This window comes from Solea senegalensis, linkage group LG12 (genome assembly GCF_019176455.1).
Source record: "Solea senegalensis isolate Sse05_10M linkage group LG12, IFAPA_SoseM_1, whole genome shotgun sequence".
NCBI lineage: Eukaryota > Metazoa > Chordata > Actinopteri > Pleuronectiformes > Soleidae > Solea > Solea senegalensis.
In genome coordinates, this window is record NC_058032.1 from 24,518,495 (window position 1) to 24,579,442 (window position 60,948).

Genomic DNA, 60,948 nt, shown 5'->3' on the forward strand with positions numbered 1-60,948 from the left:
GTTTTTTTTTTGGGGGGGGGGAAGCAGTCTTCAAACATTTTAAATTGTTTGTCTAAATTGTTTGAAGACTGCTTTTTTTTCCCCCAAAAAAAATCATGTACATTTTTATTGAAAGTTTATTTTCAACAACTAGGGTTAACCACAGTACCATAGAACATATAAAACATACAATGTAGATTATTATCCAAGACAAAAATAAATAAATATACATAAAAAAAGAGCTTTTGAAGCAGAACAATCAGAAAACATCCACCTCTGCCGATGACAATCTTCTTATTTTATCACCACTTAGTTCAGCAGTTTTAATGTAAACCTGACGACTAAACAGAAGATCTAAGTGAAGTTAAACTTGTCTGAAATAGTGAATTTAAACCTTGACAAATCTTTGTTTACCAGTGAAAAACAACAGAGCGAAGAACTCTCTCTTCTCCTCCTAAATCCCTCAGTCTTGTCTTTAATCTCCCAGATTATGGACTCAGGGAGGAGATTTTCTTTACTGCAGGTTACCACAGGTTTGATTTCAGACATTTATAATCTGTTTTATTAAAACACAATTCATTCATCCACACGAGAACAATAAAAGTACACAGAGGACGAGGAAAGTGGAATCTTCCACATGGAGTGAATTAAATCAGATTTAAACGTTTGTCTGTAAACTCCTCCTCCTTCATGCTCCTCATCTCATACTAAAACACACACTTTAAATAAAGTTGTACCTTTATATTACATACAATAATCAATCCCAACATATTCCATAATACTTAAAACTGAAATGAACACTAAAATGTCCTGAACGTTTGTGTGAGATTGAAATAATAATAAAAAAGAGAGTGAACCATCTTTCCAACCATAACTCAATAGACGATCTTTGTTGCTTTTAAAAACAGTGAAATCATCTCACATTTTGTCTCATATACGATCTCTGTGACACTCCTTTTTCCATGTGATCATCTTTAGCAAAATACGATCTGTGATCAGCTCTCGCGGTCAGTGCCTGCATGCGCGCGCGCGTGTGTGTGTGTTAGTTACACACTCACCTGCCGTATTCACCTGCAGAGTCTCGTGGTCACAGGTATGTGTGTGTGTGACGGTGAAGTCACTCACCTGCCCATGATGTTCTGGATGTTTGGAGGATCTCGAGCAGTACCTGGCCGGTGTCTCGCGCTGCCGTTGCTGGCTGCCTTTGATTGACAGCTGTTTAAACTTTGCCGCGTTTGTTTGATGCTAGAAACCCACTGGCTCAAGAGGGCGCACGTGACTGAGGGGGCGGGATTATGAGCGAAACAAAAAAATAGACGCATAAAATAATAATTTAATGTGAGAAAAAGCAGACAGTTGATAATGTGATGTCAAATAAAATAATAAAAACATTTGAAAATAATGAGAAATTACAGCGATAAATATGTATATATATATTTATTATTTATACAATTATATATATATACATATATACATATATGTATATACATATATGTATATATATATACATATAGAGAGAGAGAGAGACACCTAGTTAGCAAGAAAGCTATAGAGCGCTATAAAGACATAGCTAGCTAGAAAGAAATGACCATAGCTAGCAAGATAGCTATAAAGAGATAGATAGATAGATAGATAGATAGATAGATAGATAGATAGAGCGAGTGAGCGCCACTGGTGTAGTGGTATCATGCAAGATTCCCATTCTTGTGACCCGGGTTCGATTCCTGGGTGGTGCATAACTCTTGGGCACATCTCTCATAACAGGAACAAATTCTCTGTTGATAAATATTGTGTGTGCAAAATATTTCATATAACCAGCTGAAATGTAGAGATGTCCTGACTGATTTATGTTTGCGATTTCCAACGTCAACGCGTCACCATGAAGGCAACTCGTCCATTTCCATTCCTTTGTTCTCTGTTGCTCCGCCGACGCTGACACCGCCGTGACTTTTCTCTCCACAAGAAAGGAAAGTGGATCGCACATTGTCAGGTGACCCTGATCAGAGCTCAAGGACGGATAAACACGCCGTTAAATCAGACACTGTCTCATTCAAGGATGTTATGCTTTTGTCCTCGTTTGTGTCTAAATGACGTGTTTTGATGGAATTCTAAGAGGGATGTAGGTTATGGCTCGAGGAAGAATCGATTTCTATTTACTCCACAGAGAAAATCAGTGGTTTAACATCACAGCAACACAGGAGTTGTTGATCCACTTTTTCCTCCATCACTAAGTTCAAATGTGTTATTATGTGACTTGCGGAAATGTGATTTTCTCTATGGAACGTATGTGGTTTAAAAACTGCAGGTTCCGTTTAGAAAAGGTGGTCTAATGGTGAATGTATTCCTAAAATAGCGTAGGTTTAAGCAATTGTAGATTTTAAGTGCATTTAATGTACATAAATAAAATAAATAAATAGTACGTTTATGTATTTTAGGCAAAGATACATATAAAGCTCCAGCAAAGCGACGCCATTTTGGCCGGCAACAACGACGTTTCTTTGAAGCTCAAATCCACAAGTTTTTTTTTGAGAATTTTTAATAAACTCAACAAAACTCGGAGTAGATACTTGTGTTGTTGACTTGTGCGTCTTTGCGTCCACTGCCTGCAGGCATTAGTGTGTGTCGTCTTTAACTTAACGACCACATGAGGAGAGGCACGGCCAACTGTACTTGAGATTTTCCTGTAAATGCCTGCAGTAAAAATATTTTACATACTGTGAGAGACATTTGAAAAGGACGGAAAACGCGTCCAAAGCATCTCGTCTGATGAAAGCTTTGTCGGCCTGTTCACAGGATTGAAAGAGTGACAGGTGAGCGAAGGCCATAGACGGCACGTCAGTGAACTATGACGAGAGTGAACTTCTAACACTGAGTTTGTCGAGGCATTTAAGGGCGGTGACGGAACGCAGGAGTCCTTTAAACAGATGACTCTGTGATATACACTTCTGAGCTACGGAGCGTAGTCTGGTGGTAGAGTATGTGGTCCCGCATACGCATACCAAATTTCATTAAAATCCGATGAGTTTTGACTGAGATATGATGATTTTATTTTTCAGTTTTGCCCATTGTAAGCGAGTGGGGGTTTTGATAATTTGACAGTTGTTTTTGACGTCATCGTTGGCTCGATTCTTACCAAAATTGAATAGGAGCATACTTGAGTGATCACCTACCCATCACGTGAATTCAGACGGATCCGACCAAAAATGATTGTAGACAGGAAGTTGCTAACGGAAGGACAAACTTACAGCCGATGAAAACATAACCTTGACTTAATTTGACTGTTGATATTTGATATTTTAAAAATATTTAGCCTGTTCTGTTAATTTAAAATTGAAAAAAGTAACATTTTAGGTGTGTTTACTATTGAATTTTGATGTTTGTATAGTGTATAATCACATTTAAATGATTTGGGGCCTTACGGAATACAATGGAAGATACACAATTTATTCTATTTTGCATTTTATCTGTTACACCTTTATATACAATGTTTTCCGACCACAGCGTACAAACCCACATCACAGATTCAGAAACGCAGAGGTAATTTGTGGTTGTACAGCTCACCTCATGGTTGTGAAACCATGAATATGAAGCACATGAAACCACATACATACCGATGAAAGTGGCCCATATGAAAGCACGACTGGAACTCCACGTTCCTGTGATGAGGAGGAGGAGGAGGATGAGGGGTGACGGGAGATAGTGGCTCCTGCATCTGTGGTTGTGTAACAGAGATGTGAAGGTTGATAAGTGATGTAGATATGGACACAGTTTTCAAACAACGATGGCCTTGTCTTTACAATAAGTGAAGCCACAGAGAGACGGAGACGAGGCCACAGAGACATGAGCTGCAACGCAGGATTAAACTCCGCATGAGGCTAAAATTTAAACGTCAAAATGTGACTGACAACAACGTAGTATTTCCTCAAAGCACCATTTCAACTGCTATGTGAGAAAAGAATAAATTCAATCATCTTTACCACTCTGTCTAATAGTAAGACGGCCTGAAACTGAAGTTTGTAAACCGCTCACTCTTCCACACCAAACCCCACTGAGAAAGTCATTGTTTTTGGCTCACAGGGACAAAGGAGCTGCTGGTCTACTACTGCCTCCTGTGGTCACTTTGTGTCACTGAGATAATTCCAGACAGAGATTTTCTAACAGAGAATTAACAAAATAACACATTTTAAAGTAGTGATGGAGGCAGCACTGGATCAACGCCTCCTGTGTGCTGTGAAGTTAAAATCACCTATTTTATCAATGGAATTTGGTGCAGTTTACAAAGTGAAATAAACATTCCCTTTCCTGTTGGAAAAGTTTGTCTAATTAACATGGCAAACATTCTTTAGATATTGTAGATATCTGATTTTAAAGCAATTACACAGGTATACAAACATATTTCTGCCATTAAATTCTCCTTTAAGGCAAAGCGCAGGTCACTGTCATCAAACAAGCTTCTACATCACGTGGGTATTTTAAGGTACATCTGCTATTTTTGAGCAGAAAAGACCCAGGATTACACTCTTGTCTCCCTGTACTGCATTTTTGCATGTCTGTGCTCGCTCATCAATCACACGTCACCTCAACAGAAGCTTCACACGCTGCCTCCGGCCATGTTTTCGTGTCGGCCATCTTGTTTGATTTCACCACACCGGAGTCAATCGTCGGCCTAATCAGCTTATCGTCTCATCGCTAAGGGTAAACAAATTAATCCCGCTGTCAAACCTTCAATCAGGACTGAGAGGGGACAGCGACTTAATCTCACTGCTATTACCACAAACGACTGAATCCACCTGTAAACACTTAAAATCAGTTCTTCATTAAGGGGAAAAAAGATAAAGACTTATAATAATAAAGTGCAGCTGTGAGTCACTTGTCCCACAGTCTGACCCTGAGGCGAGCGATCACCCTGTCCGTCAACGTCACCACGGTGACCAGGTGTGGGGCGGAGAAGAAACATTAACCCTTAATTTAACTTAACTCAACCAGCTCCTCGGAATTCAGGTTCTGCCTCATTAGGACCAGTCTTAACCCATCATCTGTCCTTTTAAGGTGTCATGGAACGCGTGGACAAACCAACATGTCCTCATTTGGTCCTCACAAAGATATTTATCCCTTAACCACAATTTAACTCTTAGTCCGAAGCTTAACCAGTTCCCTTTAGAAATGAGGTTCTGCCTCATCAGGTTTTTGGTCTCCATGAGGACGACTGGTCATGACAGAAAAATGTCCTTAAGGGGAGACACATACAAGAACACTCTCATAGTGAGGTCACTCTTAACCCCAATTTTAACCCTAACTCTAAAACAAAATCTTAATCCATAATCAGTCATTTCAAGGTGTCCTAGAACGTGTGGACAAACCGAAATGTCCTCGTGTCCTCGAGTGTTTCTTTGGTCCTCACAGAGACATTTATCTCTGCATTGACTTGAATATTGAATTTGAACTCTTAACCACAATTTAAATCTTAGCCCTAAACTTAACCAGTTCCCTTTAGAAATGAGGTTCTGCCTCATTAGGACCAGAGGCAGACCAGAAAAATCAATGCTACAGCACCACCGTGTGGTGAAAAAACAGAAGAACACTCACAGTGGTTTTAATTGTTCTCCCTAATCTCTGAGTCTCTGAGTCTGTTTGTCCTCAAGCGTCTTCCAGGGGACAACAGGAAGAACAGGTGTAAACTGGAGTGTGAGACGTCTTTAAAGGTGTTTCTTTACTCTGCTGAGACAACGGGAGCAGTACACATCCTGTAAGAAGAGGACAGGAGAGCCCGTAATCTCGTACAATAATCTTAATTTTCCTCTTCTTCTCTGCAGCTCAGTCAGAGGGTGTGTAATTTGCTTTGTCCCTACAAAACTAAATAAATAAAAACACTGTTATTCTTTCTATTTCTATTCACTGTAATGTTCATGTTTCCACACACACACGATCAACAGCATGCTTCAGCCACCAGGTGGCACTGTGTGTTCAGAAGAAGCGGCATCATGACACACAACACAACATGATCAATAGGAGACAAAATAATCCTTAAACACACATTATAAACTGTATCTGGGACCAAAACAAACACAAATAATACACACAGGTTCACACAGTGTGGACATTCACGACAATTTAGAGTTTCAGCTGCTCTGACTCAGAGTCCAGGTTCTGGATCAGGGTTAGAAACCACGTTCAAAAACATGTTTGCTCATCACCTGCACGATTGAATCCCTTCAGACCACAGTGTTTAAATAACATTCTTATTTTTAAATGATGCCTGTGCTATATTTATGCAATAATTCTGTTTTTTGGTCGACTGAATTCACTCTTTTCAGATTTTATATATGTGTATTATCAGAGGTGTATGGTTTTTATAGTGTAATGTTATTTCATCTTCATTTTAGATGAAGTTCAAATGTAGGAAAAAACTTCTACTTCAGTAACAATGAAGACATTTTCTGTTATGTTATTCTGTTGTGTGGTTGATGTGGGACGACTTCCCTGGACGTCAGCGTGTCCTTTTTAAATCCCTCACAATCTGGACTGTGATCCTGCGGTCAACGAGTCTGTGATTACAGACTCTAACCCTCCATCAGGGTTTGGTCTGGGTGTGTGCGCGCGCGGTGGATCAGTGCGACTAAATCACAGACTTCCAGTTTCACTCTGTCACGTTCTGACAATTCATCCGTTAAACCGAACCATGTTCACGGTCTGGTTCAAAAGCAAACAACAGACTTTCACAAAACTGGAAATACATATACTTCAGTTTGTTTACGCAGCCATGTTGGCAGGAAAGACTCTGGACATCACGTGACTTCACTTTGTTTACGCAGGAAAAGACTCTGGACGTCACGTGACTTCACTTTGTTTACGCCGGAAAAGACTCTGGACGTCACGTGACTTCACTTTGTTTACGCCGGAAAAGACTCTTCACGCTTTGTTTACGCGGAAAAGACTCTCGACGTGACTCCCCCACGTGACTTCACTTGTTTTACGCGAGGAAAAGACTCTGACGCCACGCGACTTCACTTTGTTTACGCCGAAAAGACTCTGACGCCACGACCTCACTTTGTTTACGCAGGAAAGACTCTGACGCCACGCGACTCCGCTTGCTTCACGCCGAAAACTCTGGACGCCACGTGACTTCACTCTTTGTTTACGCCGAAAAGACTCTGACGCCACGTATTCTCACTTGTTTACCGAAAGGCTCTACTACGCGGACTTCACTTTTGTTTACGCAGGAAAAGACTCTGGACGCCGCGACCTCACTTTGTTTACGCGAGGAAAAGACTCTGGACGCCACGCGTGACTTCCGCTTTGTTTACGCCGGAAAAGACTTCTGACGCCACGCGACTTCCGCTTTGTTTACCGGAAAGACTCTGACGTCATCTCCGCTTGTTTACGCAGGAAAAGACTCTGGATGTCACGCGGACTTCCGCTTGTTTACGCCGAAAAGACTCTGACGCCACGTGATTCGCTTTTTGCTTACGAAAAGACTCTGGACGCCACGCGACTTCACTTTGTTTACGCCGAAAAGACTCTGACGCCACGCGACTTCACCCTTTGCTTCTACGCTGGACGCCACGCGGACTTCAATTCTTTTGCTTTACCGAAAAGACTCTGACGCCACGCGGACTTCACTTTGTTTTTGACGCACGTGACTTACTTTGTTTACGCGAAAACTCTGGACGCCACGCGACTTCACTTTGTTTACGAGGAAAAGATTCTGACTCTGACGCGGACTTCACTTTGTTTACGCAGGGAAACTTCTGACGCCACGCATTACGCGGAAAAGACTGACGCCACGCGACTTCACTTTGTTTACGCGGAAAGACTGACGCCACGCGATGACGCCACTTCACTTTGTTTACGCAGGAAAAGACTCTGACGCCACGCGACTTCACTTTGTTTACGAGGAAAAGACCGGACGCCACGCGACTTCACTTTGTTTTACGCCGGAAAAGACTCTGGACGCCACGTGACTCACTTTGCGAGGAAAAGACTCTGACGCCACGTGACTTCACTCTTGTTTACGCCGAAAAGACTCTGGACGCCACGCGACTTTCACTTTGTTTACGCCGGAAAGACTCTGGACGCCACGCGACTTCCGCTTTGTTTACGCCGGAAAGACTCTGACGCCACGCGACTTCACTTTGTTTACGAGGAAAAGACTCGACGCCACGTGACTCACTTTGCTTACGGAAAGACTCTGACGCCACGCGACTTCACTTGTTTACGAAAAGACTTGACGCCACGCGATTCTTGTTTGACGAAAAGACCGACGCGGACTCACTTTGTTTACGCAGGAAAAGACTCTGACGCCACGCCTCGGACCACTTTGCTTTATACAGGAAAAGACTCTGACGCCACGGACTCTCACTTTGTTTACGCCGAAAAGACTCTGAACGAGACTTCACTTTGTTTACGCCGAAAAGACCTGACCACGCGCTTTGATAGGAAAGACTCTGACGCCACGACTCACTTTACTAGAAAAGACTTCGACGCCGCGACTTAAAGACTCTGACGCCACGCGACTCCGCTTGTTTACCGAAAGACTCTGACTAACGCGACTTCCGCTTGTTTACGGAAAAGACTCTGACGCCACGCGACTTCCGCTTTGTTTACGCCGAAAGACTCTGACGCCACGGACTTCACTTTGTTTACGCCCGAAAAGACTCTGACGCCACGCGACTTCCTCACTTTGTTTAGCCCTGAAAGACTCTTGGACGCCACGCGACTCACTTTGTTTACGCCGAAAAGACTCGACGCCACGGATTCACTCTTTGTTTACACCGGAAAGACTCTGACGCCACGTGACTTCACTTTGTTAACGAGGAAAAGACTCCTGACGCCACGCGACTTCACTTTGTTAACGCAGGAAAAGACTCTGGACGCCACGCGATTTTGTTTACGCAGGAAAGGACGCCACGCGACTTCACACGTAAAGCTTTGGACGCAGACTCGCTTGTTTACGCCGAAAGGACGCCACGCGACTTCACTTTGCTTTACGCGAAAGACTTCTGGACGCCACGTGCCTTTGTTTACGCGTGACTTTGTTTACGCAGGAAAAGGCTTTGTTTACGCTCGAAAAGACTCTGACGCCACGCGATTCACTTTGTTTACGCCGGAAAGACTCTGGACGCCACGCGACTTCACTTTGTTTACGCAGGAAAAGACTCTGGACGCCACGCGACTTCATTGTTTACGCCAGAAAGACTCTGGACGCCACGGACGTTTGCTTGTTTACGCGTGAAAGACTCTGGACGCCACGCGGACTTCACTTTGTTTACGCCGAAAAGACTCTGACGCCACGCGGACTCGCTTGCTTTACCGGAAAGCCTGACGACCACTCCACTTTGTTTACACCGGAAAGACTGTGGACGCCACGCGACTTCACTTTGTTTATTTGACTTCACTTGTTTACGAAAAGACTCTGACGCCACGCGGACATTTACGCAAATTCTTTCGTTTACGAGGAAAAGACTCTGACGCCACGACTTCACTTTGTTTGTTCTACGCTTCACTTTTGCTTACGCCGAAAGACTCTGGACGCCACGCGCCACGTTTCACTTTGTTTACGCAGGAAAAGACTCTGGACGCCACGCGACTTCACTTTGTTTACGCCGAAAGACTCTGGACGCCACGCCTTCACTTTGTTTACGCCGAAAAGACTCTGGACGCCACGTGACTTCACTTTGTTTACGCCGAAAAGACTCTGGACGCCACGTGACTTCACTTTGTTTACGCCGAAAAGACTTGACGGCGACTTCACTTCACTTTGTTTCGAGGAAAAGACTCTGACGCCACGCGGACTTCACTTTGTTTACGCGAAAGACTCTGGGACGCCACGGACTTCACTTTGTTTACCGAAAAGACTCTGACGCCACGCCAACGCGACTCTCCACTTCACTTTGTTTACCGACTTCTGGACGCCACGCGACTTCACTTTGTTTGCCGAAAAGATCTGACGCCACGCGGACTTCACTTTGTTTACGCAGGGAAAGACTCTGGACGTCACGTGACTTCACTTTGTTTACGCCGGAAAAGACTCTGGACGTCACGTGACTTCACTTTGTTTACGCAGGAAAAGACTCTGAAACAGTTTCAATCTTTAAGAGTTCACTGTCGCTTTAAATCCACACTGACTGATGAATATATGACAGTGAATATATCTGGTCCTTATACTGCCCCCTAGGGGTTTACATGAGTATGGAGCACACAAGTAATGCCACCATTATCCTCATTATCCCAAGCAATATCATCTTTTGACGAGCAAAGAAATGATTATTATTGAAAAAGTTAAAACAAGCCTTTTTTTTAATTTAAATGAATGTATTTATTTATTTTTCATATTTTTATCCTTCGAAAAAGAGGGGAAAAAAAATCTTGGTGCTAAATTTTATGATTCACAAAATTAACAAAAAAATTAAAGGATGTTTTTTCCCACGTGGTTATTTTCTCTCTTTTTTGAGGAAAAGGGAATAGTTTTTGAAAACAAACAAACAATAACAAACCCATAGTTTTTAAAATTTACTTTTTTGAACATCTACAGAAACATGGAGAAGGACTTCCTTTGCAGCTTCTCAACGTTGGTCACATGACCCTCAGCTCAAAGGTCACATGGACTCCCTGCAGAGCTCAGCATGTCCAGCAGTTAGCACATCCCATAATAACTTTTATTAGTTTTTTTTGTGTGTGTTTAATTGATTGTATTTTTCCCGTTTCGACCAACGTGAGGCGCTGTGGTGCAGCTGACGTGTCATTTACACTTAAAAGAATGTTCGTATGAGCAAAAAAAGAAAGAAAATCCCCTAACAAAGACCCCTTAATTGATGCTTTGTGAGGATTTATACACTGTAAAAAAACAACAACTGGGTTTAAAAGAAAGTAAAATAGGTTCATGGGAAATTGTTGTTTGTTTTGTTTTTTGCCTTTAAAGAAAGTTTAAGAATATTTTTATAAGATATTACAGCTTATTTTAAGCCTTAATTACTAGTGATGTGCTAAAACTTATATTATTTATTCTTAAATTTTGGACAGTTTTGTGTATTTCTTAAGCTGTTTTTCCATAATGTTAAGGTTTTTAGATTTTAATTTTAGATTTACAAGTTATTTTCAAGAATTCTAGCCAAGCTAAATTTTCTCACTCATTTTCTGATCATTTAAATCAACTCTTGTAACCTGTACGGCTGTTGTTTTTACAGTGTACTCTCTGTACACTGGAGGATGGTGTAGATGAAGAGGCTGAAGGCAAAACATCAATCAGAGAGAAAAGTGTCACGGCCTCAGACTCACAGTGGTGATCATTTTGAGAGCTGCTGTGACTTTAAAGAGGGAAAAAAAGTATCTTTGATGTTTGTTTGTGGGTTTAAATATTCACCCCCCCCCCACTCACTCCTTCACTCCCTCACTCATTTACACAACAAGACCATTTATTTCAACAAAATGTCCATAATCACATCGTACGTGGACACAGATCACAAGTCCAACTCACAGAGACATTCACACCTACGGCCAATTAAGAGTGTCCAGTTAACATCTGAATGTTTGTAAACTGTGAGATGAACCTGGAGAACCAGGAGAACCAGGTGAACCTGAAGAACCCGGAGAACCTGGAGAGAAACTGGATAATCCAAAGGACCAAGAGAAACCAGAGACCCCGAGACACTTGAGAACTCGGAGAACCTGGAGAAAACTCACATATACACCTGGTTTGCAGGTCCCTTCTTGACACTTTGAAAAGACAAAGTCCTTTCTAGAACCAGGACCAGAGACAGAACTTGTCCTTCTTCTTGCTTTTACACTTCAGTGAACGTTTGTGATTCTGGACTTTAAGTTTCCACACAGTAATTAGACTTTGACGGATTATTTAACTTTTATAAAGAACATTTTTACATGTGTGTCTGTTGCCTTCAGGGTGAAAAGCCTTCTTTTGACTGAAGTCACTTTGTTTCCTCATTTCTGATTTAATCTCCATGTTCTCTATTATTCTACGGTGAGGAAACTTTCTCTAAATATCTCTGTCTTTGAGTGAGTGAGTTTACATTTGCCCGGTTTTATAAAAATCCTGGGTGTGTCGTTGTTTTCACAGTCTCTCTCTCTCTCTCTCTCTCTCTGAGTTCAGTCGTTTCTCGACGTGGTTCAACACGTTTAAGAAACAATTTGAAAAGAAAAGGTCGATAATTGCATGTCTGCACTTCATCATCGTCATCAAGTGTGTTTAACAAATACAGAGAGACAGCCGCCACGTTTACACACACACACACACACACACACAGAGGGAGGGCAGCTGATGAACATGGAGATAAATAAAGGAGGTGGAGGAGGAGGAGAAATGGTTTAATAACACCTCCTCCCACCTTCTCTCCTCCTTCTCTCCTTCTGTCCATCATCAGCTGGACTGTGGTTTCCAGGCAGAATGGAAAAACGCCACGTTGCAGCTCCGCTCCCTCCTCTTCTTCTTCTTCTTCTCCTGCTGCAGCTGTTCTTCTCATCAGCTCTGTGGGAACAGACAGGAATAATCGAAAACCACCGCCCAGTCCGACTGAATCCACACTGAGGAGCCAAAAGAGATGGTTTTGGAGCTCGACTGCTTCTGTCTGTCTGTCGTCGGACGGCAGGTGTTTCAGAGAAGTGACTCATGAACGTGTGATGATGTGAAAAGTTCCACAGGATGAAGCTGCAGCAGTAAACGTCTCAGGAGGACACTCACTCACTCACTCCCTCACTCACAGATGTCCCAGATTAAACCATAAGGAATTACTCTAATCCAGCTTTGTTTGTAAATCACTGTAAAACAACCGCACAGAAGTACAAATTAAAGAAGCAATAAATAAAAGACATATTGCTTCACAGCAATGTAATTGTCCTCGTCCTCATCTGTTCTTCATTTATATATATAAAAAAAAAACTTAATAACTGGCAGAGACAGCAAAAATAAAGTAAAACAAACATAGCAATACAATAAAGAAACAAAATTTTGATGGCGTCTGCTTCAGGTGCAGGACGTTTGGTCCACATTTGGGTGGACTGAACCTTTAAAACCTTTAAAGTACAGAGACAAAGTCGTATATTTGTGGATTCAACCTTTAAAACTTGCCCAAGCCCCTCCCCCTTCCAAACACCTGTTTCTAACTGATTCAAATTCACAGTTTTATAAAATGACAACAAACTTCTAGAAATCTTCCCAGAACTAGAAAAAAATTGGTCTAACATTTCCCAGTCCAGACCATCGTCAGGACTGGGATTGGCTCCAGTTCCCCATGACCTTCATGTGGAATGAATGAATGACTATTGATAACAGACAGATCATGCAAACTCAACCTGGGTTCAAACCCTGGACCTTCTTGCTGTGAGGCAACAGTGCTAACTACTGTTCCACCGTGTCATCCTATCACAAATTTCATTTCTGTTAAACCAATGATCCCGTTACAGTAATGACCTCCTCTGGTTTTCCCGTAGACTTCAGTGACTCAGTGCGTGTGGCTGGTGAATGAGTGAACCATGTGTTCCAATCTGTTTCTGTGTCTGTGCTTGACCTCTGACCTCTCCGAGGAGAGGACATAGATAGAGTGTGTGTCATGAGGTCGTAAATTCTAAGAACGTGAGGAGAGAAGAAGAGTCCAGAATCCACAAAAATGGAGTCTAAAAGGGACACAAATCTCCAGTCATCAGACTCCAGAGTTCAACGTTTGTCTCAAAGCCAGATTTTGTCCATTTGTCTCCGTCCAGACTTCTGTAAACTTTTTACATTCATGTCAAAAGTCCAGTTTTAGTCAGACTAAGACAATCATTCAGTTTTCTTGATGTCATGTAAACACGTTAGTCCGACTAAAATGGAGCTCTTCTTAGTCGGACTAACACACCTGGATTATGTGATTCACAGTCCGATTGACCCTGAAGTAGAAGGACATGAGGTAGAAGCTGCAGCACTGTTGGTGGACGTCTGTCTTCAGACAACACAAGAGACATGTCCATCTCATTTGTCTCAGAGCCACAGCACTGTCCATCTCAGTATACACAGACTTGGTAAGTTGTCCAATTGTCTGTCTTAGTCAGACTAAGGCCTTAGCTTGATTAGAACTGTGCCCGTAAACCCTCAGTCACTCCTGCTTGGGTTTGCCTGCCAAACCTTGGTGTCCTTATCAACCTGAAAACCGTCTGATAGAAACAAGCTGAGGAGTGCATTTCGCCCCCTAGTGGAGCGGAGGCAGACGCACGTCTTTTAATGACTTGATTTATCTCTAGAGTTTGTTAAAGACAGAAGAACAAGCGAACGGTGCATGGAAACTGAGTGTGAGCAGAGAGTTAACATGAAGTCCAGCCTTCCAGAGCAGCAAGAGGAGGAGGAGGAGGGAGGGAGTAACGGGAGGAGGGGAGGGGGGAGACAGACGTCCCACTGGAAATGTCCTCTGTGTGAAGCGGAGACTCAGTCAGATCGTCCTCCGGCCCCGAACACAGTCGACTTTTCTCCTGGTGTCTGAAAACTGAAGGTAAGCGAGAGTTCTCACTCTGCACCAAATCTCAGGACCTCGTGTTTGTCTTTGTTTTTGTGTCACATGACTCGCGTTCATTTGCTTCTGTGGCAGAGAAAAGAGTCGACGTTTAATCCGTTTATCGTGACTTTGTTTGACCGTGAAGTTTGCAGCGAGAACAAAAAAAGCGTAACTTTTCAAGCTTAACTTAGCTTAAGGTTTTAAACTTGTTTTCCAGTTGAATAAATCAGGAAAAAAATTTAAAATAAAGTTTTTTATAGGATTTGCAGAAAAAAAAGTTTGAAGAAAACAAAAAAAGATGTGTAAACTTTTCTTCTTTAAACTTGTTTTTCAAATCAGAAAAATTAACGTTAATAAAGGTTTTTCTCCAATTTGGCAAGAACAAAAACACTCTTGTGTAAAAGTGTGACCTCCCTTTGAAGCTCAAAACACGTTTATTTTCTCCTAAACTTCAGCTGGAGTTGAACTTTTAAAACGTTTCTACTTGTAAATCAGACAAAAAGAAAACAAAGCTAAAAACACTCTGATTTTTCTGCCTTTAAACTTGTTTTAAACGTCTAAAGCTCCACCTTTAAAAACCTCACACCTCTCAGCTTTTTCCATTGACTCTAAACTTTCTTTTCAAACTACTTCAAATAAACGGAGGTAAAAAAAACCAAAACAACCAAACATCAGCTTCTGCAGAGAACGACCTCGTCTGTTATTACTGTGAACATCTGCGAGGAAAATCACCGCCTGCAGGTAAACAAACGGTGATTATGAAGCACTGAGCTCATTCTCTGCGGAGGTATTGTGCTGCCACATCGACAGCAGGAGAGGAAGGGGAGGAGGAGGAGGAGGAGGAGGAGGAGGTGGTGGTGTTTATTAAGGATTTGGAGGAGGACGGTGAGGACACATTAGCTGCTGGCGTTTGTCTCGTCCTGATGTTGTGCAGACCTTTCTCAGTGGGGGAAGAAAAACAAAGTGACACAAGTTTGTGAAGAAAAGGAGGAGAGGAGAGGAGGATGGAATTCCACTCGGTCTAATGGGAACGCTTTATTCTCACTAACGTCTCCCTCTCTCTCGCTTTACTCCCCCTTCTCTCTCTCTGTCTCCCTGATTACTCTCATGTAACGGAATGTGGGTTGCCATGGCGATGAGTTACCAGCTGTTTAAAGCGCTCCAGTGTTTGCCACTGTAAAAAATATCCTCCGAAATTTGTTACGTTTGAAAATTGTCTGCAGGAAACACATGAGGTCGAGTGTTCACACTGGTGTTATTCGATCTGCTGTACTACGGCCTGTTTCCCCTCCATTGAAAATAAATGGAACCTTTGTCTTCGTTCAGAACTGTGAGAGGACAGAATGAGACGTAACACACACCCCAAATTTGGCATTTCTTTAGAAGATGCAGTTGAGAATGAAGATTCCTCTCGGAATTTACCCACTGAAAATGAATGGAAACTTTATTCAGATTCATATTATCATTCACAACCACAAAAAAAAGAAAATGTGCAGTGGAACAAAATCCAAAAACCGTCTGAAATGTCACATGTTCCCTCAGAAATCACTGAATGTGGTGAAGTGCTTCAAACCACAGCCTCTGTGGCTGTTTGATTGTTGAGGTGGCAGAAGGAGGAGGAGGAGGAGGAGGTGGTGGAGGTGGTGCAGGAGCAAAGGATGCTGGGAAATATCAGGCCAGCTTGGCAAATGTCTGGAAAAGCTCTTTATCCTCGACAGGAAGGAAGGAAGGATTGATTGTGTCTGGAAAAACCTGAGAGTCAGAGAAGAGACGGAAAGACAGAGAGACTCATTCTATCAAGAAATGATATAGTTTATTACAGTATGCAGATGATGTACAAATACTGCATTTAATGTTATATAACTGGTCATTTGTAACACCACAATTTTTATGAACAACAATAAAGTTAAGAGGAAACGGAGAGAAAAAGACACTGGTATAAAGACTGTGTACTATACTTAATACTATTTAATTACCACTTTTCAAACTAATGTTTAAAGCTTTATAAACGGCCGTATATAATTATAATTAATTACAAGTAAAAGACGGTAATTATAGAGCGACGGGAGAAAAGAAACAGATAATTAAAAGACAGACAGACAGTTATGTGACTTATTTATTTCTCGACTTGTTACAGGCTTTTATTTTGTCACTTTTGACACTTCCTGTCCACCAATCACCGTTTTCCTCTGACTTTGTAGTAAAAAAAAAAAAAACAACCTTCAAGAGTTTGGTGTCACATGACCTGTGTGATCAGATGACATAGATCCAGATCACATAGATCCAGATCACATAGATCGAGTTCCCCACTGAAAATGTCTCTTTGTCTCGTCTCGCTCTAAGGGGACTTCCCTCCTCGTCTCATTCTGTGGACACACACTGTCTCTCAGTCTGTCTGTCTGTCAGGGGTCTCGGTGCCGGTTGAGGATTAAAAAGAAAAAAAGAAAGGGGCGGGGCTACGATTGAAACCAGAAACAAGTGTCTTCAGGTCACTGAGCTTTAATTAAGTCAAACGTTTGTTTTGTCGGATGGAAGCGGTCTGGTATAAAGTACTTTGAAGGGACTCGTGAGTAATGTCCAGACACTGTTGTTTGTCTGTACTGTTTGTTTGCAGAGAGACAGACAGGCAGACAGACGCATGGATGTCTGCAGGTTGTTTTTCCTTCTGAATCCGCCTGTTATGTCACAGAGGAGAAGAAAAAGACAGAATTCCTCTAAATCTGTCGGAAAAAGAGAGACAGAAGCAGGAGAAAAATAAGACCTGGGCCGGCATCAGTGGTTCCAGTCCGGGTTGTTTACCTCCGTTTTGCGAGTTTGCACTTGTTTACTCTTGTTTACATTTGTTTACTTTTGTTTACCTCCAAAATTAAATGCACCAGAGGAGAAAAACGGCTCCTTTATGAGCCTGAAGTTTCCCTTTTAGCCTGGGCGCTGTTTGATTATGAGAGCAGCTTTCCAAATAAAATACACTCTCTCTCTCTTACTTCTTTTTTTCGCTGTTACGTCAGTTTGTCCATCTGTCCGTCTCCGTCTGTCCTCAGCGGCGCGGAAATACAACGAGAACACCGTGTGCCTCCAACTCAAACACTGAGCGGGCGATTTTTGCGACTCGTACGTGTCAGAGGTTCAGGTTTTTACGAAACTTCCCGTCAGCCGACCCCCGACCCCCACCTGCTCCACCTCAGCTTTTTCAAAGGGACAGAGAAGTTTCCTTGTGAACGCGTCCTCTGCCAGAGTTTCTGTATTTTTCCACGGTACAAACCTCTTTTTTTGGACTTTTCTAACCATTAAAGACGGCGATCGTCACAAGTCAGAGTCTGAATTTATGTAGCGCTGCATTTGTTTTTATTTTAATGCAACACATACGTGCAAAATGTTCCCATGTTGACATAATATCCATTTACTGGAGTGTAGTGCTCAGCCATATAGTGGAGAAGTTGTTTATCTCTTGTACTCAGTTTGAGATTTTATCCTTTTATCATGTGTGCAGATCAGGAGAGTTCCCTTTCATGTTCTTTAATCTCAAAATATAGGTTTTTCTGTGCCGTCATAACATTACGAACAAAGTTAGGCTTTAAAGCCACAGTAGGCAACTTATTTTCGTCAATGTTGATGAGGAATTCCACAACAACCTTCTTATGTAGGTTTATAAAGCGCCAACTCCTCTGCACCAAACCCCATAGAGAATATCAGTCATTTAACATCACAGCACACAGGAGTTGTTAAATCCACTGCTGCCTCCATCAGTAAGTTCTAATGTGTTATTTTGCGACTTTTGAGTTTAAAATCCTCTGTTTAGATAAACATCAGTGACACAAACTGACCACACGAGGCAGCAGTAGACCTGCAGCCCCTGAGTCACCGTGAGCTTAAATCACTGATTTTCTCTATGGGGTTTTGGGTATGGGAGAGGGCGGGGTTTACAAACTTCAGCTTTCAGGTAGAAAGACACCTAAATATCCTTCAGAAGCTGCTGGAGAACCTATGTAGACTTCAGTTAGCACCAAAACTCAAAAGATATGAGGTTTGTCCATTATGGGCTACCTTAAAAACCAAAATGGCCGTCAAGTTACTCACTGGACTGTTAGCTAAAAGCTGAAATCAGTTTTTCTTTATACGACAGCTGGCAACCCACACTCCAAAAAGGCTTTAATGCTGCTTTATATCATAAATGAGAGTTTCTATTGAAGATAAGATAATAGTGTAAGCTCGTATAGCGTCCTAAGAAGGCCGCGGCTCGTAAAAACTTGTACAAACTCGATTCCAGGAAAGAATGTTGCGTATTATTCACGGCCGTGAAGTACATTTTCTGTGTGTTGTCCTGTTTTGTTGCTCGAGGGTTCGTCAAACACTTTTCCACTTGTCACGGACGATGAGCAAACTTTAGCCTTTTTCACCGCATGTGTCCAAACACGTCGGGTTCCATTCAGATTCAGACGCTGCGTGTCGAGAGAGGCCCCCGCCGCATTTTTTAAAGTCAGACGCCCGGCAACCAATCTGTGAAATGTCAGCCTCGCTTTTCCCTCCTGCTTTTTGTTGTCTCTTCAGTGTTGACGGACACGTTGAACGACAGATATCGTCTAATTTCCGTTTGTTCTGAAGCCGTTGCTAATCTAATCTGCGGGGCAGGAATCCAGAGTATGTGCGGCTCTGGCGGATAAAGTCTGCTGATCTCCTGCAGAGTTCCGTCCAAACTGTGTCAGCTCGCGTTCCTTTTATCCCTGCAGGAAGAATGCTTTCCATCGCAGCAGAGAAAACAACAGATGCAGCAGACTCTCATAGTGGTTTTCCACACTGTAGACACATACAGTATATCTTTGTGTTTGTAGATGTGAGATTATTCCTCATGTCTGGGCTTAAACGGCCGATAACGGACACAGAAACATGGAGGAAGACCAAGCAACGTTACGCTCCCCTACAGAACAAAGATGCCCTTATTTAGACACTCCGACGTGACATAGTAAAGCTCCGACAATGGCTGCTCACATGGAGATTATGGGATTCAGCTTCTAAGATTATATCCCTGTGGCGATATGTCAGAAATTACACTTTTACATTATTTAATGGTCTTACTTTCTCTGTTTTGTTCTCTTGGCTAAAGAGTTACACTTTCCATGTTATAAATTTAATTTAGCATTTATGACGTAGCTGTTTTTGGCAGTTACATGGATTACGGCACAACAGTGACTTTGTGTGGAAATCTGGAACCCTTTGAAATGTTGGGACACAAAAGTTGTCTGTTGCATTTTTGAATCTGAAATAGACTGGGGCTTAAAAAGTGTAATAAACCCCACCAAGAATGAGCCAAATATTCTGCAATTGATCAAAAATGTCTTGTTTTAAGATAAAAAAAACATAACTGTGCACATTTTGCTTGGCTATAATTCTTAAAACTAACTTGTAAATAAAGCCACTTTCAGACGGTAATGTGCATTAAATCAAGGAAAAACTGCCCAAAAACGAGACGAAGCGTAAAAACTAGAATTGGGTGGTATATCCAGTTTTTAAATTACATATTCCATACACATTATGTGTATAGATTAGTTTTTCAATTTCTATTTTTGCAGTGTATACAGTGAAACGTATATAAAGGTTTTCTACAAATGTTCAGTCGTTTCTCAGAGCAGTCGAGTGGAAACTAACATCGGTGCATATGTGAGGAGCAGAGTTTGTGGAGAAATGCAGCGTTTAAAGACCCGAAGATGTTGTTTTTTTTCAATTTCTCCATTTGGTGCGATCAGTTTCTGAGAGAAAATCCCTTTCAGCTGCTGTAACGATGAAACGACAGCCTGGGAAAGTCTTTTATGACAAAAACGTCCAGCAGATGCAGACAATTTGAGGCCAGAAAACAAAGAAGTTTTACACAAGTCTGCAGACAGAGATCATGTTGTTTTCGTCTGGAAAACTGTCGAGACACTAACTTGTAGTTTAAACCTGTGCTGAATATCTTTATATTGTGAAGTACAGAGATTTTGCTCAGTGAGTCTCAGGTTACAAGGACGCGATGAGGACAAACAACCTTTAAAATAAATAAAATCACAATAAAAGCTCATTTTAAAATGTTGAACTAAAGATATCTTAAAGTGTTTGTTTGTCTTTGTGTCTCCAGACGCAGACTTTGAAGATGAGGGTGTGGATTGTCTTCCTCCTGTGCCTGGCTGGACACGCCATGGCTGCTCCTGTGAGTCCCACTGTGTCTCTCTTTGTGTGTTATTACTCACATTCTGGGGACAAAATGTTCTCCATTACATAAATGATTACATTTTAAAATAAAGACATGTTGTATGGTTAGGACAAGGTTAAAGTTAGGCTTAAGGTTACATTAAGTCTCCAGGAAATAAATGAATGTCAATGTACGGTCCTCTGAAGTCAAGGAAACCATACGGTGTGTGTGTGTGTGTGTTGGTTTTCAAACTTTATAAATGTGGTTTAAGGTTTAAAGACTTATTTTTTAGGGTTAGGATCAGGGACAAGATGACTTACTTTATCATTGAGTGTCCTCACAACTATAGAAAGACAAGAACTTGAGTGGGTGTCCACTTTTGTCTTTTAAGAGTGTCTTCCTGTCTTTATGTGTTTTCCTTTTCCTTTGTGATGCAGAGCTTACGTGTGAGAGTGTGAGTTTCACAATGTTTTTGTGTTCCTGTGTTTATCTATGTGTGTGTGTGTGTGTGTGTAAACCTGGTATTCCTTATGTTGTGGGGACCTAACCCTGTTTACACAATCGCATTATGGGGACTCACCTTCCTTATGGGGACAAACATCAAGTCCCCATCATGTAAATTACTGCATTTTAATGTGAAGCATGTTTTAAAGTTAGGCTGAGGTCAGAGATTAGGTTAAAGTCAGGATTAGGATTAGGTCAGTAGTAGTTATGGTGAAAATTAGATTAAGTTTTCAGGAAATCAATGTAAATCAATCAATGTCCTCTGAAGTCATGGAAACCAGAGAGTGTGTGTGTGTGCGTGTGTGCGTGTGTGGAACTCCCGACTGTAAACTGTGTTTGTGTTCATGTGTGGGTATAGACCTTGCATGTGTGTTCTTGTATTTGGTGCCTCATTAGGACTGTGCATTAACACCACCTTTGTCAGGACCAGTAGTCCTCATGGAGACCAAACCCGGTCCTAATAAGACGTAATGTCATTTCCGAGGAACTGGTTATGTTTAGGACTACACATGTGAGTATGTGTAGCTTTGTGAGGACCACAACATTGAATAAACCAAACGAAGTGAGGACATTTTGGTTAAGTGGGGACATTTTGGAAAAGTGAGGACGTTTAGAGTCTTCACAACTTTAAAGGGCTTTTGTGGGTTAAGAATTGGTTTTAAGGGGGTTTGGTGTGTAGTTGTGATGGCTAAGGTTAGGAAAAGGGATTGGGGAATACATTATTGTCTATGAGGGAAACCTGTAGATGAGATCACCTGCTTTAGACTTCCTTTAACGTCTCTGACTTACTATGCGAGTGTGTGTTCCTGTTTAAGAGTGTTAATTGTTCACCATGTATGTGTGTTCCAGACTGAGGAGGTGCTGGTGACTGAGGAGGAGCTGGTGACTGAGGAGGAGCTGGTGACTGAAGAGCCCATTTTCGAGGTCAGTCCAGATGTTTGTGGTTTCCTTGAAACGTCTTTAAAAAGCTCCTGAAACTGAAAAAATAACAAATTCACTACACTGAGTTTGTTTTTCCTGCAGCCGACATTTCCCCCTGAGTATTCACCACTGTGTGTGTGTGTGTGTGTGTGTTTGTGCGAGTGTTTCTCCAGCTGTTCAGTGTGTTCATGTATGACATCATCTGCTCCTGACTTCCTTTACTCTAGTTTTTTTTTTTGTCTTTAAACACAGACACAGTGTGTTTGGTCACCTCTTTGTTGTTGTTTCCTTTGAAAAAAAAACAAAAACCCAAAACACTTAAATAAATTCTCTTAAAAAGGACCATCACACATATGCCTTAAACCCAAAACTGAATGCAAATACTTGTTCTCCTCTGAGTTTAATTTGGCTGCTGAGCGAAGCAGCTGCTCACAGAGAGATAATCTGATCTGTGATGGAGCTTTTGGGAAGTCCACTGGTATTTGGTCTCATGACGACTTGTAGTGGAAGTGGCGGTGAATTCTCGTGTGAATGTCCACGGTTGAACAGACTCAGAGGATCACAGGAAATTCAACTTGGGGAAGAGTCTGCAGTGAGAAATCATAGTTTATGGGTCTCTGGTTTTGATTCTACCCTCATGTATGAGGCTTATCTTCAACATTCTGCGACATGTTTGGATGTAAATACCTGGAAATAGAAGCTGTAATTGAAGACTTAAGCTTTGTTTTGTTTGTATAGTACATTTCGTACAAGAAGACTTGTCTTCCGGCTTGGTGAGCATGTGAGGTCGGTCTCCGTCCCCCGTAAACTCAACTTTGCAAAAACCCGCATTTTTCTTATACCCTCAACATCCCAAGTAAGAACGGACGTCTCACAAACTCGGTATAACATCGTGTCACCAGGAATAAAACAAAACAAAGAGGAGCGAGAACGAAGCTTCGCGCGCTTGAGAAAGCACATGCTTAGCTAGCATCGAATGTCTGCTGGAAAAACACAGAGCTAGCATAGCGACGGATCTCAAAATCTCCTTCGCTGTCCTGGAATCAAGACTGGAAAGAATGTAGACCACGGTGTTAGATCGCAGACAACGTATCATCTCACTGGAAACCAGTGCCAAGTCAGATGACCATCGTATTCCTACTCTGGAGTCGAGGTTGGTAGCTTTAGCCGATAGCAACAACAAGCTACTAGCAAGGAAGCCGGAGCCGCAGGAATAATATCGGAATCATTGGCCTTCCTGAATCAATCGACGGGCCAACACCCACAATGTTTTTCTCAAAGTTGTAATAACTACTTGGGGAGGAGATCTTAGAATTCCCTCCCGAGCTCGATGGAACACACAACTGCCAAGCCACAACCAGGATCGAGGCCACGGCCTGTGATTACCCGCCTACACTGCTATTGGATTAAGGACCTAATCATACAAGAGGTCCCGCAAAAGAAGAGAGAAACTACAATATCAAGGAGCCCCCTCCAGCTCTTCGAAGACTAGGTGATTGAAGAACGTGCAAAATACCGGACGGTGATGGTTTTATTTAAAAACAAAAAAATGGCTACTCAAAGTGCTTCCTATCACAATAAAAAACATATGAACATGTCTTTGATGGATCAAAGATGAATTTTTAAGATTGTTTACTGAGCAAAAAAAAAGTCTGTATCGTTTAAATGATGTTACTAAATTTGAATATGTCAGCAAAGGTTTGTGTTTGTTTTTTGTTGAGTGGAGCTGGATAAAAACCTCTTGCAAAAGGTGATGGAGCATTAAAAACTGACATTTGGATTTGTTTGGGTTATAAAAATTGGGATTCCCTCATCTGGATTTGTCCCAGATTTAATTTTGATCCCTACAAATCTTTGCCTTACATGGAGAAGTCAAATAAATAAATAAATAAATAATAATAATAATCTTCCTCATCTGGGGCTCCATGTTCCTCCTGCTCCAGTGTAAACACTCGTTTGTGGAGTCGAAATCTCCATGTGAATGTTTTTACTGTTTCCTGCTGCTGAAGTCCAGAGGGAGTTCAGATCCCACAGCTGGTAAATTTAATTCGCTCGCTCGCTCCGCGACTGACCGCTAGGAAGCCATCGCGTCTTTCATGGCTTCACCACATATGGATCCAGCTGCTCGTTGTTCAGGGAGGAACCTTCCGCGCCGCGGATAATTACGTGGTTTGCTTCAAAGTGGACGTCGTGCAGAAATAGGAAAACAGAGACAGGAAGTAAAACATGTGACTCTCTGCAGTTTTTTGAAAGCTGCTGACCTCTGACCTCCGACCTCTCATGTTTAGGAGGAGACCGAGGTGGGAGTGAACCCAGTGCAGGTGGACGTTGGAGAGTTTGACGAGGCCATTGAGGTCATTGAAGACGCTGAGGAGAGTAAGTTCACGCTTGTGTTTCGTTATAATTCCCTTTTCCTACAAGTAAAAAAAAACCCAAACAAAATGTAATCCCAGGTTTAAATTAATGACATGAAAAATCTAGCATTATTTCCTTTATTTTCTAGCCATTTCGACTTAATTTCCTCTAATTTCTCCCCAAACATGATCATGTTGATCTGTAGACAAATACTTGTCTGAGGAAAAATAACTGAGAATAAAAACATAAAAAGCAGATAAATGACTGACAATTAAAACAATCAAAATTATTCTCAGCCATGTTTTCAGGTAAATAATAAATACAAGTTTAAAAAAGGGAAGGTAATAAATAGTAAATGTGCATTTATTCCCAGGTTTAAAAAAAAGCAGAATATGGCAGAATTTTTGAAAAAAATGTTACTAATTTGTTTATCTATAAATAATCGCAGCCCATAATGTGACTGTGTGAATGTTTCAATGAGTAAAAAGAACCATTGTCTTCATAGGATTTCTCAATTCATGAATCATTTTGTTCATTTAATATCTTTTCTAAACTTGAGTTTACATACATTTGCTTCAAAAAGAAAAATAAATCTATCATTTTTAAATTTCCTCTTACATGACACAGCACTAACTGAATGGTGCAACTTGTCTTTTTTTGTATAGGGTAAATGATGAAATTTGTCCAAAAAGTCCTTTAATGATATAAAAGGGAAAAATAAGTTTAAAGAGTTGTAAAAGTTTGTGTTTTCATGTGCGTTTTATTCTGAAAAGCGGAATAAATATAGTGAAGTAAAATTCCTGGAAAGTGTTTGTTTGTATTGCAGACACGACGGTTCAAAAATGAAATATGTCGTGTTTTCTGCTGCCCACAAGAATCTGCTTCTGCGTCCGTTTGTGACAACTTTTGATTTAACTTGCGTTTTCAGTCTCAGCTGCAGAGTTTCACGAAGCTTCGACACTGACAAACTCACACAGCCGTAATAACAGAGCGGCTCATTCTCTGCGAGGAGGCTGTAATTTAAATGTTCCACTTTGATTCAGGAGGAAACTCAACCCAGAAACTGTAGCCACAGGAAAACTGTTCAAACATCCACTGACTTCAGTCACACACAAACCAGACAAATGAGACATTTTGTGCTGCTTAAAGTCGCTTTTAAAAAGTAGTCAAAACAGTTTATTTCTGTCATTATTGATAATTCATTCTATAATAATATTTTGTCACAATGTAAATTAAGTTGGTATTAGAGAAAATTAGACTTTGACCAATCAGAGGACAGTTCAGAGAGAGAGAGTGCACCACCTAGTGGTTGTTCGAGTAAGCAGACGCATTTACATGTCCTTTTGTTGTTCCAGCATCGGTAACATCTGCCTACACTGCAAAGAAACTTAAAAAAGGGAGTCTAAAAGAGAGTCAGTTATCAATAAAAGCAATACCACAAGAATCAAAATGGGCGGAGTCTTTTAGAAATAAGGGGAGGGAATTAAGCGCTCATGAGATGTGTAGACGCCGTTCATATTGACACCTGACCACAACTAAAGAAAACCTTGAAAACGTCACTATAGATGGACTTTAGCACATGTGCTAGCCTAGCCACATGATAACAATAAAAAAGCACATACTTCTGTCCCACATGCTGTCCAGTCAGAGTCAGTGGTTTATATACAAGGAGGTCGTTCAACCTAATGTAAATTGTTTGAAGAAACAATGACTCTCCCTTGTGGCACTTCAAAATAAATCACTTTGACTGTATGTTGGCAAGTAAGACCTTGTTTTCAAGTACCTCATCTTATAGTGTTGAGTATTTTTTAATTGTAATACGTGATCATTTAATGCCCCATCCTTTTAACACAACAAAAAAATGCCCAACTCCAACTCCCCAAACTCAGATATTATCAATATTTGTTGTAGTTAATCAAGAACACGACTAAATACTGAGAAGATAAAGATCAGTTTTCACTTGTTTTGTTTATATATGTATATAAAAATTTAATAAATGACTTTGAATCAAGGGGACTCAGGGAACCTGATTGTTGAGTAACTGTGTGTGTGTTCTGGTGCAGATCCCTGCATGAACTACCACTGCAAGAGAGGCAAAGTGTGTGAGGTCGACGAGGACAACACCCCTATGTGTGTGTGCCAGGACCCGTCCACCTGTCCACCTGCCGAGGGAGACTTCGAACATGTGAGTTTCTTTAATAATAAAAAAGTCATGAGATGGAAAAAACAAGACTATATAAAAATAAGTCCATAATTATGGAAATTGTAAAAATATTCTCTGACTTTTTAAATCCAAATGGTAGTTCGTAATAGTTGAAGTTGTAAAACTGCTAGTATTTCCAGACGTTTTTTTTTTTACCAAAAAAACACTTTTGCAGCATCCAGATATTCTTGTAGTACCTGTAATATTCACCTGCTCACGGCCAAATTAACCCATGACTTAACTCTCGGATGATCCCACATTAACGTGTAATCAAACTCTTGCGCTCTTTCTTTCAGAACTGCGGCACCGACAACAAGACCTACGAAACCGCCTGCCACTTCTTCGCCACCAAGTGCACCCTGGAGGGAACCAAGAAGGGCCACAAGCTGCACCTCGACTACATCGGACCCTGCAAATGTGAGTCCAATCACAACATGGACGATGTCAATAGTTGGATGGTAGTATTTTGTAGTTTTAGTTTCTTAACTGATTATTTTACACATTTACACAGATTAGAATATTAAGAAGATTCTCGTTCAACAATGCTAGACAGCTAGCTTGAATGAAATAGCCTATTAGCTACACTGCAAAAACTGCCCGACTACAGGTACGCCAAATTTTTAGTTTTTCTTGTTTTAAGTAACAGAAAACTGTATTTAGGGTCAGCAACTTTTGTTTACATAGAATACTTTAAACTAGCTTGTAAATTTAGTTAATTTCAGGCTGTAACGTTCCTAAAAATAAGGAAAACAAAGCAAAGACTTTACCGATATTCAGTCGTGTAAGACATGTTTACTTAAAATAAGTCTTCCTTTTCGTTATTAAGTTGACTTAAGGTTAGAATTCCTTGTGTTTGAGCACACACCAGGCAAAAGGCAAGATTCTTGAAAATAATTTTTTTGTAGTGTAGTTTTTTTTGGCTCACTTCCTGCAACATTAAACCCATAAAAGGTCTGTCTGGTGCAAAATTCCAGACAGAAAAATTAGTTTTTCTTGAGATAACACAGAGGTTGCAATAGATCTGACTGCAGTTTGTGGATTTAGCCGATTTTCCCTTTTATCGTCATGTTTTTACATGCTGTGGTTTCTGATTTTTATCTCAAACCCGAGGCTAAACCTGAAGCCCAAAGTCTCAGAATTTTGCCTCTGATTCTTTGCACTGATGTGTGATGAGATTGAAGGAGGACGAGACGCGTTCAGACACGCAGGACACATTTCTGACACTGAACAATTTCAAGTGAACACGAAACACACGGGTGGGCAGAGGGTTCACATGGAGATCAGGGTGTAACTCGATGAGCCAAAGCATGACTGGAGGCAGGATAAAAATCATTATGATAAAATTTATTTATTAAATTTCTGACGGGATTTGTTTTGAATTTCCTCAAATTATTAATCAGTGTCTTAAAGTGTAACTAAACCCCTAAACCACTTGTTACACCAGCTACTGCATTCAAACTTTGACACTGGCTTACTTAGTCCAATCAGCATGAGGATTATTAACCATTTTATAAATGCTGGTCCTGTCGCCCTCAGCCCAATTTTTGGCATTTTTCAAAATCAGACACTGGGTTTAGTTACCCTTTAAGGACCGTTATGTTCTAATGAAAGTTTCCGGAGAAGACTTTCCTGATGTTTGTCGCGTCTTGGCCCCCCGCAGACATCGAGCCCTGCCTGGACAACGAGCTGAAGGAGTTCCCCATGCGTATGAGGGACTGGCTGAAGAACGTGCTGGTGACTCTGTACGAACGCGACCAGGACAACGACCTGCTGAACGAGAAGCAGAAGCTCAGGGTGAGGACGCAGAGACGCGTTTATACTACTAACCATGAAATAAATGATAAGCCTGCAATGCCTTATACTTAGAAACATCCTAACTAGACCCAATTCCACTGGCTTGGTCCCGTTTGGTTTGGTTCCATTGGTCCCGTTTGCCTGGAGCCACATAGTTTTGAAATGCCACCAAAGTCCAGGCCATAAAAAGGTTAAAAAAAAGCGATGTTTACATGAAGTGGAGACCCTTTGAAAGAGAGAAGTTGTGTATAAATAATGGGACATTTTGTGTCCTAGTTTGAAACTGGTAAAGGTCTTTGAAGTGGCTCATAACGCGTGAAGTCTAATCCAAACTGAGAGTGTAGTTATGGACCAACTTTACAAGCTGCCATGTTTAAACGTAGATGTGTTTTTTCCTGAATGTTTTTTTCAGGTGAAGAAGATCTACGAGAACGAGAAGAGGCTGCAGGCTGGTGAGCACTCTCTGGACCTGCTCGCTCAAGACTTCCAGAAGAACTACAACATGTACATCTTCCCCGTTCACTGGCAGTTCGGACAGCTCGACCAGCATCCAGCTGACGGGTACGTTACGAACTCTTGTTTTAATTGGTTTATCTGTAAGTTTGTCCTTATGATAGCAACGTCCTGTCTTAAGTTGTTGGCGGACCAATCCGAATTCTTTGTGATGGGTAGGGGATCACCCAAGTATGCTCCCAAGAAATCCATTATCCATCTATTTGAATGGGCAAAACAATCATATCTCTGACAAAACCCATCAGAATTGAGTAAAATGTGGTGTGTGTATGCAGGATCAGACACTCTAGCATCAGACTGAGTTTCATTCAGATCTGATCTAGACATCTTAACAGATTAGGACAAGTTTTGTCTTGCTTATGGTAAAAGCTAAGCTGGTATAGTCCTCTACAGATCCAGAGAGTTCTTCTAAGCATCACAAGCCTCGACAGTTTTTAGTGGATGAAAAGATGTCCAAAAGCTACTTTTGGACAGAAGTCAGACTTGAGAGTCAGCACGTGTTTGAGCCTGTGGAGGGAAATATCTGAGCTGCTCAGGCAGAACGAGGAACAGAAACGCTGATGATGTGGCAGCTGGACTCACTGATCGCTTATTTTACTCTGCATGGTCCAAGTGAACCGACCTGATTAGACTCATGAATGTGTAAAAAATCTGATCGTTTAAGCCTCAGAAATGCGTCTGCCAACTAAGTGAACAGAGCAGATATTCCTCTCAAATGTGACTTGTACGTCCTTAAAAATGCAACAATGACACATGTGGACACTATCGATGATCACCATTCAAACCATTGAACTCAAGGTTTCATGCCCATTAAGTCTTTGACAGACCATGACGAGGACAGTTTATGCAACTGTATATTCACTGGTACTGTAGGTCACTTGCAACCATGCTCCTAATGGACGACACCAGTTGTCAGTCACACTGGTGTCCACATTTGGTCTTTGTTTTCAAAAGTGATTGAGGTGACTGAGCAATAATCACCAAGAATAACTTCAAAGATTAGCAGTAGCTAGCAGTAGCCTTGTTTAAATAACCTCCAGCTTTCACTGCAACATATATGAAGGCTGCTAGCTACTGGCTGCTAGCTTCTGGCTGCTAGCTACTGGCCTTCTCTGTGGTTGTTTTCATTCTGAAGTTGCTTCTAAGTTTCTGTGAGCTGGTGAGCAAGTGTGCGGAAGTGTGTACCAACTGACTCAACAAAAACTTTCAAAATCACTCTTTCATTTTAACAGCAGTTTCCCCAGGTTTTAAAAGACAAAGCAAGATTTAAAACCCCCCTGGTGAGCCTCAGACATGATGTGCGCTTACCAACTGTGTGGAAGTGGAAGGTTTATATACACAGCTGTGGTTGATTGTGAATGAGTCTCAGGTGTGCAGTGAGGTCAGCCACGCCCACACAACTTCAAATAAGCTGCAAAAAGAAGCCAAATATGCTTAAAATGAGGAAAATAATCTGCCATAAGATTAAGCAAATTTAGCCTGGCTAGAATACTTAAAACTAGCAACTTTCAGACTATAATGTGCCTTAAAATGAGGTAAAAGTGGACAAAACTGGCCAAAATGTAAGTAAATTCTTACATGACAGAATTTCTTTGCTGTGATTAGTCACAAGGACACACCAATCCTTTAATGCAAACCATTGTTTCAACTTGCTACTGGTAACTTAAGAATTAAATAAGCTTTATTATCTTATCAAGACAAACTTTTCTAGTTCTTTGACATGATTGTTGTTATTTGTGTTTACCTTCAGATACCTGACTCACTCAGAGCTTTCCCCTCTGCGTGCTCCGCTCATCCCCATGGAGCACTGCACCACTCGCTTCTTCGACGAGTGCGACACCGACGGCGACAAATACGTCGCTCTGGAGGAGTGGGCCGCCTGCTTTGGCCTGAAGGAGCGTGAGTATAATTTAGAAAAAAATGATTCATAATGATTCAACTTGAAAATTCATTCAAAACATTCACAAAACATCCGACTTTCTTCCCTCAATTCACAGTTACATCTAAAATTTCTCTGAATTTTCTGGCCTATTCTAGGATTTTACATAAATGTGGAAGATTTAGAAGGTTTAAAATATAAGTTCATCACTTGACTTTAGTCACTAAATGTGACTTTTTCTGCTTAATTTGCACTGATTTCTTTAATCTTTTGTGTTTGCAGAGGATGTTGACAAAGACCTCATCATCTAATAAGCAGCAGCAGCAGCAGCAGCCGCAGCAGCCGCGTGACAACTCCTAGTCGCTACTAACGGGACGAAGGTGCTGATCCCTAAGTTAAAAATCACAGTAACGGTGCTAACGACAAATTTGTTTTTATTTTCTTTGGTTTTTATTTTTTAAATAATGACTTTTTCTACCTATACCACTAAAAAAACAAAAAAGATTAGAAAAGAGAAACGTGCACAGTCTGTACTAACAAACAAAAAAAAACCCAGTAAAGAAAACTAAAGACCTCTGATGTAAATGTATGTTGTTTGACAATATTATAACAAATTGTCCGGGGCTTTAATCGCATTGGAACGATTTAATTTGAAAGGAGACAAAAACTGTAAAAGTCCAAAATAAAGTTTCTAAATAAATGCTCCCTCTGCTTGCTTTTTACAAAACAAATATTTAGTTTTTGCACTCCTTTGGTGGTGGACTCCTTTTTCTGCTGTCATTCTGTGTATCTTTATGTTTTATTTTTTATTAATATTATTATTGTTATTTTGAATCGTTTGACTACTGCTAAACAAATTAAGACGATATAGTGTTTTGGACGTTGACATGAGAGGGGATATCTCGCAGGCTGAGAGTTGTTCTCACGTTTCAAAATGTTTCTATTCACACTGAGAGCTCGAGCTAAACTCTTTCCATGAATAAAAGACTCTGGGAATCTCTGCGTGCGTTCAGATCTGCGTTTCTTTCTCCTGGTTTATATTTGACCTCCAGTAACACACTTTTATGTCGTCGAAATCTTTTAAAAACTAAAGTCGCTAAAGTCGAAAAATATGACATTTGAACTTGATGGAGGCAGCTGTGGATCAACAACTCCTGTGTGCTGTGATGTTAAATCACTAATTTTCTCTATGGAGTTTGGTGCAGGGGGAGTGAGTGGTCAGAAAAAGCTGTCTAACATTGAGATAAAGAGGAAAACAACCTTAAGATGTAAAAGTAAGTGCAGTGCAGATTTTGTAGTGGCTAAAAACAGATCTCCACTGTGTCTCCACTGGCAGCCATGTTCTCACAGAGCGTGCCTGGTTATGTCACAACCGTACATAAGCACAAAATGAACTACCGCTAAAGTCAAGGTGAAGACATTTTTCTCAGAAAACTGGATGAAGTACAAAAAAGTGGTTGGAGAGACTTAAAACGACAAGAAATCAGGCTCTTGGAGACACAAATGCTGCACAATTAACAGTTTGAACTCAACGTTTACAGTAGAGAGAGAGGAATCCCCAACAGAAACTGGTTTTACGGCTTCACACTTCACTGTTACTCAGTGTTTTCTGGTGTCTCACTGTGCTCACGGTCCCCTGGGGAGAGAGGGAGAATCACTGAACCCTGTTACCATCCCCACCCGTTCATCCAGACTCAAGAATGTGAAACAACAGCAGAGCCTCGTCCACAAAGCCTGGAGTCCCTCCTCTCCTCTCAGCCGCAGCAAGAAAAAAAGAAAAACCTTCTCATTTTCCAACACTCGTCGAAGCAGAGAGAGAGAGAAGAAGAAGGGGAGGGTTTGGTTCTGTGTTTAAACCCTGGGAAGTTAAAGTTTGTCCACTTCACTACTGACACCACAAGACTAACAACTAGTTCAGAAAGAGCTACGTCAAGCTTCTTTACTGAAAGGGTGTAGGTGTGATGTTTTAATGCCTGGGTGGATCCACTAAAAAACCTGACAAACGGCATTCTCTTTGTCAGTGGTTGTTCTGATTTGTGTGGTTTTGTTTGAAGTCGTGAAAGAATTGCGACATCACAAACACTTTAGAAGTAGTCAGAGAAAGAAGGAAAAACACCACAGTGGAGCTCAGAGAAAATCCTATCGTGGTTACTATTCGGTATCTTTCAGAAACATTTAGTATTTCAACAAGTTAAGTTGTAAAAACTCACTACAAACATTCCCAGCTAACAACGTGAAGATGAATGTAGGTCTCAGTGTTGCAGCAGAATTGACAAAGCTGCCAAAAATGAGGCAGAGGAAGAAGGAATTCGCTAAACCTCACCCATAATAATCTAATCTAAGCCTCCAGAATCACAAACCAGGCCCCTGTTGGACGATACCAGCGGTCAATCACACTGCTGTCCAATCTACAGAACTGACAACCATGTTGTATTGTAAAAAATCTGAAAATGTTTACAATAAGTTACCCAATTTCCCCACAGACCTACATTCAAACTCACTACCAGAAGAGTCGCGCCCTAGTGGCTATCCACCATATTCTTATTTCCTAATTGACTTCAGTAAAGAATCCAGAAGTCCGTCCATTATTTACAGTATATCTGGTCTAAAGTTCCCACCAATGCCGATAAGAGCCAAAGCTGGCGGTCAAAGGTCCGGGTTGCCCTCAAACTCATAATCCTTTTTTCACCATGTGAGCAAATGGTCTTAAAAGGGATACTTCAGATTTTTACAAGATTGACGCAAAGATTGCATCTAAATGATCAAATTTGTGAGTGAGTGAAGTAACCTGAGTGTATCTCATTTGTAGCAGCCGTAATAAGAGCTTAGCAAAGTTTCTAAACATCCAGGAAAAGAAATGTTGGATGTAGATAACATTATCTACATTACAGCTATGTACTTATGTAGTACTTATGTATGTACTTCAGTACCACAGTTCTATTTTCCTCAGTACTCATGAATTCTCCTTGTTTGTGTGGATGACTCATCATTAACCTTTTAATATACTGAAAAAATTAAATGGAAGTCAGACTTAAACCAACTTAATGCTTTATTTGTCTCAAAAGGTAACTCAATTACAATAGTCTCCAAAAGACTATACATGCATATAATTTACAAATGAATGAACAAACAATGGAGAGGACATGGCAGGAATCGTGTTTGTCGGACAGCAACAGAGCAAATAAAGAAAGGTCAATGATGATTTACCATTCTTCAGTTCAAATGGCTTTCTCCAGTCTCTGTAAAAAGAATCAGATGATCAGTCAGGTCAAACGTAGCACTGAGGTCTAATAAGACAAGGAGAGAGAGAAGTCCAATATCACACAACTGATTGGTAACAGTTTTCTTGAGGTTCTTGGGCAGAAAGGGGAGTTTGGATATGGGTCTCCAATTAGCTAAAATCGCTGGATCGAGAGGTTTTTTCAAGCAGTTGTTTAATAACAGCTACTTTGAAGGACTGTGGTATATAATGTAGACAGAGGGAGGTTGACCTTATCTACTATGGAGGTGCCACTTAAAGGTAGAACATCTTTCAGCAGGTTCATCCCAGGTCCTTGAGTCAAGTGTGCTCGTTCTCCCCGGGTTGGAGTGGGTTTTCTCTGGGTGCTCTGTGTTCCTACTACCATCAAAACAATGTTAGGGTAATGCTCCAGTCATTAAGGCACTGACAATCACTCTGGAGTTGTTCTCCTTGCACTGCTCACTGACTGCAGACTGCTCCTAATTCTAGGAAGGTTCCTAGTAGAGGATGGGTAAAATGCAGAGGATGAATTTCAATAATAAATAATACATTTACACAATTTTTTTTCTGTGTGGCATTATCACCCTCGCTACAATGCTGAAGAAAAAAAAGAATCTGCCAGCAAGATACCGTTTTGGCCAACTACAAAATTTACGAAAAAAAAGGGAACCGATCATAATGCCGAGAGAGAAGTATACTAGCTTCTGTATAAGCCCAACATGATGGGAACTTGTTAATTATCTGTAATAATAATAATAATAATGAGTAATGGGTTGCTTTGGCACTGAGAAGGGACCGCCAATATAGTTTAACACTGTTCTTCCAGGCCAAGCATGATTCAGCCAGATTATTTTGTGGGGTTCAATAAAATCTTGTGTTAATAGGGTTAAAACCATTCCGTACTTGCTTTTGCACTTTGGACTCATCATAGAACTCACACTGGTCGCCAGAGTTGTACTCATCACTAGCGTCATACTGATCACCAGAGTCGTACTTATTACTGGAGTCATAATGGTCACTGCAGTTGCACTCATCACTGAAGTCATACTGGTCTCCGAAGTCATCACCGGGGTCACACTGGTCTTCATAGTCATCACTGGAGCCATACTGGTCTTTGGAGTCATCACTGGACCCATACTCAACTCTGATGTCATACTCGCCACTGGATCCAGATCGGTACCTGGACAAATCTGATTGCGTTAAGTCCTCTTCCTCATTAGTGCAACATTTGCTCTCCCCTGCTGTTGCTGTGATCAGGACATGAGTGTCCTCTTGTGCACTGGCATCACACATGGCTGCAGGAACACAGGGATCCTGTGTTGCGCCATCAAAAAAAAAAAAAGACGTATCTTCTTCTGCCTTTGCATCACACATAGCTTTGGAAATACAGGTGTCTTCTTGAGCTGCGGCCTCGATTACAACTACAGGGACACCGGTACGCTCCTCAGATGCAGCTTCAAACACAATTGCAGGATCTTCTTGAACTACAGCTTCAAAGACGACTGTAGGGAGACAGGTGTTGTGTTGTTGTACAATGTTATACATGTTTGAGGAAACACAGGGGTCTTCTGCTGTGTCATCAACTAAGACTGTGGGAGCACAGGTGTTTTCTTGATCTGTGGTGTCGACAGTGACTCCAGTTTCCTTTAGAGTTGCAGAGTTGAAAACATTCTGGGCAACTTCTTGTGCTGTGCCGTTGATCATGACACAGGTGTCCTCCTGTTCTACCACATTGTGCATAGCTGAGGGAACACAGGGGTCTTTTTGTGTTGTGGCATCAATCATGGCTACAGTGACACCAGTCTGCACTTGAGCTACTGTACTGACCACTAGTTTTGGAGCCCAGGTGTCTTTTTGTGCTGTTGTAATGTCCATAGCTGTGGGTACACCAATGTGTTCTCCAGACGCAGCTTTGAGCACAATTGCAGGGTCAAATTGTGCTGCGGCATTGATCACGACAACGGGGACACTAGCGTGCTCTTGAGATGCAGATTCAAACACAATTGCAGGGTCTTCTTGTGCTGTGGCATCTAATACGTCTGTGGGAACACGAGCGTCTTCTTGTGCTAATGCATAATACATGGCTTTGGGAAAACATGTGTCTTCTAGTGCTGTGATGTCAGCCATGAGCTCATAAGCTACTGTACTGACCACTAGTTTGGGAATATGCGTGTCTCCTTTTGCTACTGCTCCATAATCAGCGGAGGGTAAACAGGTGTCTTGTGTGGCGGTATCAACCACAACTTTGGGGACAACTATTTTTTCTTGCGTTGCGGCTTCATACTCAATTGTGGGATCTTCTTGTGCTGCGGTGCCAAACACAGTTTTGTGTTGTTTTTTTGCTGAAGCATCAACCATGACTACAGGGACACCAATGTGCTCTTCAGATGCAGCATCAACCACAACTGTTGGAACACAAGTGTGTACTTGTACTACTGCATCGTACACAGCTTCAGGAAAACAGGTGTCTTCTTGTACTGCGGCACTGAACACAATTACAGGGACAACGGTGTGCTCCTGAGATGCAGCTTCTAACACAATTGCAGATTCTTCTTGAGCTGTGGCATCAACCACAACTGTAACCTTGGTGGCTTCTTGTGCTACCGCCTCATACACAGCTTTGGAAAAGCAAGAGTCTTCTAGTGCTTTGGCATCAACAATGTCGACAGGGACATTGGTTTCCTCTTGAGCTGCAGAGTCAAACGCGACTGCAGGGGCTTCTTGGGCTTTGGCATTGCACATGGCTGTAAGAACACAGGTCTCCTCTTGTTCTACAATGCTGTACATGTCCGAAGGAACAGTAGGGTCTTCTTGGGCTGCGGCATCAATCACAATTACAGGGATGCCAGTGTGCTCTCGAGACACAGCTCGTAACACAGTTGTAGGTTCTTCTTGTGCTGAAGCATCAAACATGATTGCGGGACCATGGGTGTATTCTTGTGCTACTGCATCATAAATGGCTTCAGGAAAGCAAGTGTCTTCTAGTGTTTTGCCATCAACCATGGCTACAGGGACACCGATTTCCTCTTGAGCTGCAAAACCAAATGCAACTGCAGGGGCCTCTTGTGCTGTGGCATTGAGCATGACTCTAAGAACACAGGTATCCTCTTGTTCTAAAGTGTTGTTCATTGCCGAGGGAACCAAGGGGTCTTCTTGTGCTGCAACATCAACCAAGATAACAGGAAGATCGTTGTCTTTTCTTCCTGCAGAGTCTACCCCGGCTATGTGGCCACAAATTTCCTCTTGAGCTGCAGAGTCAAAAACAACTGCAGGGACTTCTTGTGTTGCGGCAGTAAACACAACTATGGGATCATGGATGTCCTCTTGTTCCATAGTGTTGTTAATTTCTGAGGAAACCCAGGGGTCTTCTTGTGCTGCAGCATCAACCAGGACTACAGGAAGATAATTGTCTTTTCTTGCTTCAGAGTCTCCAAACATATGGCCACCAATTTCCTCTTGAGCTGCAGAGTCAAACACAACTGCAGGGACTTCTTGTGTTGCGGCAGTAAACACAACTATGGGAACATGGGTGTCCTCTTGTTCTAAAGTGTCATTCATTGATGAGGGAACCCAGGGATCTCCTTGTGCTGCAACATCAACAAGGACAACCCGAGGATAGTTGTCTTTTTTGGTTTCGGAATGTACCCTGACTTCAGGACCATCAATTTCCTCTGGAGCTGCAGAGTCAAACACAACAGCAGGGACTTCTTGTGTTGCGGCAGTAAACACAACTATGGGATCATGGATGTCCTCTTGTTCTACAATGTATGTCATTTCTGAGGGAAACCAGGGGTCTTCTTGTGCTGCAACATCAACCAGGGCGACGGGAAGATGTTTGTCTTTTCTTGCTTCAGAATCCAAGCTGACTACGGAACCACCGATTTCCTCTTGAGCTGCAGAGTGAAACACAACTGCAGGGACTTCTTGTGCTGCAGCATTGAACACAACTGTCGGAACATGGGTGTCCTCTTGTTCTATAATGTCAGTCATTGATGAGGGAAACGAGGAGTTTTCTTGTGCTGCCCCGTCAACCAGGACGACAGGAAGAAAGTTGTCTTTTCTTGCTGCAGAGTCTACCCTGAAGACAGGACCACCAATTTCCTCTTGAGGTTCAGAGTAAGGTGAGGTTCTGCTGTCGAACATGACCTTGGGAACACGGATGTCTTCTTGTTTTACAATGATGTACATGGTTGATGGAACACGAGGGTCTTCTGCTGTGGTTTCAACTAAGATGAAGGCATCTTCTCTTGCTGCAGAACTGACCATGACTTCTGGGACACTGGTTCTCTCCTGAGATGCAGCACTGAACATGACTGCAGGGACTTCTTGAGCTATGGTGTTGAACAGCGCTGTTGGAATATAAGGGTCCTCTTGAACTGCACAGTTGGCCAAGGCTGCCCACACACAGGAGGCTTGCCGTGGTGCATTTTTGACCTCTGTGTCGTTCACTGCCTCATGCTCTGGCTTGGCAGGGGCCCTCAGCCTAACCTCTGCCTCTTTGGTGAAAGCATCAGAATTGGGTAGTTCTGCAGAAACTGAGGCCACAAAATGTTTCTCACCTCTGTCTCTCTCTCGAACAGGGAGGAAGTACTCAATGAGTCTCCTAACAGTCCTGGTGACTGCTGCTCCTGCAAGGAAACATGCCATGAATACCATGATGACATATGGTGATGTAATCTGCTGTGGCGACCCCTAAAGGGAGAAGCCGAAAACAGAATAAGATGATGAGGTGTGGCTCCGTGTGTCGGTATTTGTAATAGTTATCAAGTCACCAAGTTGAAGAATTAAATGTTTTGGTTTGTTTTTCTTTTAGTTGGTTGGTAGTGACGCTTAAGAAAATTCTGAAGTGATGCATAACTGACTGTCTTTGACTTTTAAACTGATTAGAAAAACAACTTCAAAGGTAATGTATAGATCAAAGGAAAAGACAAATTTAAGGTACACCGCATGTTTATGGCTCTTTTCTACAGTCAGACAATTGTGTGTCTCTCCAAATTGCAAAGTTGGTCCATCTAGAGCAAGGTTCTTCTAAATAAAGTGTGTTTACGTCATTGTATACAGGGGCTTTAATTGGTAATAAAAAACGTGTTTATTATTGGTGGATGGGCGGAGTAGTTCTCTGTTTTGTAGTAAAACCTACAGTGTCACCATTAGATGATACTGACTCTTTCTTGTTCCTCTTCCGGCTTCTCCCTTCCCCTTTCTCTGGAGTCGCCACAGTGGTTACTCATTTGTAAGTGATGTGTTTACCTTTAATTAAACCATATCTGATGGTCATCAAATCTCGAGAAAAACATACATTTTTAATTTTGGCCACTTTCATCAAAACTGGGTTACTCTCTGTGATGACTCATTCCCTTCACTGAAATCAGTTCACACTAAATACGCTTTTGTCGCCATCATGCGGCAAATACGCCCCGGTGCGCCGCTTCCCTACGCGACCGGTAGATGCCAGGTAGTAAAACGAGCACCCTATTCAAACACTCCTGTGACGTGATTGGTCCCCCTTAGGGCTCTGTCCTCGTAGTAGCGCCCTGCGATTGGTGGATGAGTCAGCAGCCTTGGATTGGATTGGCTAAGAGGCCCAGAGGGGGCGGGACGCCAAGGTTGGTTACGGAGCAGAAACCGGCAAGCGAGCACCAGCACGTTGTGAAGCCGCTAGTGTGTCTGGCAGCAGCCGCTGAGGTGATTGTCAGAAATCACTCGTTTCTAAATCAACGATCTGTATATTATTTTTTATAATTGACCCACTGGTAAGTTGCTCCGCCTGATAATGTATCAACAATCCATGTAGTAGCTGTGTAATGTGCCTGTTTGACTGCGTTTGTCGGGGGCGAAGTGGGTCAGCTTTTCCGGGGCTACGTCGTTAGCCGCGAGAGCTAACGGAGCTAACAGGGAGAGGTGCTAGCTGTTCCTCTGCTGTGTCGCAGTTATTTTACACGGAATTTCATGTGTTAGGCAACAACGCTATTGTGTTATGTGTGTTATATTTGCTCCGTGATGGTGTAATGTGTGTTAATATACGCAGTTTTACTGTATTTTTTATCGCCGCCATTACAGTCTGGTTTCACTCGGGGCCCACTGGTCGTGACTCCCTCCTTTCCGGTCCTTTCTTTACCGCCTTACCCGCCACATTTAGCACATATGTCATTATATGAACACCCATTGACGCTGATGTTATGTTTCGTACCTTTTCATACGATGGTAGTTGAAATGTGAACATATTACATTGGTAAGGGTTTAACGTAGATGCCGGGCTCCGGCCGGGACACGTGTTGGCGCTGCTCCTTAGACCGAGCTCTATACCCGTCCGTGGGCCCCGTGTGCTGGCTCAGCTGTCGCGGTGTTCGCTGCGCACTGGGCCGGCCACGGTGTCGTCGTGTGTCAGGAGGTTACCTGCTGGGTAGACGGACTGGAACCCCCATCACCACGGCCGTTTTGGACCCGTCGTGGCCGGTGGTGGAGCGTGTGTAGGCCGGTGCCTGGCGGCGTCACTGCGGGCACATCGTGTCCTTTGTCCGCATGCCATGCTCCCACTTTCACACCGGCTGCCGTACTGTAACATTTCCACACACTCGCCTTTGCCTTAAATAGACTTGGACGACCAATTAATGTGGTCAATACTTAATTTTGTTAAAATAAAAGTAAGTATCGAATTAATGGGCGTTGATTCAACATTAACGTGTGTATTTTAAATACAGGTTCTGTAGGGATTTGTGCCATGCTGGTTTTTGGTGTGATACTGTAATCTGATTTGATAACTTGAAAACGAGATTAGATTTGAGACAGAAAATGAGTGAATGTAGCCTGGAGTGTTAAAGGCACATGTTCAGCTCTCTGAACATGTGAAAGAGATTCACTTGCTCATCCAGTTAGTTAATGGTTGTTGCTTGTGTCTCGGTTGGTTAAGTGTGTGTCAGAACAGAACAGATGGCTGCTCTGGGTTGTGCAGACAGGTGTGGCAGACATTTCATTAAACTGCACTTTTATGAATCCATGTTATCCCCCTGAGGTGTGAGTGAAATGCATGATCTACACCAGATAGGTGACAGGAAGTGTTTATATGCCAATTCTTGTGTAGAGTGTGGTTGGTTTACCCATTCAAAAATAAAAGTAGGTTAGTGGAAATGGCTGTTTGGTAGTTTGCGTGGTTTCCTGTTTGATAAACACTGTTTTATCTTGCTTGTTTTGTGGCCATTGGTTCCCCTCACTTTTCCTAATGCATTGTGGGATACTGAGTGTATGACAAAGGATAATGGTGCGTGCCATTTGAAGTCAGAATTCTGTTTTGGATGTTGCTACATTGATTGTGTGCTCTAAATATCACATTATTGGCTTGTATTGCTAACAAAAAGTAAAATGAAACAAAATTTGTATGCTTAAAATCCAGAAAATTAATACTGTTGTTGCTGTTGGAGGCATTCGAAAGCAGTGACTGTACACATTACATTTTTATCCACTGTATTAACCTAACCACATGTCTGATTTTATGGTGCCAGCATTTCACCACGACCCAGAACGATAAATCCTTTTTATACAAGTATAAAAAGTGTTGATAGACATGCGAGTGAAATATTGTGACTATTGTCTCACTCGGTCATGACTGCGTGATTCACCCATCGTTACAGGAATGTGAATTATCCAAAGTGAAACTGCATATTAGGAAACTCAAACTGGTGAACGACAGTTAATTAACCGTCATAAAGTTTCCCCTCACCGATGACGCTGTTGTTGTCCGGCTCTATGGTTACCACAGCAGTTGTCCTAGCAACCAATGATCCACTGGTAGTTTCCTCTCTGTGTAATTTTCCAAGTATATTGTGACCGTTCGTTCCATTGTATTCTGAAGTCAGTTATTTTAGCGTTTTTTTCCCCCCTTCAAAGATGGAATTAAAATAATGTTTCGGGTCGTAAATGTCAAAAATACAGTGAGAGGTATTAAAGTTGCATTCGGTACAAAAGTGGCACCTGAAACAATCTTAATGAGTTATTTTCTTTTTTAATCAGTTTGAAATAGTTCAGGCCTTTAGTCCATGCACAAAATCTGTCATTTGTCAAAGGTTGTGGATTATTACCTTTCTTGTTAGTGACTAATTTATTCTCTTCCTCTTGTTTTCAGACATTTCCAGTTGACCAAAGAAATGGTGATGGAGAAGCCAAGTGCCCAGCTGGTCGGGCGAGAGTTTGTCCGACAGTACTACACACTCCTGAACCAGGCTCCTGACTACCTGCACAGGTACAACCACCGTTTCCAGCTGTAACACTGGTGAAGTTATTGTTTCAACACCATTTTAATATTCATATTGGTTTTATTTGTGCGTGTCTCCGCTCAGGTTCTATGGAAAGAATTCCTCCTACGTGCACGGCGGCCTGGACGGCAACGGCAAAGCAGCCGAGGCCGTTTACGGTCAATCTGTAAGTCTACTTCACGCAGAACACGACATCTTTTTTTAAAAGTCTTTCCACGGTGAAGTGCTTCATTCCACTCCCACACACTGACACGGAGCAGAGAGAACGAAACTAATGTCCTGAAATAAAAGTGGTTTTCCTTGAGTCGTTCTGTCCTTAAAGGACAATAAAGTTCTGCCACCCGTTTACGACGCTCTCGTAAATTTGTCACGCATTCTTCTTTGCAAAGATTAGGACATTTTGTTCATTTCCTGCAGCTGAAAACACTGTGTTTCTTCAACTTTGTCTCTTCTTTTTGTTCTTCCAGGAGATCCATAAGAGGGTGATGGCTCTGAGTTTCCGTGACTGTCACACAAAGATCCGACACGTGGACGCTCACGCCACCCTGAACGAGGGCGTGGTGGTGCAGGTGATGGGCGAGCTGTCCAACAACATGCAGCCCATGAGGAAGTTCATGCAGACGTTTGTTCTGGCGCCCGAGGTTCGTTGTTGTCTTCAAACACAGGTTCAGCTCTGATGCCTCTTTCATTGCATTTATCTCATATATATTCTTTTTCCTTCAGGGTACCGTCGCAAACAAATTCTACGTGCACAACGACGTTTTCCGTTACCAAGACGAGGTGTTCGGCGACTCGGACTCTGAGCCTCCAGAAGGTGAGAGAACGATCTTTGTTTTCTTCTTCCCTGCTGATATAAACCTGTCTATTCTTACTATGACCTATATGAGCAATTTTTCAGCACGTTTTTTTGTCTTTGAACCACTTGCATGACAGTCTTGAGCTGCTGAGGGCGTTATATCCCCAGGATCACGTTTGATGTCTGGGATTCACTTCTTGTTTCTAAGCAGCAGTGAGCAGCAGATCCTGTGTTCATACAAGCTTAAAAATGCCTTTTCTCTGTATGGAGTTTGGTGCGGGGGAGTAAGCAGCTTACAAACTTGGGTTTTTTGATGGATGATGAAGTATAAACAGTTAAAGAGCAGCAAAGAGGTAGCTGTGACGTTCGCTGTCCTGATCACATGTTTTTGTGGTTGATCAGAGTCTGATGACGAGGTGGAGGACATCGAGGAGAGGGTTCCCTCCCCGGACGTCGCTGCAGAGGAATCTGCTCCCTTCTACGACCCGACAGCCTGGTACGAATCATGACTTCTGTCTCTCGTAAAACGTTTTGAGAGCTTTGGCACAAACCAATCCATGGTCACAGGTGACATTCAGGGATTAACTGACCACTTTTATTCATGTGACACAGGGAGAGCATTTAAAATTTACACTGCTACATCACAAGACACAGATTTTCCTTTTCCGTCTCTTTAACTGTGTCGTCCTGGTCTCCTGTAGTCCGGAGCCGGCTGTTCCTGGCGACGACGAGGAAGCGGCGGCGAGTCCTGAACCTGAGCCGGAGGTAGAGAAGGAGGACGAGGCTGTGGCTGTGGAGCTGAAGTCGGAGACGTCTCTGGAGACGCAGACGGATGTGCACGCAGCCGACGACCAGACAGAGAAAAGCCCCGCCTCCGCCCCCCCAACCACAGAAGCGGCCTCTGCGCCCGCTGAACCTGCCCCTGCCGCCCCAGAGGAAAACAGGGTAAGAGAGAAAATCCCTGACGTGATGAAGTCAGAGACACAGTGATGCTGTTCCACAGTAACGTTAAATGTTTCTCCTCCCTCCTCTGCCCTAAAGCCGTTCTCTTGGGCGTCGGTCACCAGTAAGAACCTCCCTCCCAGTGGGGCCGTCCCAGTCTCAGGAATCCCCCCACATGTTGTCAAAGCCACTCCCACAGCACCGGTAGGTGTCTTCACTAAAATCTGTCCCCTTCGCTCTCTCTTTCTGTCTCTCGCTGTTGACTCACAATCATGTGTTGACTGTTTCAGCCCCGGGCAGAGGTGAAGTCAGAGTCTCAGACGGCGACACAGAGACCACAGAGAGACCAGCGGCCGAGGGAACAGAGGCCCGGAGGAGGTCCTCCACCGGTGCACAGAGGACCCAGACCAGGTATGAGCATACTCGCACTGAACAGAGCTGACATGGACTCTTATCTTGGCTTGTTCACGATATTTGTGACTATTTCTGCGATGTTTTAACCTTGAAGAGGGCAGGTCAGAGACAGGGAAGGTGAGGTAACGGGTGTGAGCACAGAGATACACACAGCAATGTGTTTTATAAATAAAAATGAGCTATATTTAGATATAAACTTCTGGCATCTGACAAACTGAGACAGATGAGCCGCAGTCACTCAGCTGTTCATGAATGTTGAATCTGGTCTTTTATTAACAGATGTAAACAGTATCACTGATGTCTCAATGAAGCCATTTTATCGTGTCCTGTCTTCTCAGGCTTTAGTAGTGGTCCGGGGACCGGACCGGTCTGGTCACATGACTTTGATTGGGGCACTACATGTGGAGTTTAAGACCTCTGCGTTTTATGAACATGTTTTTTCAGTGAACCACTTATTTAATGAAGGGGTTTTTGAATTGAATCTGATTTCATGTTCCTGGTATTTTGACCAGAACATCTGATATGATGGAAAGAATCTTATTGTCGTGATGAGACGGATTTACAGTGTTTGCTTTAAGCACAAACTGAGCTCAGATGCATCAAACATTTAACGCTGTGCTGCCCGACCAAACATCAGAAAGCTGTTTTTGTTTGTGTCTCACTCTCCGTTTCACTTTGAAGCACCTTTTGAAAGTCTTCAAAGAGTTTGAACTCGACAAAAAACAAACTCACAAAGCCTGAAATTCTTCTCATAATAACCACAGATAGATAGAATAGAAATAGAACCGTCTGTTTGTAGACATGTTTATTCAGATAACCCTGTGTTGACTCATCCACGTGTTTGTCTTTCAGTGCGAGAGGGCGAGCAGGGCGAGTCCGAGGGTCGCCGCGTCGTCAGGTATCCCGACGCCCACCAGCTCTTCGTGGGCAACGTCCCGCACGACGTGGACAAGAGCGAACTCAAGGAGTTCTTTGAACGTAAGTTTTGCATTTGATATGTCTTTATTTCAAGAAAAAAAGGATTAGTCATCAAATACTCAAATATTTTAGACTTTAAGGCGTGAAATCGAATGTTTAAAATACAGGGTTCACAGCATGAGCAGCCTGTGATGCATTCAAGGAACCTTGTACATCACGATGATGAAATTCTGCCCAAATATCTTGCTCTTCAGATCAGAAACCGTTTGTTTACAGATGTCAAAAACTGTCACATGATTGATTATTTTCATGATTCTTGGAATAATTGGATCAGTTTAGTCCATGAAACGTGTGGAAAATGAAGATAAACTAAAGATATGAGATGTGTTTGTTTTTCCCCACAGAGTTTGGTACAGTCCTGGAGCTGAGGATCAACAGTGGAGGAAAACTCCCAAACTTTGGTTTCGTGGTGTTTGATGACTCTGAACCTGTTCAGAAGATCCTCAGTAACAGGGTAAAAAACAGGTTTTCCTTCTTCAGATTTCCATGTGCTCGCTGAGTCCCTCTGCTGGTGTTTGACGGCACTTACACATGTTTCTTCCCTCGTCTCCTCAGCCCATCAAGTTCAGAGGCGACGTCCGTCTCAACGTGGAGGAGAAGAAGACTCGCTCGGCCAGGGAGGGCGACCGGCGGGACACGAGGCCCCGGGGTCCCGGAGGTCCCGGCGGCCCCCGGGAGCGAATTGGAGGCGGCGGTGGTGGCGGTCGCGGAGGCCCGCCCACTCGGGGCGGTGTGGCACAGAAACCCAGCTTTGGCTCTGGACGCGGCGCCGGCCCCAACGACGGCCGCTACTCTGCCCAGCGTCAGTGAAATTCCCCGCGACTTAGATTATACTGTTTGGATTCTATTTACTTGAGTGGTCATCGATTCTTATTTTTTACTGCAGCAGGAACAAAATTGGTCCAAAAAAAAAACCCCACCCTTAAATTTAAATGGAAAAAAAAAGCCCTTTACTTAGGAGCAGAAATGGTAGGAAGTGAGACTTCGCTTCCTGCCGCTTCTTCCTCCTCGATGCGGGGTTTCTGTGCGCGTACGTGACGCAGGTTTGGTCGAGAGCTTGCGTCGTTTCCTGCTGAACAGTCCTAACGTCTGTCTCTCACCGAAATGGCTGCCTCCACCTCCTCCACCACCTCGTTCTTCTTTCTCACCTGCTGCTTCTGAGGAATCCACCCCTCCCTCCCTCCCTCCCATCACCATCATGTATTACCTGGACTTTATTTTGTCATTTTTATTATTTTCATGCTGAACTTGAAAACAAATCAAACACACCACACTCACTCACACCACGACATGAAAAAGGGTAAATACTACTTGAATTGGGGATTTAAAAACCCAGACGTTTGTTTTTTTGTTTTTTTTTTTCCGCGTTCTCTCTCCCTGTTTCTTAAAGGAACGTGTACTTTACTGCTTGGGCAATCCTGTGTATTGCTGACACCGTTGTTGTATCTAGCGATGGATCCGTCTTTATCTTTTTATTCTATCAGGTCAAGAGCTGAACTGTAGTGGTTTTTATTTTGAGTCATGGATGTTTTTGGCTTCCGTCGTCTGTCGTCGTCGTCGTGCGTGGATTCATAAATGGATGCGTCCGGAACGGTGCATGTCTCAAGAAAACAAACAAAAACACAACAAAAAAACAAACTCCTGTTAGGCTTCTTCTACCGATGCACTTCATTTTGTCATCATGTCTAAAAAATGAGAGCTCACCTGCCGATGAGAGAACTAAATTAAAAGTGATTTACTGTTTTAAACCTTTGGTCTGGTGGTGTTTTCATGGTCTGTCTTTAAATCTCATCTGAAAGGTTGTGATATTTCAAAGTAAAGTGTTTTGACACAGGGCTGCAACAGTTTTTTTTAAATGTTAAAATCCCATTTCTGTGATTTTTCAGCATGAATGTCAATATTTTCTGGTTTCTTTGCGCCTTATAAACAAAGAAATCAATAAAACAAGTCATTTTTGGTTTGTGGACAATAGAAGACTTTCAAGATCGTCAATTCCCGGTTTGGGCATTTTCTTTTTTTTACAAAACAAGTTGAGGTCTATGTACAAGACATTTCAGAGCATATCTTGGTGGTTTGGGGAAACAATATTTTATGGACTAAACACTAACAGTTAAATTGATAATGAAAATAATTGGTCAGTTGCAGCCCTGTTTCGATGTAAATTTCACAATAAAACCATTCGACGCAAAAACAAATCTATACATTAAAAAATCTCCAAAAAATAAGTAACTAACATGCACAACTGTATTTTAATGCTGAATAAAATACATTTAATGTGATTATTATAATTGATCGTTACAGAAAATATATATATGGACCGTGGGCCACGAGTTTGAGACCTGACACCAAAGTTTGTGAACTGTAACTCGTACATTCTCGTCACACTTGGATTCCTTTTCCTGAAAGAAATTGAATTTTGTGTCCCTCGTTGCTCACACTCTCCCACACCAAACCCCATAGAGAAAACCAGTGATTTTAACATCACAGCACACAGGAGTTGCTGATCCACTGCTGCCTCTGTCAGTAAATTTAAATCGGTTATTTTAGTGAATTCGGCATTTGAAATCCTTTTTTTCAGATTTACCTCAGTGACACAAAGTGACCACACGAGGCAGCAGTAGACCTGCAGCTCCTGTGTTCCCGCGAGCTAAAATCACGGATTTTCTGTATGGAGTTTGGTTTGCAGGATTGAGCGGTTTACACGCTGAAGTAGTGAGATTAAATAATGGAAGACGTAAAATAAGGGTTTTCTAGTCTTGAACTGGCAGCCATGTTTCACTGTAGAGTGAGCACAGAGGCCAGGAGGGGGCGCACAACTCAAGTCTTTATGCCTGATTATTATATTATTATATATTATAGTTATTTACGATGACCAATGTCTGTTAAAGAGACATGTTTCAGTTGTTTCTGTCATGTTAAAGTCCTGTTGGAGGAACTCATGTCAAATATATGAAGACTTACATTTAACAAGAATCAGAGTAATATTTTTGTTAAATAAGAATGTATTGCCTTTTCATTAAAAGAGTTCCTGTTCTCTTCATTGTCTATTCACATGTTGAATATCTGACATGGAAGTGATTAGTAAGCATGTATGATCAGACAAAATGACCAACCAAAAAGGTCAGCTTTGATCACGTCTGGATTTTTAAAGTGTCTTTGCTTTGAATATTATTGGATGCACACACACACACACACACACACACACAGACTGAATATCATGTTCTATTGACAAATAAAAGACTGATGAACGTGTGAGTTGTGTTATTGAGGTGACGGGGCACAGGTTGGTTGGGTGAAATATGTACTCATATAATTGACTTTAATTCAGTGCATTTATCTAATCACACCATCTTTTGGACTTATTTACCTTTTAAGGCTGAAGATACTTAAGATAATTTGAAGATTTGAGTTTCAAGGAAACTTAAGTGCCATTTTCTTGCTGCATCGGCACATCATTTAACTTTGAAACAAGCAATTTTCCCCTAATAGTGGTTATATTTTCTGTTTTTTTTAGAGGCATGTTTTGCAGTGTGGTAAATCATTTTTCAAATAGTTTTTCTCTTCATAGCTTCATGTACTACTTACATATAAAGGATCGATAGAACAGTTTCTTTTACTAATTTAGAGATTAATGTGTTTTCAGACAGTGGATCTGAGAAACACGTCTCATCGTCTCATCGTCTCGTTCCCACAACAACAGGACGACGTCGGGTTTAAATAAAATTGACAAAAAGTCGATGTCAAAGTCACTTCCTTTAAAGAAAATAAAAGCCCTGCACTGATCTTTACTGTGTTTCTGTCAGTAAGTTTCATCAACTACATAAATAAAATTATCTGAATTAAACAAACACAGAAGAATCTTAATGATTTTAACTTTATTCTACATTTATACAAGTGAGAAAAAAATGGGTGAAACTGCCCTTTAAAGGGAAGTTAATGCTCTGAATATATATTATATACATGCAGTGTTTGTTTTATATTATTGCGAACAGATATCAGATATCATAGACCTTTGACGTGAGGACGATCAAAGTCCTTGCGTCTTTCTTGTCTCTGTGACGTCACATGGTTTGACATCAAAGACCAAGCGTCTTTCATGTTTTTGCCACAAGGTGAACATTAGACAACATTAGTGAGCGTCAGTGGACACAAGAGGACGACAAGAGCGAGGACGACAGTGTGTTAGAGACGCTTTTTTTTACAACTTTTGTCATGTGACCTGGAGAAATGGGACTGAGAACTTTAAAGCTGTGATTGAGTCAAACTGTAGAGGGCGGTATAATTCACCTCAGCACTCATTCTGACCATTCTGCTGGAAATTAGTCAAAGAAGAAGAAGAAGACGCGCAAAGGAGCGACGATAAATCCATCAACCGGCTGTAAAGAGGCAGCAGAGATCTTTTCTGTGAGTAAAACACTAATTTACAACAACATTAATGTGTGGTATTTTATTTTGAAGGCAAACACAAAGAAACACAAAGAAAGAAACAATGTATTTTCACAATAAAAGGCGGCAGACAATTCAAAATCCAGTATAAACAGTTATGAAATGTCTTTTTCCACCCAACTTCCTATTTCTCTCCTAACATTTAAAATTGGGCTGCAGCTAGCGATTATTTTCATAATCGATTAATTGATAGTACTTGTTTGGTTCAGAAAATATTGAAAAATGTTGATCTGTATTTTCAAAACCTTGAAATGTCTTGTTTTGTATCAAAATAGTTGACAAATCATTTAATAAATCGATAAATCGAGTAATTGTTTCAGCCCTAATTTAAATTACATACGTTTTCCCCAAATCCTTTAGCCCTAAATTCTTTCCTAGCAAATATAATATTTCATATTTTTTATGGTGTTTTGTGTAGACCTGCAACGAGTCATCAGTTTCTGCTTCTTAAATGTGAATATTTTCTGCCTTCTTTGCTCCGTGCAAGAAATAAATCATGGAAATGGGTTCATTTTGGTTTGTGGACCAAATCGATTCATGCGTTATAAAGTGAATATTGGTCGAAATCTCTTTCAGAAACGTCGCAATTACACATTTGAACCCAAATAGAAAAGACGTGAATAGTTATTTTTCTCATTTCTTCTCTTGTTTTCAGACATTTTTCCAGTTGACCAAAGAAATGGTGATGGAGAAGCCGAGTGCGCAGCTGGTCGGGCTAGAGTTTGTCCGACAGTATTACACACTCCTGAACCAGGCTCCTGACTACCTGCACAGGTACAAACACATTTACACTCTTTATTAACACTGGTGCAGTTAACGTAGATTTAAACACACGATATTAATATTCAAACGTCGTGTGTTTGTGTTTCTGCTCAGGTTTTATGTGCAGAACTCCTCGTACGTGCACGGCGGCCTGGACGGCAGCGGCAAACCGGTCGACGCCGTTTACGGACAATCTGTGAGTCGACTTCAGCCAGAAAACGACAACGTTTAATAAATGACAAATTAGAGCTGAAGATGTCGTAATTTTAAACTTCTATCTGACAAAATGTAACTGTATAACGATCACGACTTCAGTAACAACACCAACGTTCTGTCTCTCCAAGATTTCTAGCCTAGCTTAATTTGACATTTCTGTCTCTGGTTTGTCTTTTCTACTGTATTATCACAGATACAGTATTTTTTATTGAAAATAATGTGTAAACTAAATATTTAATATATGACACAGGTCATAAAAAACACAGAAATTATTAAATTATTAAAAATAACTACTACTACTTCCAATACACTGCAAAAAATGCCTCCAAAAAAAACAAGAAGAAAACATCAAGTTTTCAAAAAAATAAATAAAGAAATAAGTCAAATTATCTTAAGAATCTTCAGCCTTAGATAAATGCACTGAATTCAAGTCGAGTACACTGGTCCATATTTTCATTTTTTGCAGTGTAGATACAGAAAAATGACAAATATCAAAATCCAAACAATTACATTTTCTGTCCTTTTACTAGAATGAATTGCAATGTTTTCATTATATCGTGTGTAAAAGCTTCATTACTCCATTTCTATTCATTACTTTGTAAAAATTGAACTGAAGCTCGACTTTAAGAAATAAGCATAGCAAATAAAAATACACAATGTCTTTCAGAATGTGACAAATTGGTTATTTTCCCCAAATTGTTCGGATTATATGTCAAATGACTCTGTAATAAACTCAGGTTTTTTCAGCTCCAATCAGCAATTATGTAAAAGATAACAAACAAATATGTGTGAATGTGTAATTTTTACTAACTTATTATTATTATTATAATTATTATTAACAATAACTCCAAGAATTAGGGCTAAAGATCCAATTTTATCTGGGGTGTTTTTGAGCAAACTTGGCGTTCATGTCGGGATCTGACCCAGTTTCAGGTCGAACCGATGAATTTTTGCAGGGATTATAAATTACAAACACATGTAGCCAAGCCCGCTCCTTTGATCTGTATGTGGGTTACCATGGCAACTGGCAAAATGTATTTATCCCCGTCATTTTTTTTAGAGCCAAGCCTAGCACAATATTATAATCTTTAAAGCTGCTCACTGCACCACCTACTGGCAACAGGAAATACAGCTTAAAATAACAAACACATTTGCTACATACACTCTTACAGAAAGTATTGGTGGCCTCTCTTTAGCGCCACAGAGTGGTCATTATGGTCAATGTTCAGTGCTGCGTCCTTTGTTTAAGTTGTCTTTCAAGACGTTTTTCACAATAAAAGGAAATTCCTGCAGTCGTGATAATAATTAAACAAAGACAGTGAGGAAACATCTTCTGAAAAACGTTGATTTCAGTTTCAGAGGTAGAATTTGTCTCTGCTCTGGTTTCCTCTTTATTTTTCTTCCTTCAGGAGATCCATAAGAGGGTGATGGCGCTGAGTTTCCGCGACTGTCACGCTAAGATCCGACACGTGGACGCTCACGCCACCCTGAGCGAGGGCGTGGTGGTGCAGGTGATGGGCGAGCTGTCCAACAACATGCAGCCCATGAGGAAGTTCATGCAGACGTTTGTTCTGGCGCCCGAGGTTCGTCGCCGCCTTCAAACAACACAGATTCAAAACTCTTTGCCCGTTTTTATCTGATGTGTATTTTCATTTCTTTTTTCCAGCACGGCAGTGACGAGAACAAGTTCTACGTCCACAATGACGTGTTTCGTTACCAAGACGAGGTGTTCGGCGACTCTGACTCTGAGCCTCCAGAAGGTGAGAGAACATCTTTTCTCCAAGCTTTGATTTGTTCTCTGCTGATTCAATCAAAAATAATAGTTTTATTTCAAAATTAAAAAGCCTTTTTCCAACAAATAAATGTCTTATTGTCTTTATTGTTTGTAAACTGCTCTCTCTCCCTCTGCACCAAACCCCATCGTTGATCCACTGCTGCTTCCATCACTAAGATCAAATGTGATATTTTGTGACTTTGGTGTTTGAAATCCTTTCTTCAGATTTACCTCAGTGACACAAACTGACCACACGAGGCAGTAGCAGACCAGCAGCTCCTGTGTTCCTATGAGCTAAAAATGTTCATTTTCCCTATGGGCTTTGGTGTGGGAGAGTGAGGAGCGTAAAATCTCAGTTTTTCTAATGGAAAGTGCTGTTTAAATCCCCTTAAGAGCAGTAAATAGGTGAATGAGACGTTCATTGTCCATCGTTCATTGTGTGTTCATGTGGTTGATCAGAGTCTGAAGATGAGGTGGAGGAGATCGAGGAGAGCGCTCCCTCTGCTCCCATCTACGACCCGACAGCCCGGTATGAACCACAACTTCTATGTCTCACAAAAACTTTAAATGTGATTTAAGACCCAAATCTTCTCACTTAAACTTCATCACATGAGGCTTCAAGTGTTTGTTGAAGCAAGATTTGAACTACAAGAAAAGTTTTTAAAACTTATTGTATTACTGAACACTGAATTCATGTGGACAAAAAGTCAAAAAAATTTTTGTTCTGGTCTCCTGTAGCTCAGAGCCGGCTGTTCCTGATGACGAGCAGGAAGCGGCAGAACCTGAGGCGGCGGAGGAGGTCCAGGCTGTGGCTGTGGAGCTGGAGATGCAAACAGCCGGCGACCAGACTGAGAAAAGCTCCGCCTCCGTCCCATTGACCAGAAAAGCTGTCTCTGTGCCCGCTGAACCCGCTCCAGAACAAAACAGGGTAAGAGTGAAACACTGAGACGAGGAACTCAGAAACACAGTGATGCTGTTCCACAGTGACTTCAAATGTTTCTCCTCCCTCTTCTGTCTTACAGCCAGTCTCCTGGGCAACAGTCGCCAGTAAAAACCTCCCTCCCAAAGGGGCCGGCTCAGTCTCGAGAATCCCCCCACTTGTTGTCAAATCCTCTCCCACAGCACTGGTAGGTGTCTTCTAAAGTCTGTCCATCTCCATTTCTGTTTGTGTTTCCTTACAAACGTGTGCTGGCTGTTTTAGCCCCGGGCAGAAGTGAAGCAAGAGTCTCAGACAGCGACACAGAGACCGCAGAGAGACCAGCGGCCGAGGGAACAGAGGCCTGGAGGAGGTCTTCCATCGGTGCACAGAGGACCCAGACCAGGTACGCAGGACATCCTGCCGTGAACATGATGCTGAGTCAGTCGACTCATTCCTGTGTTGACCCGTCGTTTGTGTTTCAGTGCGTGAAGGTGAGCATGGCGAGCCTGAGGGTCGCCGGGTGGTCAGGTATCCTGACACCCACCAGCTGTTTGTGGGCAACGTTCCGCACGATTTGGACAAGAGCGAACTAAGAGAGTTCTTTGAACGTAAGTCGGATTTGTGACGTTTTCATTGAGGCAAAGAAACCGGAGAACATTCACATGTAAAAAGCTGAAATCACAACTTAAACTCTCGTGGTGTAATTGAAGTCTGGTTCCCCCTTTTAAACCCTAGAGTTTGGTACAGTCCTGGAGCTGAGGATCAACAACGGAGGAAAACTACCAAACTTTGCCTTTGTGGTTTTTGACAACTCTGAACCGGTTCAGAAAATCCTCAGCAATCGGGTAAGATGATATTTTGTTCCATTGTTATACACTCACCGCATCCCTCTGCTGGTATTTGATTCTTTTTTTTTCTTTGTCTCCTCAGCCCATCAAGTTCAGAGGCAACATCCGTCTTAACGTGGAGGAGAAGAAGACTCATTTAGTCAGGGACGGTGACCAGCGGGACACAAGGTATCGGGGTTCTGGTGGTCCCAGCGGTGATGGTCGTGGAGGACTGACCACCCGAGCAGGTATGGCACAGAAACCCAGCCTTGTATCGCACATACCAGGTCTGTTCTGGACTTGATCGACCTGAATCGGCTGCCCGAGGGCAGCATGTTGAGATGGGTCTTTCCGTATTTCCTCGGGTCTTATGAGGCAGCGGGAATTGTACAGATCTTCTAGAAAAGGAAGAGGACATCCGATGATCTTGTAAACAGACACAAGCAGTTCGAGGTGGTTCTTCCTGAGGATCCTCAGGAAATCTCCTAGCCTTCTTTGACACCTGTGTCGTGTTACTGCTCCAGATCAGGTCCTCCTCTTTGAGCACCTCCAGGGAAACCAAAATCCTGAGACCCTCTCCACATAATCCACGCTGATGAGGATGGGCTGAACGCGCAAAGTCAATGATCGTTCCTTAGTCTTAGTTGTTGAAAACCAGGTTGTTGTTTCTGCTAAATCTCATCCAGAGAACCAGAGATGAGCCCTACTATAGTGGTGTCATCTGCATATTGAATGATTCACTTTTAGTCGTTCCCTCAGCAGATGCTGGTCCTGCACTAGTAAAAAATTCAAAAATTTCCTCCGTTGACCCATCGACTCTTTTGTGTTTCAGTGCGAGAAGGTGAGCAGGGCGAGGCCGAGGGTCGCAGGGGGGTCAGGTATCCCGACGCTCACCAGCTGTTTGTGGGCAACGTCCCGCACGACGTCGAGAAGAACGAACTCAGGGAGTTCTTTGAACGTAAGAACACTGCAAGTCTTTGATTTATGTGTCTCAAAGGTGGTGTAAACTAAAATAAACTCGTTTTCCCCCTTTTTCCACAGAGTTTGGTACGGTCCTTGAGCTGAGGATCAACAGCGGAGGAAAACTCCCAAACTTTGGTTTTGTGGTGTTTGATGACTCTGAAACTGTCGAGGAAATCCTCAACAACAGGGTAAGAAGATGTTTTCACACTCATTGTGCTCACTGTGTGCCTCTGCTAGGATTTGACGGCACTTGCACGTTTGTTCTGTTCACAGATTTTGGATTTGGTCAAATAAATACAAAATAAAAAATAAAAAGATGAATGTGACCCCTTTGTTCCCCGTTCAGCCCATCAGGTTCAGAGGCAACATCCGGCTTAACGTGGAGGAGAAGAAGACCCACTTGCCCAGAGAGGGCGAACGGCGTGACGTGAGGCCCCGGGGTCCTGGGAGCCCCAGCAGCCCCAGGGAGCGAATAGGAGGGGGCGGAGCCAAACCCAGCTTTAGCTCCAGTGATGGCCGCTACGCTGCTCAGCGTCAGTGAGACATTCTGGGTGTAAATTATACCGTTTAAATTGATAATTTGGTCCAAAAACCCTTTAATTGGGAACAGAATTAGTAGGAATTGTTGATTTTAAGTTGGAGCCGTCAATAGACTCACTTCCTGCTTGTTCTTGGCTATAAAAAGTGTATGACAATTAGGTTTTAAATTATGTAGCTTCATTCTCTGCACTGAGACAGTGGGGGCGTGGCCTCTACAGTCATTACACACACACACTTGCACTATTCTGGTCTACCTGCCCAAGTGGAGACCGCGACGTCACGGTTCGTCAGTGTTTGTACAGATGTTTAAACGCTCCAATTACATGTAAAGAAGCAACATTTTCAGCATTTTTTTTGGCAGTTTAACGACATAATGTATATAAAGAGAGAGGTGGCTTAGTTACAGTCCTGCTCTCTGTCTCCCTCTGTCTGTATCAGTGGTAGTGCAGCCTCTTTCTGTTTTCCTCTACTTCATTTCCCCATATCTATTTCCTATCTTTTTTTAGCCAGCGAGGACACAGGAGCTGCTGGTCTACTGCTGCCTCGTGTGGTCAGTTTGTGTAAATCTTTTTAAAACACTGAAGTCGACACGTGAACTTACTGATGGAGGCAGCAGTGTTCTTAACACTTTCTGTGTCCTGTGACGTAAAATCAATCATTACATTACATTACATGTCATTTAGCAGACGCTTTTATCCAAAGCGACTTACAAAAGTCAATCAATCATGGTGTAACTTGAGTTTCCATCACACTAACACTAGTTTTAATCATGTTGTGTTTCATTTGTGGGTACAATGTTGTTACTTGTGTCATTGTTACCATTTTCTTCTAATATCAGCAAGTAAAAATCTTTATTTCTACAAATATGGTGAATGATATTTTTGTACAGTTTTACTCAGTAAACCTCAATGGATTCTGTTTTTTTTTTGTGCGTCTGAAACTCTTGTTTAACGAGCAGTAAAAGGAAAAGTCAAACCAATTTTTTTTAAAAAAGGACCAAACACAGTAGAAGAACCATCAGGGAGCTGCGCGCAGACACAAGTGCAGTTAAGACATGAGGAGACAAAAGCGATCTGCACTCACCTCACAGGCTTTAAAGGTCTGCACTCAGGTGATTCGCGTCAGGTAATTATCCACACCTGGAATCTGAGCTCGTTTCATCCTGAACTGCAGCACAGACACTGAGAGAAACAGGTTTTTTTACACATTAGATTAGTTTATTGTGTGTATGTGTGAAATTCAAAGACTTTAATCTGGGCTGAACAAACTTAATCCCAATGGGATGATATTGATACTATATAAATTTAATGAGGTGCTATATAAATTATACATAAGTTGTGCTATAGTGAATTTGAAACAAATAACTTGTAGTTAGAAATGTGGAGGCTAACTGAAAGATACAAGGAAAATACACATATTTCATTGGGACAGGACAGAACAGAACATGTACAATTTAAGAATAATAATAATAAAAATAAGACAAAGAACACGTGATACACGGAAACTTCCTATTTGATGGGGCAAAAAAAACAACAAATGACCCCAGTAAAAGACAACCGATTATCGCGCCCCTCGGATTGAACCCAGACCAAACGTCTTGATGTAGGTTCTAGCAGTTTGTACACGTGGCGGCCATTTTAGAATCCCATGTTGAGTTGGAAATCTGACTTGAGGAACTTGGAATTTCCAACTTCTAACATAACTTGAATGCACTAGTCTTGTGTTATAAGAGTATATATCAAAAGATCAATAACAAAACAATAACACCAGACATTTTTCTTGGCATATTTGGGCGTCTGTTGCTGGTGTAAATGCTAACATTGCAAAAACCAAAGGTCGTGGGACGTCAGGACAAAGAAGACACCGTAACGCGCTGATTTATTTGCAATTTTTAATACTTTTTCAAGAATGATTACATAGATCCTTGAGTAGAATAATAACAGAAAGCCAAAAAGATCCAACTCTGACAACCTTGACAATGTTCAAAAACAAGGTAAAGAGATTTTTGTTCAGAAAACCTTTAATCGTTAATAGAATTAGTAGTATGACATATTTCAATAAATATTTCGATATATACAGATACAGCAGAAACGGTACATTCTTTTTTTCTCTTCAAATTGCTTCACTTTTTTTTGTACAAGCCAAAATATCTGCCATTGTATTTATACTCATGCAAAATATTGTCGTTTTTTTTCTTCTTCTTCAGATTAATGAAAAATAAAATAATTTGCTGAACTTTATTATTATTTATTATTATTACTTTTTTTTCATCCTGCTTTGATGTGCACTCTCGGATTAAAAGCGTCATAATGAGCATCGTAAAATTCCTGCAAATGATAACGGGTGCACTTTGTGCCAATACACAATATAGAAGCGAGTAAAGCAAAAAGTAAGGCCATTCCAGCTTGTGCAAAGAAAACAAATAATAAATCTAATAATAATAATCGTCATAATAAAGTTTCTTTTTAGTTCACAGCAGGTCAGGAGTCACTGTATTTTGTCTTCTCCTTCAGGGCATCGGATTGTACAATACATACAATAAGATACAAGAAACAAAACCCCTCCCCCCTCCCCTCCCCCGAAAAACAAAGAGAATTATTAATCATCGACAAATCAAATCATGCTACTTTAAAATCCACTTCAACCTATAAGGATTTATAAACTTCCAAAGACAAGTCCTTCGTCAGTCGTTCAGTCCGTAATGCAATAAACCCAGTATCTATCTCATGTTATGTACCCCTCCCCTGCCCCCCAACCCATAGAGTAATAACAATGATTAATACAATGACGTGAAGCTCTAACGTGACTATGATTTACACGACACTCACACCTGAGGAAAAGCGTATGAATATGTCAAAAATACTTAATGTCAAAACAGCGTTTTTTTTTCAGGACGTGCGTGAGTTTTAGCGCGCGCTTATAGACGCCCTCGTCTTTTTGTTGCATATTCAGCACACGACGTATGGCACAGTAAGATATGTGTGGACCCAGAAAGTGTCGGACGACTGCTGTTGGCAAAGAGACTGGTGATAAACGGAGGTGGTTCTATGGCACGGAGGGGAATAAAAGAGTCAGTTGTTTAGGCCATGATCAACGAGGAGGCTGAAAATTTGTCGTTACTGTTGTTGTTATTTTTCTACACAATTGAATACTGGGACACCAGTTTTTTTGCTACTGAAACCTTTGTCTTCTAATCTAAATGATTCAATATTGTACAAAAACTGCAAATTTAAGAGACGCGTTGGTTTAAACGGGCCTGACATCTATGCTAGCATGCCAGTTTTGGTCTGGTCTTGAGGAAATGGTTTAAACTTTTTTTTTTAAAGAAATTAACAAAATCTACTGTCAGTATTAGCGCTGAAACTGTCACAGGAGCTGCTTTTTTTGTGGTGAATAAATACTTTTTCTTTTTTATTTGTTTGTTTCTAAAAAAAAGTTTGTTTTGACACAAAATAAGAATAAAAACATCTTTTTGGGACATTTTGGACTCTTTACATTCAAATATCATGCACAACAAATGAAGAGCTCTTTAATTTAACCTTTAATGACATGCTGAATACTTAATACTACTGTGAACTTTACTTAAAATATAAGCTAAATATTACCGTTGCTTGCTTTTTTAAGGGATTTTTCTGCCTTGTTGCTTCTACGTACATAAGCACTACTAGCAAGCAAATTTGTATCTGTGCTGCATATTCACTTTTGTGTTGTACCTACGTTAGAATGTTATAAAGAACAAATATTTGACTAAAAACAGAAAGACTACCCAGAAAAGAAGCACACACTTTTCATCTAAACTAAATGAATAAGGACTTATTGTTTGCTACATTGCGGCTACACAGGTTAGCATAATATTTACGTTACTGAGTTTCTTTTGAGGGAAAAAAATATATTTTATCTGGACATAAATCATTGTTTGACACATTACACATTATTCAAAGTAGGCAAAGCATAAAACGAGAGATTATCTGTAGAGCTTTAAAAAATAAAGTAATTTGACTCAAATACTAGATGCTATCTAAGCTAACGTCTCTATAAAGCAAGCTGAACATGTGTGCTAGCATGTTGACTTGCCTAACCGTGCTTAATCTTCTCATATTTTGCACCTACAAGCAAGCTAACTTTAACTTTATTAGCACTCAAATCTCAAACAGGAGTTGAGGGATTCTTTCTTTTTCGGAAACTATGTCAGCCATGTTTGTGACAGTTGATGCTAATCGTAGCAAAACATCAGTGCGTCCTCGGTGATCATGGCCATGAAAAATGCTAACATTTACTGCATTTTACATAAGGAAATGCATAGTTGCTGGGGGAATTTATTGTATTCTATGGCACTTCCATTTTAAAGTTAAAGTTAAAACACGTTGGAATGTGAACACAAGAATGTGCGTGGCAAAAGCTAGCCCTTCGGATCAGTCTGACACACTCAAGAAAATAAATAAACAATAACAGAATGAAAAACATGATAATACATGTTAGCAATGACATCCTTTCACTTCAACAGGAATGTTATAAAATAAATAAATACATAAATAAATACATTTTACAAATGGACGGTAGAGGAACGTGTTCCATATGAAAATATTTTGTATACATTGACATTTATATATGAGACATTATTGTAAATGAACACACCATCGAGCAAATAGTTACTATACTTCAAAAAAAACAAAAAATCTTTGGCTTTGCTTCAAAACCAAGTTTGACTGGGGCTTAAACATTTGAAAATCATTTGAACATCACGTGTATCGAGGAGTTTAGAACACAATGAATGTTTAACAGCTGAAAAATAATCATCTGAAGACACAATTATTGTGTTTTTTTTAAGGAGATGAAGGTGTCATTTATTAGCCTAGAGCTTACAACAAAGGGACCCTCCCCAATTTCAAAAACATGTCCACCAACAATTCAACAAGCAGCTCCATTTACTCTGATTGTGACATCAGTTGTTCACAAATTAAAATGTAAGAAAGAAAAACAAAACTTTATCTAAAGCTGGAATAATCAAGTCATACAATATGCTGATGATCTTCTTGTATATTTCCCCAAAAATCTGAGAATCCTTTAACAATAATTTGCTGGCAGAAGATGATATT

General features: G+C 41.6%; 4 protein-coding genes and 1 non-coding gene across 5 annotated transcripts; 4 read left to right on the plus strand and 1 right to left on the minus strand.

Annotated features, from left to right (window-relative positions):
* Positions 1–1,644: 1,644 nt before the first annotated feature.
* Positions 1,645–1,715, plus strand: trnag-ccc. The gene has a single exon. It is a non-coding gene; the product is annotated as a tRNA-Gly (tRNA).
* Positions 1,716–14,362: 12,647 nt separating this feature from the next.
* Positions 14,363–31,785, plus strand: sparc (secreted protein, acidic, cysteine-rich (osteonectin)). The gene is made up of 10 exons (XM_044040577.1): positions 14,363–14,450; positions 20,563–20,634; positions 21,970–22,044; positions 24,330–24,417; positions 26,460–26,581; positions 26,896–27,016; positions 28,260–28,393; positions 28,806–28,954; positions 30,657–30,805; positions 31,068–31,785. The coding sequence occupies exons 2-10, from the start codon at positions 20,578–20,580 to the stop codon at positions 31,094–31,096; spliced, it is 924 nt and encodes a 307-aa protein (XP_043896512.1). The 5' UTR covers positions 14,363–14,450; positions 20,563–20,577; the 3' UTR covers positions 31,097–31,785.
* Positions 31,786–33,849: 2,064 nt separating this feature from the next.
* LOC122778842 lies at positions 33,850–38,682 on the minus strand. The gene is made up of 2 exons (XM_044040946.1): positions 34,930–38,682; positions 33,850–34,024 (listed from the first exon to the last, which is right to left on the minus strand). The coding sequence occupies exons 1-2, from the start codon at positions 38,680–38,682 to the stop codon at positions 34,004–34,006; spliced, it is 3,774 nt and encodes a 1,257-aa protein (XP_043896881.1). The 3' UTR covers positions 33,850–34,003.
* A 969-nt stretch (positions 38,683–39,651) lies between these two features.
* LOC122778694 (ras GTPase-activating protein-binding protein 1-like) lies at positions 39,652–47,153 on the plus strand. The gene is made up of 12 exons (XM_044040775.1): positions 39,652–39,779; positions 42,146–42,262; positions 42,360–42,441; positions 42,743–42,916; positions 42,999–43,089; positions 43,474–43,567; positions 43,773–44,016; positions 44,113–44,217; positions 44,304–44,424; positions 45,280–45,405; positions 45,750–45,859; positions 45,961–47,153. The coding sequence occupies exons 2-12, from the start codon at positions 42,168–42,170 to the stop codon at positions 46,213–46,215; spliced, it is 1,497 nt and encodes a 498-aa protein (XP_043896710.1). The 5' UTR covers positions 39,652–39,779; positions 42,146–42,167; the 3' UTR covers positions 46,216–47,153.
* A 3,377-nt stretch (positions 47,154–50,530) lies between these two features.
* Positions 50,531–55,853, plus strand: LOC122778843 (ras GTPase-activating protein-binding protein 1-like). The gene is made up of 11 exons (XM_044040947.1): positions 50,531–50,625; positions 50,728–50,809; positions 52,239–52,412; positions 52,496–52,589; positions 53,063–53,132; positions 53,342–53,531; positions 53,626–53,730; positions 53,805–53,925; positions 55,182–55,307; positions 55,391–55,500; positions 55,659–55,853. The coding sequence occupies exons 1-11, from the start codon at positions 50,531–50,533 to the stop codon at positions 55,851–55,853; spliced, it is 1,362 nt and encodes a 453-aa protein (XP_043896882.1).
* Positions 55,854–60,948: the final 5,095 nt, after the last annotated feature.

Excerpts from the sequence above, each read along its gene's own strand:
- sparc (XM_044040577.1), top strand. The coding sequence starts at position 20,578 with ATGAGGGTGTGGATTGTCTTCCTCCTGTGCCTGGCTGGACACGCCATG. Across the intron at positions 26,582-26,895 it reads CCGAGGGAGACTTCGAACAT|AACTGCGGCACCGACAACAA; the intron begins GTGAGTTTCTTT and ends TCTTTCTTTCAG. Across the intron at positions 28,394-28,805 it reads ACGAGAAGCAGAAGCTCAGG|GTGAAGAAGATCTACGAGAA; the intron begins GTGAGGACGCAG and ends TGTTTTTTTCAG.
- LOC122778842 (XM_044040946.1), bottom strand. The coding sequence starts at position 38,682 with ATGGTATTCATGGCATGTTTCCTTGCAGGAGCAGCAGTCACCAGGACT. Across the intron at positions 34,025-34,929 it reads AGTCCAAAGTGCAAAAGCAA|AGACTGGAGAAAGCCATTTG; the intron begins GTACGGAATGGT and ends TTCTTTTTACAG.
- LOC122778694 (XM_044040775.1), top strand. The coding sequence starts at position 42,168 with ATGGTGATGGAGAAGCCAAGTGCCCAGCTGGTCGGGCGAGAGTTTGTC. Across the intron at positions 42,442-42,742 it reads AGGCCGTTTACGGTCAATCT|GAGATCCATAAGAGGGTGAT; the intron begins GTAAGTCTACTT and ends TTGTTCTTCCAG. Across the intron at positions 44,218-44,303 it reads AAGCCACTCCCACAGCACCG|CCCCGGGCAGAGGTGAAGTC; the intron begins GTAGGTGTCTTC and ends TGACTGTTTCAG.
- LOC122778843 (XM_044040947.1), top strand. The coding sequence starts at position 50,531 with ATGGTGATGGAGAAGCCGAGTGCGCAGCTGGTCGGGCTAGAGTTTGTC. Across the intron at positions 52,413-52,495 it reads CGTTTGTTCTGGCGCCCGAG|CACGGCAGTGACGAGAACAA; the intron begins GTTCGTCGCCGC and ends TCTTTTTTCCAG. Across the intron at positions 55,501-55,658 it reads AGGAAATCCTCAACAACAGG|CCCATCAGGTTCAGAGGCAA; the intron begins GTAAGAAGATGT and ends TTCCCCGTTCAG.